This window comes from Lycium ferocissimum, chromosome 5 (genome assembly GCF_029784015.1).
Source record: "Lycium ferocissimum isolate CSIRO_LF1 chromosome 5, AGI_CSIRO_Lferr_CH_V1, whole genome shotgun sequence".
Classification (NCBI taxonomy): Eukaryota; Viridiplantae; Streptophyta; class Magnoliopsida; order Solanales; family Solanaceae; genus Lycium; species Lycium ferocissimum.
The window spans coordinates 71,754,698-71,826,786 of record NC_081346.1 but is presented as its reverse complement, the minus strand read 5'-3'; the positions used below and the strand labels follow the sequence as shown (position 1 = coordinate 71,826,786).

At 35.8% G+C, this 72,089-nt stretch overlaps 3 protein-coding genes, 1 long non-coding RNA gene and 2 pseudogenes across 4 annotated transcripts in view; 5 read left to right on the top strand and 1 right to left on the bottom strand.

Annotated features, from left to right (window-relative positions):
* The window catches only part of LOC132057322 (UDP-glycosyltransferase 86A1-like), a 4,312-nt gene extending 849 nt beyond the window's left edge, over positions 1-3,463 (top strand). The window contains 1 exon segment of the mRNA XM_059449876.1: positions 2,263-3,463. Within this exon segment, the coding sequence (XP_059305859.1) occupies positions 2,263-3,227 (965 nt within the window). The 3' untranslated portion in view covers positions 3,228-3,463.
* Positions 3,464-4,936: 1,473 nt separating this feature from the next.
* LOC132058004 (uncharacterized) lies at positions 4,937-8,443 on the top strand (annotated as a pseudogene).
* A 1,755-nt stretch (positions 8,444-10,198) lies between these two features.
* Positions 10,199-15,753, top strand: LOC132057321 (cell division cycle protein 48 homolog). The gene is made up of 9 exons (XM_059449875.1): positions 10,199-10,358; positions 11,244-11,409; positions 12,191-12,419; positions 12,649-13,415; positions 13,500-13,721; positions 13,810-13,881; positions 13,979-14,260; positions 14,668-15,027; positions 15,237-15,753. Exons 1-9 carry the CDS (start codon positions 10,330-10,332, stop codon positions 15,531-15,533), a joined length of 2,424 nt encoding a protein of 807 aa, XP_059305858.1. The 5' UTR covers positions 10,199-10,329; the 3' UTR covers positions 15,534-15,753.
* Positions 15,754-34,378: 18,625 nt separating this feature from the next.
* LOC132057320 (uncharacterized) lies at positions 34,379-39,023 on the top strand. The gene is made up of 2 exons (XR_009415128.1): positions 34,379-34,558; positions 38,421-39,023. It is a non-coding gene; the product is annotated as an uncharacterized LOC132057320 (long non-coding RNA).
* A 4,291-nt stretch (positions 39,024-43,314) lies between these two features.
* On the top strand, positions 43,315-45,596 carry LOC132057318 (uncharacterized). Its single transcript, XM_059449874.1, has 2 exons — positions 43,315-43,708; positions 45,338-45,596. Exons 1-2 carry the CDS (start codon positions 43,400-43,402, stop codon positions 45,485-45,487), a joined length of 459 nt encoding a protein of 152 aa, XP_059305857.1. The 5' UTR covers positions 43,315-43,399; the 3' UTR covers positions 45,488-45,596.
* Positions 45,597-46,737: 1,141 nt separating this feature from the next.
* Positions 46,738-71,617, bottom strand: LOC132058003 (UDP-glycosyltransferase 86A1-like; annotated as a pseudogene).
* Positions 71,618-72,089: the final 472 nt, after the last annotated feature.

The window sequence follows — 72,089 nt, the reverse complement described above, 5'->3', positions numbered from 1 at the left end:
AATTTTAAGTTTGAAAATAACTTTAGGAAAAATTTAATCCAATAAGTAAAAGGATGATATTTTTGAGTCATTTCTGATACGTTAACGGAATATCTGATTCAATAGATGAAAAGAGGGACAAATTTGATCTTAATACTTGAAAAGGGGGCATTTTAAGCCATTTTTGACCCTTTAACTTCTTTCTTTATGAGTGGGTTAGTCCGGGTCGGGCTGTCTTTGCATCCCTACCTTCTTTATCCCCTAGAATAGCGTTTACTAGTCACTTATGACTTACTTCTGAAAAATTATCAATGTCACGGAGTTTCATTAGTGAAATTGGAAAATCATGCATGGTAGCTGTTTTACAATTCCTCTTTTATCACTGAGTTATGTTTAGGATCTTAGCTTCGTGATTCGGGCTCTTTCTCTCTCGATAATGATATTTATCTTCCCTCATTTCACCAACCAACCTTGTTTTTTTTGTTAACTTTAATGTACTACCACTTGCGCGCACTTCGAGTAATTTCTGATATTTTGAGGGCATATCTACTATTCGGAGTTTGGATCGATTTGATACTTCTTTCGCAATCCGTTCCGAAATCTTGTTTTACCTTGCATGTCTGATCACCTTATAGAAAAAAAGTGTAACTCCTTTTCTGTCATTTTGCCAAAAAATTATTAATAATAAGTAAATAAATGTGTATAAGTATTTTTTGTAAAAATATAATAATGTATATATACAATAGGCGACCGACGCCCTGCTTTAAATTAACATGGAATAAATGTCAATCAGAAAGTGAAGTCTCAAAACCAACCAACATGTGAAGTCTGAGAACCAACCAACATAATTTTTTTTTTAATAATCATAATGTTAGTTTAGGTGTCATCTTAACTAAACTAATTTTACTGCGTACATCTATTCCCCATCAACACGTATCACATAACACTGTCCATCATGATTTAAACAGTTGGAGAAAAATCACATAGTAATATTTTTGCCTCATTTGAATATAAAGCCTCATTATTTTTAATCAATTTCATTAGTCACTAGGTGATACCCTTAAATGCCACCGACTAATATAGTCAAATTATAATTTCAATTGTAAATTGGATTGTGACAATGGACCTACATAACTGGGGTAAAATGCAGGGTAGACCAGTGGAGTGGCCATGTGGGTCTCTCTTCTTTCTTTTTGTTTTTGTCCTGTTTTTGGTTGTGGGATCCCAAGAAAGTTTAGTGGTGGTAATGGTGGTTAGTTGAGATACCAATTTACTACAGTACTAGTTTTCTGATTTTCAGAACAAACAACTTGTTTTCTAAAAATAGTTTATGTCTTAACTAGAAATGTTTTTGTTTTGTTTTCAGAAAACATTAATGGTTGTTGGTTGAGATATACCAACAAAAAGGTTTTTGTATGAAACAGATTTTCACATGATCAGATAAATTAGTTAAATTGGTCTAATGGTGTCTTTAATGTAATTGTTTAGTTAGTTTTTTCTTTTTCTCTTGTCTATTTTCGCATGTGGACATCATAATAGGATAGGTGTTCACACTAGGAGATATCTTAGAATAAAAAATTAGAAATTTTTACACCACATAATAACCCAACAAAGTCAACAATAAATGTATAATTATGTGTTTACACGATTTTACATTAATTATACTCTTGTTATACACTGAATATACACCAGTAACAACTAGGTGGTTGAAACTTTTTAGCTGGCTAACTAAAAATATTAAAGATGCCTAAACTTTGCCAAGTCTGTGCATGTTTGGTGGGCTTAGGATTTCATTTTACTATAGTATTTCAATAGCTGTCTTTTTAAACGTCCTAGCATGGCCTTGACCCACTGGATTGTCACATTTGTATTAAATTTACTAGAAAGGAGTTATTAAAATGCTTGTTCATTTTATATGTTTAAATTTGGACCATAGAGTTGGAACATAATTGTTTAATTTTAAGAAAGGTAGCTAATCATTCTTATATTGAGAATCCTTTACTAACTAATTATTGGTGCATAGTGGGATTGGTGAGTCTACTTGAAATTATTTGATGTTAATGATGTGACATTTCAGCTTATGAGTAGGCCTCTTTGTCTCAATATGTGCTACAAGTACCACACCAACCCACTATATTTTGGAATTTTTTCTTTTCTTTTGATTGAATACTTTATATTTGTGGGTGTTAACATCAAACCAACTCAACTTATTGGTGCTATTTTTATGATCTGAATAAATTATTTATTTTTATGATCTGAATAAATTATATTCTTATTTATCAGATAATCGCAAGGACACTATAGATTACATACCAGGAGTTAAAGCTATTGAACCAAGGGACTTGATGTCATATCTCCAAGCAACTGATATTTGGACTTGTGTCCACAGGGTACTCTACAAGGCCTTTGCAGATATTAAAAAGGCTGATATCATCATTTGTAATACAGTCCAAGAACTTGAATTTGACACTCTCTCAGCCCTAAACAAGAACCAGCCCACATATGCTATTGGGCCCATTTTTCCATCTGGGATCACTAAGGCCCCATTCAGTATTAGCCTATGGTCTGAGTCTGATTGCTCTCAATGGCTCAATAGCAAGCCCAATACTTCAGTTTTGTATGTCTCATTTGGTAGCTATGCTCACACTAGTAAAGAAGATCTTTTAGAAATAGCCCATGGGCTTCAACTTAGTGGGGTGAACTTCATTTGGGTTCTAAGGCCTGATATTGTGAGTTCGGACGAGACAGATTTCCTGCCCGTTGGGTTCGAGGAGAGTATAAAAGACCGTGGCTTGATCGTGCCATGGTGTAGACAAATTGAAGTTATCTCGCACCCTGCTATAGGTGGATTCCTGACTCACTGTGGGTGGAACTCGACATTGGAAAGTATATGGTGTGGTATACCGTTAATTTGTTTTCCTTTGTTGACCGATCAATTCACTAACCGAAAACTAGTTGTAAATGATTGGAAGATCGGAATTAATCTGTGTGACAAAGAACGTGTCACACACGAGGAAGTCTCCAAAAAGGTTAGGAATTTTATGTGTGGAAATAGTACTCAAGCATTGAGAAAGGCAGTGAAGGAAGTGAGAAAGACATTAGAAAATGCATTAGGACAAGATGGATCATCAGAGAAGAATTTTCATCAATTCATGGAAGACATAAAGGTCAATGTGAGGAAAAGGGCTGGGCTTTCTAATGGGCATGCTAGTCCAATTTACCAAAATGGTAATGGGCTGATCCATTGAATCTTTGAAATCTAATGTTAATTGTAAGAATATGGGCTAAAGGGCCCAAGTTAGGTGTAGGAGTTTGGGCCATTGCATTTGGGCTATGGTTCTATCTCTTTCTTTTCTTTTTTGGCTATGTTGTGCTCTTGTTATATTTTTTGCTCTTTGAATTTTATTTTTGCTTAGGTAAATTCAGGCCACTGAATATAAAAGTTGTTTGTTCAATAAATATTTTAGTTGAGTTTATTTCAAAATTTTGGAGATGATAGGAGGAAAGGTCCTCTTATATTTTGACAATGTTATGAGGTTATTCAAAGAAATGTATAATTATTAGTAGTTGCAAACAATTGCTATCAACGATGCCAATTATATGTTTTGATGGTTAGTTTTTCAGTTGAACTAACTATTAGAGTTGATTTCCAAAATATTTTGTAGGCCGAAAACTTTAGTTTCCAAAATAGATTTTTTCATCTCATGAAAAAATAAATTATTTGTCTAACGATTATGAGATTAATGTGATGAAAGGAAATTTCTATTCTTTCGAGCCAGGAAAGTTTGCTTCATCGTAGAAGTATTGACCCACACTTATAAAAATTACAAGGGTACAAGTGACAACATATGGGAAAAATGATCCCTTCTGTTTGAATGTAGGTTCAAAATAGTCTTTTAATATAAACTGAACAATTTTGGTCTCTTGAGCCGAGGGTCTTTCGGAAGTTCTTTGTACAGTTAACACTTTTCGCATCCCACGATGTGAGATTTTACTGGGTTGTTGTTGTTGTTGTTGTAAGTTTGCTGAAAGTTAACACTTTTAGTCTCTGTCAAATATTTAGCGAACTATGCCTGTTAGATTTGACGGAAACAGTAGAAAAAAGATTTAACTATAAACACCAAAAAAGTACCATCAAATTTTATAATATGCAACACAAAAAATATAAAATAGCAAAAATTACACCTCAAAAAACTACACCAAACTCTAGAAATAAATTTAAAATAACAGAAACTACAAAACTTGTAAATCAAATTGTGAGTTACCACCAATTTCCTCATTTTTTCCCCATAATTTCCCTCAAATCTAACTGACAAGAATTCAATAATATTTGACAGAAATTAAAGGGTGTTAATTTTTTATAAACTTAAAGGACCAAAACAGTTCAATACATACTTAATGGACTATTTTGAATCTATCCTCAAAACACAAAGGACCAATTTTGTCATTTTCTCGTATTACTGATACTGAATTTTCTTTTGATGCAGTTGAATTTGGCTAAAAGAGAAAGGCCAAAACCTTGCCTAATAGCTTGTTTTGATTGTTACTTTATTGTATCATATCGTAAAATCCATCGTTATGATACGACGAAAAGTTTCATTTTATGTAACATCGAATTGGTGTTATTGCATCTTTATCTTATTTATTTTTTCTCATTTCGTCTTTACTTATTATCTTATAATCATATTTTATCCTTTATCATACATTTTCTCATACTGTACCTTACTTTTCTTGTAGGTTTATCATTCAAATTGTTCATGTCTAACATTATGTAACAACGGAAAACGATACAATCTATCCAAACGTTATATTCATCAAAACAATACAGTACAACACAATACGATGCATTATGAAATAATACGTAGAGTCTAAAACCCCCATAAAACCTTCAACTCTACTGTGTTTCACTTTTTCTTTTTCTTAATAAGTTCTTCATGTTGTTGAAAATTGGAGAAAAATGGCACTGGGATTGTTACTTGGAAGAGGAAGGACTTTTATAATGAAGAACACAGCTTCTCTTGACATTCTCACAGCCAAAAGGGGTCCAAGAAATTACTACAAAAGAAAAAATTTGCCAACCCACTGGTTTCCATACTTGTAAAGGTATACTTTTTACACCCTTTTTTGGGTTTATACTGTATTTTCAGCTGTTTGAGACTAGAACATTTGAGTTATTGAAAGCGAAAGTTACACATTTGGAAAAAAAGAAAAAAAAGAAATTACATTTGCTAGCCAAATATACACAATTTTGTATAAAATATGTATTTTTCTTGTGTATTGATTTTTGAATACAAAGAATATACATTTGTCAGCTATTATTTTGATGGACGGGTATACAATGTAGATATCCCTTAAAATTGGACTAAGAAAGTGAGTCTTTTTTATTGGATTTAGAACCCCTTGTGGCCCGAATGGTATTTGGCTGTAATTTTCCCTTTTTGATTTATGTTCATTACTGAGCTATTAGAGAGGATTCCTCAAGTTATGATTATACTTAGGTTAGCTGCAATAATCCATCTTTATTCGGGCTTAGAATGGGCTATGAGAGCTTACAAATTATTGTGTATTGAAGCGAAATGGATAACAATATCTTGTTGCGGCCCCGATTTGTTTGGGATTGAGAAATAGTTGATTGATTGATTGATTGAGAACAGCTCTTGATTTGGATTAGAATGTTTAGTGACTCTTTATGATGTTGGTCACTTTAACGAAATCATTTTTATTTCTGGGATATCCAACCAAGCCCACTCCAACTATATTGGTATTGAAGCATAGTTGTTGCTGTAAGATATCCAACCGTTGAAATTGCATTTGTAATTTTTGAATATCTCAAATATGAAGATAGAAGAAATAGGTGTATATATATATATATATATATTGTTGAATAAATAATTATTTTAATATCTCAAAAATAATTTTTTTTTAATGCCTCCATTTATAATTTCAACAGGCAATTGAGACAAATTTGGAGTGCTTTAATAGCATTCAATATGAATAAATTTTGTTCAGTTACCTACCGTCTTTTTCAATAGTTGACTAAGTCTTTAATCTTGAAACAATTATTTTAATGGCCTTAATGGCTTTTATAGCAATATAATGCAGATATGTTTTCAGATGATCGGTGGACAAGTTCTTTGCCTATATATATATATTCTTTCGTGTGGTCATTTCTCGATGGTGAAATAACCGAAGAGTCAAACTCTTTTGACTACTTATTTTCTTTTGCTGGGTTTTCTACTTTGAGAAATCTTTGTTAGATTAAAATTCTAGTTTTGTCTTAGAAGAGCTTGTTGAATCTGGGGATACAACCATACCGGGTGAAATATCCTTGGATAGTGCCATTGGCATGCCTCAAGCTACGAAGAATTCTCTACAATTGTTCGTTATTAAGTATTTTCCTCAAGCTTAGAAGAAGTTTCTACAAGTGTTTGTGTTGAAGAGAAGTCATTACAATTGTTCGTGATGAAGAGAAGTCTCTACAAGTGTTCGTGATGAAGTATTTTCCGTAAAATTTCCAACATATATATATATATATATATATATATATTTGGATGTTTGTGAGATATGTTGGTTACTGAGTTATCTTATATTTTCTGCAGGTGGTTATGCTCTTGTGCAAGAAAAACTACCAAATTATGTAGTTCCAGAATTGACATATTTTCAGGTACTGAAGTTTTTTTTTTTTTAAAAAAAGTTGTGTTTTGGCTCTCTTTTTTGGATTAAATACAGAAAGCTCCAATATAAAAAAGAGAAAATGTGGAAACTTTAATAGCCTGTTAAGCATGGAATGACATATATATGATTTTATTCGGTTAAGATGGAAAAAGTTGCCCTTTGAGTCATCGTTCTTTTGTGCTCTTAAAATTGGACGTGGCTTAGCTGCAGAAGTAATGTAATTTGGGGTAATTTGCGGACATAAAGTTTCTCTTGGATCAAAAAGTAAAATGATAGAAGACATCACAATATGTTCCGCTAAGTGCTAAAAAAAGAGGCAAATGTTTTGAGTTTGAGTATGTTTTGCTTGTTTATTTTTATTTTCAACTGTTCTAAGATAGGAGGATAACTCCGTGAACTATTCTTCTGTATGTGGTTGGGGGCTTAGAGAAATGGGATATTGTCGATATTTGGTATTTGATCTTTTAATTAGACATGCCCAAGTATATCAGTGGAGTTGAGGTCAAATAGTAGGACAAGTTCTTTTTCATTTAGAGTCAGTCTCTGGAAAAGAATGTAGAAGATGCCCACAAACAGGTTCTCAGGAAATTCTTCCTCTTTTGAGCGGGTCCGATTGAGTGTGTGAAAGAATGTTCTTTGCCAGCGTTAGTCTCCGGCAGGTCCTTTCGAGCTCCAGCACTGGCCAGGCAAGAGCTTCTTTGAAAGATAATATGGACTCTTAACTTCCTTCATTCTACGAACAAGTATATATGTGCATTTCTCACTAGCCATCGCTTTTTTTGAGAATCTGCCCACTTTACAATTGTCGGAGTCGAGTGGTTTTAAGATGGATGAAATCTAGAGAGGGAGCCGATCCCCATAATGCTTTACCTTGCTCGGATCTAGGTGTAATTTATTTAGTCATGGAAGAAGCTGCCTCTTTTCCCGGTGCATGCAGGCACGGGAAATCTCCGGATAGGTCACGTCTTGCTGGTCTTGAGTCGAACTACCATTTTTTGAGTCTGTCGTGGTGCCAGATACTTTCTAGTTTCGCCAGAGAAGCTCGCATGAGAGCGCTGTCTCTCTCTTCCAACGGTCATATTCTCCCTCGAAGTCAGGCCTTGATACTATATTTTGGAGAGAAAGGAAGAAATACAACATTTTGTAGCCAATTGACATCTAATTAGGCTTTCAGAGATTGTTTCTCCACCATGAGAAACTGTTGGAAAAGGACTTATAGCATAATTGGAAAATTGAATTGACCGCTATGCATAGTGGTAGTGGTTGAGGAAACTTACAGATAGAGTTCTAAGTAACAGGGATGAATGATAATCATGAGATTTGAGGTTTGGATAGCTTTATGATGGGTATGGTGCTGCACTTTTTAACCTTATGGTTTGTTTTGGATTGTTAAGCTGGGTTTTTAAGTTTTGCTATTTTTCCTCTTAGGGTGTGTTCGGTATGGAGGAAAATGTTTTCCAAGGAAAATTTACTGCAGTGGCTATGGCTAGAATGCTTTAAGACGTGTGGCCATCTGTTTTACCAAATAAGTTTTACATGATATAGACTGTTATTTTCGGAAGTGGTGACAGGATTCTGTTGAGTAACTTTGATTGGAGTTAGATTGTTTCTCAAAGAATATTAAGGATATGTTGTGGCGTATGAATAATCACTTACATTGGGCTTAAAGTTATTCATGCTCTTGTTAGCCTGCGCTCATGTTAATTATGTTTGTTATTTTTGTTTGCAGCTGAAGCCATATGTATCTCAGTGTGCAAGAGAAAGTAAAACTACGGAGGCTGCTGTTTGAAAAACTGTGCTTGCTCAAACAACCATTAATAATGTTGCTTTTGTTCTTTGGTTTTTCAACATGCACCTAGTTTTTGCAAGGCAATTTCCTTGTTTTATGCAATGAAAAGATAACTGTTTGTTCTTTCGTCCTGGTTTATATTATATGGTACTTGGAAATGGCCAAATGTGCTACCTGAGAACAATTAGCATATTTAGATTTACAAATTATTTTATAGAGTTCGTTGGTATGGGAAGATCGAAAAGTTGGAAGAACAAAGGATTTTGAATGTAGTTAGTAAGGTGTTCATCTATTTGTATGGATCTTACTATTGTTTTGCAAGTATCAAGCCTTTATGCATTCAAGAGAGTGATCTAGTGGTCAATGAAGTGTGTTAAAGAATCATGAAGTTTCAGATTCAAATCACGGTAAAAACATAAGCACTAAGTAATATTTTTTTCTCATATGTCCAAATATTGATGGATAGAATTACTGATATCAAGTACACAATAGAATGTGAGCGTAAACTAGTTCAGATATCTCAATGATTAAAAAAAACACTTTATTTTTTGTTTCTTTTTAATTTAGTTGGTGGGGTTTTTCTTTTTTCTTTTTCCCTTGAAGTAACTTTCTTGTGAACCTACTAAGAAGTGGAGGTGAGTTTCAGCTGCCTAACTTGGGCAAGAGTTAAGGTTGGTGGTTGTGGACTTTATTACATAATATGATGATTCCAAGAAAATAATGCTCTTGAAAGCAGTGGGAGGAATATCTACTAAGCTATGCATAACAAACAAAGGTGCCTTAAAATCTTAGCCTACCTTTAGATTGCAAAACAATTGGAATGAAATTGACAAAATAAGTATCAGTATAGAGTTGAAAAAGTTTGTTTTATGCTCTACATTTACTCCATATTAGTCAATGCAAGAATTATATTTTTATACCCACATTATCACTTTATTTATGGTTAAATTTTCATTTTAATTTATAAGTAATTACTAAGGTTAAATGCCGGAAAAATTTAGTTGTCCTTAAATGATAATAGGGAATTTGGGACTATAGAATTCGCTGGAATGTTCTGGAATTTTGCATTTGAAGAGGAGGTTTTGATAGCTTATTGACTTGGACTTGTTTGTTGATATTTGAAAACTTAGCTTTGAGTTTTTTTTGTTAAAAAAACAATTAGAAGTGTTTGTTGAATTGTTTTTTAATAAAGGGTTAATTTTTTTCGAGAATTTCTTTTTAAAACCTTTCAACACTCAATTATTAGCTTTTGCTAAAAAATAAAAAAAATAAAAAAACTGTTCAAATAAACAACAAGAACATACTCAGTGTAATTTCACAAGTAACGTTAAACAGTTCAAACAAACAACTTTTGTTAAAAAATAATTCCAAAATTTCAAGCAAACAAGTATTTTTGTCATAGAAAAAATACATGCTCAAAAGAAAATTTTAAAAAGTGTTCACTTCAATAATACATGATAAAATATCTATTAAGTTTGACTATATTTCTCTTCAAGTCTAAATTATTATTGGTGACTTGTTTGGTGAACAAATAAAGGAAGGCCATGTTAGCAAAATGTTGACATGTCACACTACAATTGGTCAATTATTCCCTCAAAACGTATTTTCATATAAAACCAAAGCAAGGAAAAAATAATTTAAAAAATAACATCAACACCAAAAAAGAAAAAGCAAAAAAAGGCAACATTAAAAACGAGAAAAAGTGATTTAAAAAAAGAAAAAAGAAAAAAAAAAGCATTTCTTTCCTAACAAGAAACGGACTATTTTATATTCTATAGTCCTATATATATAGAACACCTTGCCATTATCAGATCTTTTATAAGTACACATTATAAGAAAACCTGTGAAAACTCTTTGAACTCTACAAAACCAAAAAAATAATAATCATGACTAGCAAAGCTGAATCATCTGATTTGTAAGTACCCTTTATCAAATTTTTGTATAAAAATATGATCTTGTACTTGTATTTTTGATTCTTGGTTATTTAAGTTTTTCATTTTTTGTTTTGTTTTGTGTGTTTGCATAATAATATGTTGGTGTACTTGTATTTTGATTCTTGATTACTATTAAAAATTTTCAATTCTTGTTTCTTTTGTGTGTTTGCATAATGGTATGTTGGTGTACTTGTATTTTGATTCTTGGTTTCTAAAGTTTTTCATTTTTTTCTGGTGATATTTGTATAAAAATATGTTGGTGTAATTGTATTTTGATTCTTGATTATTAAAAGTTTGCAATTTTTGGCTTTTGTGTTTGCATAATAATATGTTGGGGTACTTGTATTTTGATTCTTGATTACTATTAAAATTTTTCAATTCTTGTTTCTTTTGTGTGTTTGCATAATGGTATGTTGGTGTACTTGTATTTTGATTCTTGGTTATTACTACAGTTTTTCAAATTTTGTTTTATTGTGTGTTTGCTTAATATGTTGGTGTAATTGTATTTTTGTTCTTGGTAATTAGTAGGCGTTTGTCCATGAAAGCCAATATTTTTCACTTTATTTGGAATCTTGATGATGGAGTTGTGTTTGGTTATAGTTTTTGCAAATAATATTTGGTTGTTTGAATGTACTGAAAGTGAAAACAGGATTTTAGGGGTTTTTCATGGCCAAAAGCTGATTTTCAAATAGAGAAAAAAATTCCGGAAAATAGTGAAAAATTCTCATGGCCAAACGGGTCCTTAAAGTTTTTCAATTTTTTGTTTTTTGTGTGTTTGCATAATAATATGTTGGTGTATTTGTATTTTGATTCTTGGTTATAAAAGCTTTTTAATTTTTGTGCTTTATTTTAATGATTTTTTGTAGGAAAGGGACTAAGAGGGATTTTAGTACAGCAATTCTTGAGAGAAAGAAGTCACCTAATCGACTTGTTGTTGATGAAGCAATCAATGATGATAACTCTGTTGTTTCTCTTCACCCTGATACTATGGAAAAGCTTCAGCTTTTCCGTGGTGACACAATCTTGATAAAGGTTAGATTTTTAGCCTTGTGTTGTTTAAGTTTTCTTGAAATTTGCTGTGTTTTGGTAGGTAATATGTAAATTTGGTAGTTTATTGGGGTTAACTGTCACTTATGTGACAAGGGTTGTAAGTTTGTAACTAGTGCTTATGGGTTCAGAATTTGCCACCGAACCATGTAGTTACTGAGTTCGCATTTGAGTATTTATACATATTTAATGGATTTCCTAATGCAAATATTAATAATCAATGTGGATAAACTGAGAATTCTAATGAGTTAGGGGGAGTTTTCTAGGAACTGAATTGAGGGTTCTTGGATTTTCGATTGTTCTTCAATTTTTTTGAGAATGTTCTTCAATTCTTCTACTGAAGATTGATGTTTTTATCCCTGCTTGTGCTTAGGTATAAGGTTTTATAAGATTAAGGATGCAAAAAGGAAGGAACAGATTTACATGATATATTACAGTAGGTTAGATATTTTAGCTATATGGGAAAGTTTGGTGCCCTTGCTCCTTGTTTGCTGGAAATCAGTTGTGCAAGTGAAAAAAGCTTAAGGTCAATGAATTTGTGATATAAGCCGAAAAGGCTGGTTCTTTCTTAAAGACTTCAGCTTTGTGTTGTCCTGTGTATTTGTCTCACTCACAGATTTTTTTGTGCCTTGTGAAACCATGAAGAATGGTGATAAGTGTTTGGTGCCCTTTGTTGGTCTACTTTATTAACCTTTCTATTTTTACTCTGTGTTTAGTTTGTAACTGGAGTTGGTCTAGTTCTTAAACTTTGTATTTTGTTGTATAGGGAAAGAAACGAAAAGATACAATCTGCATTGCTCTTGCTGATGACACCTGCGAGGAGCCAAAGATTAGGATGAACAAGGTTGTTAGAAATAACCTTAGAGTTCGTCTTGGTGATGTTGTGTCTGTGCATCAATGTCCTGATGTCAAGTACGGGAAACGTGTGCACATTCTTCCCATTGATGACACCATTGAAGGGATTACTGGAAATCTATTTGATGCTTACTTGAAACGTAAGTGTTTTAGATTTTTACTATCGATTTGCTTATTTCTTGTTAGAATTTTTGAATACGTGATATTATTTGTGGTTCGTCTGTTAGAGTTTAGGTTTTAGTTAGCTGATGGTAAGAGTTTAGGTTTTAGTTAGCTGATGGTATTCTTCTGTTGCAGTTGTTGCACTTGAACCTAATTGTATATGCAAACGCTGATTCTTCTTGTCTTCCTTTTGTTATTTGTCTGCAGCCTATTTCCTTGAAGCATATCGACCAGTGAGAAAGGGCGATTTATTTATTGTAAGAGGAGGAATGAGAAGTGTAGAGTTCAAGGTTATCGAGACTGATCCTCCTGAATATTGTGTTGTCGCCCCAGATACCGAGATATTTTGCGAGGGTGAACCTGTGAACAGAGAAGATGAGAATCGGCTAGATGAGGTTGGTTATGATGATGTTGGTGGCGTTCGTAAACAAATGGCTCAGATCCGCGAGCTTGTTGAGCTTCCGTTGAGGCATCCACAACTCTTCAAATCTATTGGTGTGAAACCTCCCAAAGGAATTCTTCTGTATGGACCTCCTGGATCAGGTAAAACATTGATAGCTCGAGCAGTTGCTAATGAGACTGGCGCGTTCTTCTTTTGCATTAATGGGCCAGAGATCATGTCCAAATTGGCTGGAGAAAGTGAAAGCAATCTCAGGAAAGCATTTGAGGAAGCCGAGAAGAATGCACCTTCGATCATCTTTATTGATGAAATTGACTCAATAGCTCCTAAACGTGAGAAGACACATGGAGAGGTTGAGAGGAGGATTGTTTCTCAGCTTTTGACTCTCATGGATGGTCTCAAATCACGTGCTCACGTAATTGTCATGGGTGCCACTAATCGCCCTAATAGTATTGACCCCGCCCTAAGAAGGTTTGGCAGATTTGATAGGGAAATAGATATTGGTGTGCCTGATGAAGTCGGGCGCCTTGAGGTGCTTCGTATCCATACAAAGAACATGAAGCTCGCCGAAGATGTAATTTCATATCTTCAATTTTTTATTAGTATTCTGACTTTTAAAAGATTTGCAGTTTGGTAATATATTGATGTTTGTTTGCAGGTAGATTTGGAAAGAATTGCCAGAGACACACATGGTCATGTTGGTGCGGATTTGGCAGCTTTGTGTACCGAGGCTGCACTTCAGTGCATCAGAGAGAAGATGGACGTGATTGACTTGGAAGATGAATCTATCGATGCCGAGATATTGAACTCCATGGCCGTGACTAATGAGCACTTCTCAACTGCCCTTGGGACAAGCAATCCATCTGCCTTGCGTGAAACTGTAAGTTTCTAGATTTCATTACATTTTCAGCTTTTGCGGCTACACGGTTCTCCATTTGATTCCTAATTATGTATGCCTGGGGGAACAGGTTGTTGAAGTTCCTAACGTCTCCTGGGAGGACATTGGAGGCCTTGAGACTGTCAAGCGTGAGCTCCAAGAGGTTTGTATATTATACGGATACTAAACATATAATGATGAATATTAGGGTCTATTCTGTTAAGCTTATTGATTTACTTGGCCTATTATTTGTTTTGTAGACTGTTCAATATCCAGTGGAACATCCCGAGAAGTTCGAGAAGTTTGGTATGTCTCCCTCAAAGGGTGTTCTCTTCTATGGGCCACCTGGATGTGGGAAAACTTTACTGGCGAAGGCTATTGCTAATGAATGCCAGGCCAACTTTATTAGTGTCAAGGGTCCAGAATTGCTTACTATGTGGTTCGGAGAGAGTGAAGCCAACGTTAGAGAAATATTCGACAAGGCTCGAGGGTCTGCTCCATGTGTCCTGTTTTTTGACGAGTTGGACTCGATTGCTACTCAGGTGCTGTTCCTTGTTCTCATGTTTCCATTGAACTGTTAGGGTCCATTTGGTTGCTGGTTAGTAAATGAGTTATTCATGTATTCAAACCAGCGTAACTACTACCATGTTTGGTAGCAATTCAGCACATCAAGTACGGTATTTGGTTATCAGTTTACAATCCCGCATAACTAAAACATGTATAAATTATGAGTCAATTTATGTAATTATTTTATGCAGGGTAGAAGATAGAATAACTGCTGCATGAATATACCTAAACCTTGCATAATTAATCCATGAATATACCTAAACCGTGCATAATTAATCCTGTATAACTCTAACCAGCAACCAAACAATCCCTTATTACATGGGTTCGCTGTATTCTTTGCAAATTATTTGCTTCGTTTGCTAAATATGACTTGCTTTTGCAGAGAGGAGGTAGCAGTGGAGATGCCGGAGGAGCGGCTGATAGAGTTTTGAATCAACTCCTCACTGAAATGGATGGGATGAATGCCAAGAAAACTGTTTTCATTATTGGTGCCACCAACAGGCCCGACATTATTGATCCTGCACTTCTGAGGCCCGGTCGTCTTGACCAATTGATCTACATTCCTCTACCTGACGAGGACTCTCGCCATCAAATTTTCAAGGCATGCCTGCGGAAATCACCCCTTTCTAAGGATATAGATCTCAGAGCTCTTGCAAAATATACACAAGGGTTCAGCGGAGCTGACATTACGGAGATCTGCCAACGTGCATGCAAATATGCTATCCGAGAGAACATTGAGAAAGTAAGTTTTTCTGATAGATTTTGAGGCAATAGATATTACAGTCAAACCTCTCTATTATAGCGTTCTTTGTTCTGATATTTTTTTGGCTGTTTTAGCGAAATGCTGTCATAGAGAACATATAATATAACATAACATGAAAGATTAGTTCCAACAAAAACACTGTAGTTGCTACATCTTGAGTAGAAACTAATGTTGCATTGTGTTTGCAGGATATTGAGAGGGAGAGGAGGAGAAGAGATAATCCAGAAGCCATGGAGGAAGACGTTGATGATGAGGTATCTGAGATCAAGCCTGCTCACTTTGAGGAATCAATGAAATATGCTAGGAGAAGTGTCAGCGATGCTGATATCCGCAAGTACCAAGCTTTTGCTCAAACGTTGCAGCAGTCCCGAGGTTTTGGTTCTGAGTTCCGGTTCGCAGAGGCTGGCACGGGTCACACCACCGGAACTGCTGATCCGTTTGCAACTTCTGCTGGTGCTGCAGATGAAGATGACCTATATAGCTAGATTATCAAAACTTATGTCAAAACTTATTTTCATATCTTATTAGTAATTATTCTGAAGAAACTTTGGAGTTGGCAAATTCTGTATTTCCATTCATTGCCCAGAGTTTGTAATAATATTATTTTGATCTTTCTCAGCTTTACACAAAAAATATTGTAGCTATTATTTTGTGTATTTAAAAGCACTAGATCTTATTGAGAAAGAGAGTTCCCTTCTGACTGAAGTTTCCACCAGATAAGTAGCACAACTTGTATTGCTGCATATAATTGTCACACAGGGAACTTTAACCATAAGATTGAACGCATATGGAGAGGTTTAATTAAGGAAATTTTCTTTTTCATGTATCAAGAAGATATATTATATTCATTAGAGGGGGGAGGGGGGGGGGGACCCCTTGAGGTGAACCAAAGGAGGGGCAGAATTAAAACGTAATGTGCGGGTTCACGTGAATTCAGTTAATTTTAAGTTCTAGATCCGCCTTTGAACCAAAGTCTAGAGTGTACGCATGTGACCTGGTAAATATTTACTTATATCGAGTGTTTTCACCAAACTAGCATAAAGTTTTATGAATAAGTGATTTAATATAGTAGAATATGCATTAACCAATCATTGATTAAATGATACAAGTGTATATACAAAAATGGGTGCCCATATAAACATAGGTCAGTTCACACTTAATTTAGTTAAATCGATGCTCAAAAGGGGTACCACATAGCTATGCTAGGGTACTTTCCGTCTATTCTTTTAGAAGCTTACTTTGCTCCTTCCTTTCTTTTTATCTTATAGATCATTGAGGGAACAATGATATGAGGGATCTAGCAACTAATGCTACATGTATCAATGTCAAACTCAAATTATCACTTCAATTTACTACTTAGTCTAGAGTTACATATTAACGTCACCATGTTAACTTGTAAGAACAAGAAAATCGCATTCGTTCTAGTCCTCTAATTCCTAACTTGAATTACTCCTCTAACCTGTTGTAACAACTAATCTTTCGTTCCAGAAAATAATAATCAAGACAAGAAAAAAAATAGCGACAAAGAATAATATTTGATTTCAAGAATTTGTGCAGGGGTTAAAACCTTTATGAAATCTTAAATAAAAAGATGTAATCATCTGATTCTTCTCCTCACGATACGGCCGTCAATCAAGGGCTTTGCTTGTTCTTGAATGAACGGGTTACTAGTTGTCGAGATTTCACTACGAATGCGGAGCTGAGCTTTAATCACAAACGTAGAGGTGTGGAAACTTGCGGCTCACCGCTTCGAGCGAAGACTTCTTAGTATGCCGAAGACTTGCGGATGAGAGCTTCTCTATGTATTTTTCTTGATCTCCTTTTGGCTTTATGAAGACCTCTATACTTGACCCCTGTTATTTTGAGGTCATATCTAGTATTCAGAGTTTGCCTCGATTTGGTACCGCTCTCGCGGCCCGCACCGAAACCCTGACTCACCCTCCGTGGATGAACCTTGCGGAGGAACCCTTAGGTTTAGTATATCATAAGGGATTTGCCTTTTCTATTGATTCCTGCGAGACATACCGGCGTTTTGATACCACCAGGAAAAGCTAGGGGATATATGTGATTGGTTAAACCATGTCATTTGAACATTTGGCGACATTTGATTGATTGGTTCCTCTATTGACTTGGCATGGTGCATCACTTATACACATGGCACGGTTTCATTGGTGCTTGACTTGACTTGGTGCGCCACGTCATTTAATACGTGGCATGGACTTTGGGCTAATGGAGCAGGCTCATGATTTGACGACCAACTCAATGGACTAGCCCGGTGAAATTGGACTTTCAATTAAATCCATACCAATTGGACTTACTCAATTGATCCAATTATATTAGCCCATGATATTTATTTGGACTAATATACCACAGATTTAACATAATTCGAATTTCTTGTGGATTTACTTTTAATAAAATTTCGTCATCCACACCTGTGTTTTTTTTTTTTAAGCTTTAAATTTTCTATTTCAAATTTGAAGTTGAGATACTGGACCATACAGTAAAACAAACACTTATAAGAAAAAAATGTTTTGTTTAAAATATGTCACAAATTAATCCCAAAACATAATGTGCCTAATTAGACGAAAAGTAAATTATCATAAGATACGCTTATGAGTTCATTAATTGCACTATAGGTAAATATTTACCCACACCTGTTATTAACACCAAATTATATCAACTTATCATCTTTAAAGGATATAATAGAGTGAAAGTATGTATTAATTAACCATAATTAAGTGATAATAGTTATTAGCAAATACATATGATCATGCATCTATTGATGTGATATAAACGCTGAGTGCAGGTAAATTTTTTCTATCACACTAATGTGCCGTCCTTTTTAGTTGAAGGAGGCCAACTTAAGCATAACTCTTTAACAAAATGCCACCTTGCTTAAACTTATTGTAACATTGCGTTATTTGAAATGCTACCTTTTTTCAGTACGTTTAGACTACACCTTTTGATCCTACTTCTATTTGTTAAATGGTACTTACTTGATCCCTAGCAGTAGAAATTAGGAAAGCTGGAAAATTAATTAGTTGGTTTATGGAACTGACTTAATTAAGGCTCGTGTGACCATATGCCTATAATATCAATACTCATGTACGAACTCTACTATCTGGTCATCCACTTACAAATATTAATGTCGTATGTTTGAAATACAAGAATCCACTATTATTAGGTTTTGACCCTAATTAAGAAGTACTAGAAAAGTATAAATGCAGGGGGAACATGGACTTACATGAGTCATGTTCCTTAAAATTAAGGCAGAACACGGATGTCTCATTTAAATGAGTTTGAAAAAGAACACTACAAAAAAATAGGATTTAATTATGAAATTTATTGCTAATCTGTCGCTAAATAGTCCGTAACTAATAAAATTTTCTGATAATCCGTCGCTAATCTATCGTTAAATAGACTTAGCGACAAATTTTATTGTTTAGAGATAGAAGTTGTCCTTTGCAAGTTTTTTTTTTTAAAATTGAAAGGAACACAAAACGAACACAAAGCAAGCAAGTCCACATGAATATGCTAGAGACTCAAGATTATTGTCTCCTAATTCAATGAAATTCTTAGCCTATTCGCTGCATGTTCATATATTGACCTATTTTTCTGACATTCTCTCATGGGATTTTCTCCCTCTTTCATGATATAATATAATGGTGTCAAATCTAATCAAGAAACTTTATCATTTTTTCCTGTGATAAAAAAGAAATTAATGTTGTACTATATATAGCTAGCACCAACCATGTTACGCTTAGTCTTGACATGATGTTTTGCAGTAATGGGAGTATCGTGCATATACGAAAGAGTCCCTTCACGCACATTCAATAAAATAACTTAGGACTACGGGTGTAAAAGGTAAATCGACAAATCGCACCAAATCAATAAATCGAAAAAAAAAAAAAAATCGATTACTGTTTGGTTTGACTTGGTTTGATGTTAGAAAAAAAATTCGATCATAATTGGTTTAGTTTTAGGCTTTTAGCTAAAAAAAGTCAAACCGAATCAAACCAACCTGACATTACATGTATTCAATTTTTAAAATATTTATTTGTAATGTAACTTATAAATCTTTCTTAAATTTTTTCGTAGTTTTTTGTCTTTTATCATATTATTTCAAGCTTGAACATAGAATTTTGAATGTTTATAAGTTTTATATCCCATGGATGTTAGTAACTCAAATGAAGTCCAAACCAAAACCAACTCAACACTAATGCTAACAAAAGAAATTCAATTCTACCACTAGAAATGACAGTAATGTTGGATATCTATTCTTTAGTTTTGCATATTGCTTTCTTTAGTTTTGCATATTGCTTTCCGATATTTATTTTAACTGATTTTATTATCTTTTATATTTTAACTGATTTTATTATATTTTTTATTGAATATTTTAATACAATGTCATTACTCATCTCACATTTTGTGTTCTTTTCTTAAGAAACACCTTGATTATATGATTATATCTTACTAGGACTAAAGAAATAATTGAAGTAAAAGTTATATGTTTTGTATGAAGACTTTTCCGGAAAAAAAACCCAAAAAATCTGAAAAAACCTGAGGTTGAAAAACCCGAATTTTATTGGTTTCGTTTGGTGTATAAATTTAAAAAGCCGACGCAATTGATTTGGCTTGGTATTTAAAAAATCCGATCCAACCCAGTCCATGTACACCCCTACTTAGGACCATATATAGGAGAAAATTAGGATACCCTCCAGAGACGGGCTAGAACGAGTTTACGGGGTTCAATTGAATTCAGTACTTTTAGCTCAAATATATGTATGCATGTGCAAACACATTCAATAAATAATGTGTATGTATAATAACATCACACTCGTTATCTGAATCATGAAGTCAAGCATATATTCTTCGATTGAGAATTAGAGGTCAATAAAGTGGTCCAATACAAACCTCTCTAGGTTACTTAAAGTTGTATTCCAAGCAAGTTGATTGTCTGGTGATGCTAACTGGCTATCAATTAACCACTGAAAATAATAGCAATTTGATGGAAAGGAAACTCAAGACAACACATTGCCCATTTAGACGAAACTTGCAGAGATACTGACACACACGACGATCTCCTTGTCAAACCGTTTGTGTGCTCATCGAAAAGAAAGGCCTTATTGATCACAGTTAGTTATTAGCTTGCAAGCACATGAATGGAAGAACCTATGAAGATATTTCAGTTACAAAAACATCAAATCAAAATGATACTGCACTAGCTATGTGCAATGAAATTAAAAGGAAGAGAGACACCTTGGGCCTTGACATAAAACCATCATGTCTAAAAGGGTGCACCTTCTACCCTACCACACTATACCTTCTGCCACTTTGCCTCTCATGTATGTTAAATAAGCTATTCGGCTTCCATCTACATAAACCTAAATTTAGGTTAAGTATATAGATATTGATATTGAATTAGAAAACATTTATACTGTCAGTGTATGTAACTCAAGTCTAACAAACATAACCTAATATGTGTATGTTGATTATTGTAGCGCATTTGTTGTATCGATCATCCTAGTTTTATGCTTTTTAGACCAAAATTATTGTATCGAAGCAGTTTGGCTTCAACCTCGGATCGTTGGTGAGGAATATTACGATACTTCCTAAAGAGTTGAGCAAACCTTACAAAGAACTTTAGAACATTATAGCTATCTTTGAATTGGACAAATTATTTAAAGAGGGTCGTCTAATCGCGTCAACGGCACAAAAAATTGGGTGCTTCTTATCACAATCCTTTTTCACATAGTAGCATTATTTATCAGTTCTCCAGGAAAATATAATTAGTCTACCACATACCTATTATAAAATGGGGTAAAATATTAGTGACTTTAGTTATTATGAGTGTTAAGTGATGAATCTATCAAGTCAAGAAAAATATGTTTAGGAACACTAATTGATTTGATTAATATTGTGTCCCAAACGTGAAATATATAACTTTTTATGGACAATCAATTAACATTCATAAAACAATAAGCAAAAAAGAAAACGTGAAAAAAAAAAAACATAAAAAGTAAGCAATGAGTGAATTCAACAAAGAATGGAATGGTTCAGTTTCACCATGCTTGTTAATTTGTTCTGACTAATATGAGGAGGCCTTCGTGTGTAGAGTCAGAGAAAGTGCAATAATTTCCACAACCAGAGATATACCAATGCACCAAGAAAATCCAGATTTGTATGGGACATGCCTGACAAGTTTGAAGGTAAAAAAAAGTGGCAAAATTGAATTTTTCATGGATATAAGTTAAGGAATTTACATATTTATGTCTTGGTGTTGTAGAAAATATCTACATGATCAAGTCATTTTATAAGTCATTGTAAGTAATCATATTTAATAACATTGACTGATAACTTAAAATAAACGATAAATAATCAATATGCTATAACAATTAAATTACATTGATTGTGTAAAAAGCCATTACATTGTAAGTATATACGACTAAAATTCATGATCTATTTTATTCATTTTTATTCTTTTGCGCATTCTTTTTTTTATTTTTTATTTCCTTCTTATTTTGCCCTTACGAAGATAAATACAATGTATAGTGCAAGCCTCAGAGGAAAGCAATCTCTTACCAAAAAAAAAAACTCATGTTATAAATGCACCAAGAAAATCCAGATTTGTATGGGACATGCACCTGACAAGTTTGAAGGTAAAAAAAAATTGTGGCAAAATTGAATTTTCGTGGATATAGTTAAGGAATTCACATATTTATGTCTTGGTGTTGTAGAAAATATCTAACGATCAAGTCATTTTATAAGTCTTTGTAAGTAATCATATTTAATAACATTGACTGATGACATAAAATAAATGATAAATAATCAACATGCTATAACATTTTAAATTACATTGATTGTGTAAAAAGCCATTACATTGTAAGTATATACGACTTAAATTCATGATCTATTTTATTCTTTTGGGCATTTTTTTTCCTTCTTATTTTTCCCTCACGAAGATAAATACAATGTATAGTGCAAGCCTCGGAGGAAAGCAATCCCTTATAAAAAAAAAAAAAAACAGACTCATGTTATAAAAGCACTTAGTTGTTAATCAATTTCAATAAAATGAAAAGATGTCGGTATGGAATTACGTCAATTGTGGAAATAGACTAGGCTAAGGGATGAATTTGATTTCTTCACTTACATTTTACACTTTAGCTGAGTCTAACGAAATTCGAGGGCAAAATCTTTCACTATGGACTGAAATTATGGGAAGGTTGAACATCATCATGAAAATTGTTGACTTTACCGTCAATCTTGATTTGGCTACGTTCTGATAAGATTTCTTGAAAAATAACTTTGAGTAATTCAACAGGGTGGAATTCAACAGTGTATGAGCCTGTGGAATTCTATAGTAAAAAATAAGTTGTGTATATGTATAATTTCAACTCCAATTATATTTTTGAGCTTATTTTAAGACAAAAACGATTTTTGTTCCTACCCAAACACTCAAAAAATAAAAACGAACATAAAGGTTAAAAACTCAGGTTAAAAAGGTACAAGTACTTTTTCTTACTTTGTGCGCATACGTGCATTTCCACTTAGAAGTCATTTCACTAAAATAAAAACCTAGCAAATCAACCAAAGTGAATTTCAAAGGTTGTCAGAGATTCACGTGCAAAAGTAATTTTACCATATGATTTACACTTACCAATTCTCCTTGAACTTTGACCTTCCAACACCTACCGAAATACTTATGGTGGATGTAGTGAGATATGTACTATTGCTGCATTTTTTGGTTTCTCACAAGATATTCTATACCCGTGTTAGAATTTCGATTAATTCGAGTTTGTGTAACATAAGTCTAATTATGGAGGAAAGCGCTTTTATCAAGATTTTTTCAAATTTAGGGTGGAACTCAAAACTTTTGATTAAAGAGATCCTATCCAACTACCACATCGCTTAATGGTCAATTGATGCATTCATGGCCAAACACCACTAGCAAATGTGTTTGTGGTAATAATTAATCTCTATTCAAGTTCCAAACACTTGCTCAGAGCAGTTTTTAGGAGAAACTTCACTTTCACTCGCAAAATTTTAATTTATTTTCAAGTAAAACGCATATCCAAACATTACTTCAAAAACTCAAAATTTTAAAGCCCCGTTTGTCCATAGAAACAAAAAAAAATCACTTTTTTTTTTTGAATTTTGGAGTTCGAGTTGTGTTTAGCATTTTGAAATTTTAGTTTTTGGTGAAATGTAGTTGTAAAAAAGTGAAAAATTTTGAAAATAAGTTTTTTGAGTTTTGATATTCGAATACAACTTCAAACGGAGTATTCTAATTTTAAAAACGTCGAAAAGTGAAAAAAGTGAAAAAAAATTCTGTAATAAAGTGAATAATTCTTATGGCCAAACGCCTATTAAGTTTCAACTTTAAAATCTATGACTAAACGAGAGTTAAGTTTCTTTTTTTTTTTTTTAAAAAAAAGTAAGAGATTTTAGGACCCCAAAAAAATGGAAGATAGAAGGAGGGGGTCCCGCAAGGGAGGGCTAACACTGCTGCATACTGCTAAGGACCACCCACTCCTAAACCCATTTATATAAGGTAGTACTGTGATAAAAATTTGTCTCGCATATGATATTTTGCATTAAATAAATTAATTGTGACAGTTAAAAATTAAAATTAAAATTAAAATGCTCACCTCATCTTATTTTAATTATCGTGTTAGCTCTTTGCATTTTCATTAAGAAAAAATTATAATATAGCTTATTAAGTTACTCCTATTTAATAAGAGTAAATAGATTAATTTTTTCTCTTAAATATTGTGCATTTTATTAAATACTTCTTAAACATCAAGGGTATAGTTGGAAATAATTACCAACTTTAGTCTTGAATTTCTAAACTAACAATTATTTTAGAATAGTTTGGGACTAGAGGCGTATGTAGCATTATGGACCCCTAACTTTCAACACAGAGCGTAAATTTATATGTGAAAATTACTAAAATTGTAATAAACATAGATATGAACTTATAACTTTAAAAATATAGTAGGTTCAATGCTAATAATTCGAAAACTGATCATAGAATTTAAATCATGAATCCGCCTCTATTTAAAAAAAGAAAAAGAGTAATTAAATAAAATAGATGTGTAAGAGAAATATTATCTTGCATTTATTAATTCAGTATAAATATCGAATACGAATAAGTTTTTACCTGCGTAATATACTCTATCCCCCATAGGCACATTCCTCTAAGGATTCTTGCTGTCGGCTTGCTTCTTCGTCTTTTCACATCTTCTATTCTCATATTCATAGTACATATATATACCAAAAACAATGAGTAATATATTTTCATGTAGCACTTTCATGATTTTCGCGTAATTTTTATTTAAATATAAATTTTAAAAAAATTATATCAAAGATCGAGGAAATATTACATTGGAATAATGGTTTGTTCAAAAAATACTAAATAAATAAGTGAAGTTCGATACTAGAGAGTAAGTAGGAATCTCACCTTAAACGATAGTAGTAATCGTCCTTTCTTCTCGATATTATTTTTAAAAGTGCTGTGCCAGCCTCCACTATGTGAGTTTTAAAATGTATTGTTGTTATTGTTATTATATTATTCCATCTTTAATTTATATTTATTGTCCACTTTGAGTTTCTAGAAAAAGGCATATTACGAAGACATTCAAAAGGTATACGTACACACGCATCCATGGAATGTTTTCATTATTTCACAAGTTTAGAACATTCTAGTCAACCGGTTTTAATTAATAAACAATTTCATATTACAAGGCCTTTTTAGAAGGTTTTCTTCTCTAATCAAAATTGAACTTTGACTTCCAGAAAATGGAACAGCCACTACACCAAAAAAGATTTTTAGTGGCAATATATTTTCTTTTTAGCGGTAATAGTTATTGCCACAAAAATATTTACCAGCAATTGGTTAATGCCATTAGATCCAAGGTCGCTAAAGCCTTTAGCGGCATTTATTGTTAGGGCTAAAGTTTGGTATTGCCGGTAATAATTGATTCTAGAATATAATTAGCGATAATTAAGTTATTGCCGCTAATTAATTGTTGCTAAAAGCATATTTTGTTATAGTGAGCTGCTCCCCAAGTTTCATTTTATATACGAAAGTATTTAATTGAGCGTAAAGTTTTAAAAAGAAAGACTGACTTTTTGTATATTTCAAAAGGTACTCTGATTTGAGTTATATTTATGATTTTTAAACGTGTTATGATACTTTTATAACTATAAAAATGTGTCATTAAGTGTAAAATGCAAAAGTTCAATTTAGTGAAGGAGTTTTTAAATATATAAAGTTGTTACTCTTTCAATATTTCTTTTAACAAATATTGTCATATATGATGAAACAAAAGAATATAAATTTGATGCTGTACAATTTAGAGTGTAAGGATGAAAAATATTTTTTTTCTTTATTATTATAATTTTTTTTGTGGCCTAGTTGAGTAGTGATCAATGAAGTGGGGGAGCACAATGAGGTCTAACAACCTCAGGTTCAAGATAAAAAATACTAGGTGATTCTTCTCATAAGCCCAAGTCTTAATGAACATAGTTACTCATTCATGTGCTGGTGAAGATATTAGATACCAATAAAATTATTCGAAATACATGCAAACTGGGCTCGAACAACACGTCAAGAAAATTATTAATATTATTAGTCTATTATTTTTGTGGTAAGGATTAGAAGTTGGTCTTTCAAAATGTATGGGAAAGAGGGTCAAGAGGGAAATAGGATAATTTCCAATTGATTAGACACCAAATAATGCCAATTATTTCTACACCATACTCGCGTGTGTGTGTATGTGTAACTTCGAGACTGTAAAAGCAAATATTGTGACATAAAATAAATATTTTTATTCCCTAAAAGGGGAATATGATGAGGATCACATTTGCACATATTCCTTCATGGAGAATTTCAAAAAAAGAAGAAAAAAAACCTCCATATTTTATTTTTAAAAGATTTTTTTCCCTCCTAGGTAATAATCCTAATAGAAAAGGCATGAGGCATTAATACTGATGGGATGTTACAAATTAAAGATATAGAGAAAAGAAGCAAAAAGTTGTGGGACAATCCATAGAAAATAGTGCGAAGGATTATTGGTCCTGTCTAGTTTTATGTTAACAATGACTCAAGATTGATTAGAATGTCTGAATTGCCAAAACATTTATAGTTGGTGTTTGGGAAGCAATATTTTAAAGCTTAAAAAATCATCACAATAATTGTTTTCACAAGCTAAGATTTTTGTTTTATCTAATCCTCTTTAATTTACACTCCTGTATTGAAAACAATGGCTAATTATTTCAGTACCCTATACCCTTCATAATTTTTCTTGTGGCAAAAGACAAAAAAAGAGTAAAAATAGTGAAACACCAATACGAATTCTCACAAAGAGTCATTAAAATCCATTTACATATATCTGCAAGGTATTGTTAAAACCATATGTTAATTGATTATTAAGAAAAAAGAGAAGAAGAAGAAGAAGAAAAGGGGTTTATCAAATGTTCAAGGAAATGTGAAGCAATAATGATCGAAGGGCGGTTCAAAAGCATCAAGATTCTCGTCACGTAGATTCGAGAAAACCCGCATCACAAGAGCGAAATAGATAATTTACACCGATACAAAGATTTATCGTTGATTTCACGACTCGAATCCTTGAGCTATAGGTCATATTGAGACAACTTCACCGTAAAACAATAATGACGAACATACGCCAAAAACCACCCCCAAGGAACGAAGGAAAAACAAATCAAGATTCCAATATTGAAGACAAAAGTAAAAACCAAGAAGGCTTCATCAATATAATTAAGCAAGAAATACAAATGGAAAAGAATGAGCTATAAGTTCAACTCTTTGAGGATTTATATCAACATACTCTCAAATAATCTCTAAGTACGTGCACCTTCTCTACAAATCTTCAAATCTTCAATCTTCAATGATCTTTCCTCTCATGCCAACACACAAGCATTGCTATGCATCTTCTCACAATATAAAACTTAGCCCTTTGCTTCTTTGCTATATGACTACACTTCTTTCCAAATGATTTTGATGAGTTCTTTGAGTTATTCTCATCACCACCACAACAATCTGAGGAATTATTGTTGTTGTGCTCTTCACTTTCTCTAATTGGTTCCATATGAATATATATATATATGAAAAAGAGAAGAAAACTATTTATATATAGTAGTAGTACTATTGCAAACTGCAATTTGCAGCTTCTGGCGGTGGATATATGTGAACATAGTATATATATGGTTAATGCTTAAGGTTACTTTACCTTATACTTCTATTACCTTGTTTTAGTCCTTTTATCTACATTTGGTTTATCCACAATGTGTAGGAATTTACAATGGCAATATGCTAGATAAAAATGGTTCTTTTGATTTTATTATTCGCCCGTTCTATTTTATGTGATAGTGTTTGACTAGACACGAAATTTTAAAAACATGAACGAAACTTTTGAAATTTGTGTCATTAAGGGTTGTTTCGTTACCAGGATTTCGGATACTAATCCCGGTATTAAATTTTGGATTGCCTTTATTCATTGTTTGATTATTGATATTAGCTAATATCGGCATAGATATTATACCAAAATCTTGATATAATCTATCCCATATAGGAAGTGGGATTTCGAGGATTATAATCCCGCCTGGGGTAACCTTGTTCTGAACCTAAGACTCCTAAGGGTAAAATTGAAAAACTAAAGTTAAATTGTTTCTAAATATACATGTCTTTTTTTTCTTTTTCTTTTTTTGTGACAAACTAAAAAAAAGGGCATCACATTAAAAGTTTCCTATATTGAGTCTAAGTTATACACATCGTCAATATAAGAATTTTTTTACACCCCACATTGTGGGATTCAACTGGGTATGGGTATGTTGTTGTTGTTGGATCACTTTTACATGTGGTAAAAGGTAATCTATCTTATTTTCAAGATTACAAATCTTACATTTTAAGAAGTTTTATTTATAGCTATCATTTTCATGACCTAACAGTATAAAAATTTGTTACATTGATAGAATATATAACTTAAATTTTTATAAAATTATCTTTTCTTGGTCAAGTTTTTTGAAGTCTACATTTATACCTTTTCATATGAATGATGAGTTATATGGAATGGTTAATATTGTCCTTATGATATAGCAATGCCAAGGGCGGGTGGGGTTGGGGGTTAGGTAAATAGGACTATATATCATATTGAGTGTTAGCATCATTGGATTGAGAAGCAGACAACATTTGTAAACAGTACTAGGCGTACACCATTTTGACTGAATTTATAGGGTTTTGCCCATTGCTGTGGAAATTGATGCCAAAGCTGCAACTTGCTAAGCTTTTGTGACTTCTTTTTCATGGGGTCTTTAACTATTAACGACTATATATATATATATATATATGTTGCAAGATTCGCAAAATTATTGCCTTTTGCTTTTTTGAAAATATGTTTAAATTACAAGAAAGATAGCTGACCGACCACCGAGAGATGTTTGCGAGGATAGATAAGATTCATCCACTCTTAATTAGAGTTTTCAGGTTCGAGCCCTCGAACTGAAAAAAAAATCGTGAAATTTTAGCTGATTGTCCCTTTTTGGCACAACTATTTGGCAGATGACCAATTTCTGAATATAAGATAATTTTATAAACCAAAAAGGAGACAGCCGAAAGTTGTACTCAAATGAAATAAGTGCGGTATATAGTTGTTGGAGAAAGAAAATTATGAGAAGCAATTCAAGAACCACGAAAAGGAAAAGGAAGTGAACCTTTTGTGTTTAAGAACGTTATATATATTGTTATAAATAAATAACTTCATCGGTCATACAATTTGAAGTAAAGCTTCCCACCTAGTTTAACGACAATGAATAATAAAAACACATTTCACAAGAATAATTTGAATTATTGAACAAGAACTTGTCATATTTAAAAACTCGACAGTAGGGAAAATTAAATCCATAAGACTTTGTAACATATAAAATATTTAAGCTTGAGGTGTGTTGTTAATGTTACTTGTGCGACTATACTGGGTATGTTGTTGTTGTTGTTGTTGTGGTGTGTTGTCAATGACCTAAGTAAATATTGAACCAATTGAATTATGACTCAGGAAAGGTAAATGTGGGCCGAAGAAGTATTAGAGAGAGGTGATTAGATAGGATATGACGCAGCTTCAGCTTACACAGGACTTGACCTTAGATAGGATCGAGACTATGGAGGATACAAATTAGGGTATAAGGCTAGCTAATAGATAGTTAAGTGTTGTCTAGCTTATCCTTCCATAGTAGTAGTTGTAGTATTACTCTTATAGCTTCTTGGTTCTTCGATTTCTGTTACTATTTATTGTTTCTTATACTTTGATTAGCGTATTGTTTTGTTATAACCCTTATTTCATAATGTTCTGTCAGGCCATCTTTAGTATTTTGCCATAGTTTTTTCATTTATGTTATTTCTTTTCCTGAACTGTTATTTGGGTATATTGTTGTTGTGATTTTAATCCAATTCGCCCATTTGCCATCCGAAACCTTCATCATTTGTGGTTAAAGTGACGTTTCTATCAATTTACTACCAGTGTAAATAAATAAATACATAAATAAATAAGAAGAAAAACAATTATCTTGAAGTAGGGGAATTAGGGTAAGTCCCAAGAATAACGTAAGAGGCATGTTCACGTGTAGGATCAGTAAGACCGTGTTAAATACCGATCCTTTTATGTTGACCGAATTAAAGCCCTTTCAAACTTTACAATACACGTTTTTATATTATTGAGGAGGAGAAAAAAAAATGAAAAAAACAGCTCTCAAAATAATGGCCAAATATATAGGAATAGGCCAATTATAAGAAGATGTGTTTAGTCATACAACAATTAATAGGTAAGTATTCGGTTTTGAAAGTTCCCACTATGCTTGTGTAACTATTTACAGCAAAGCTCCTCTTTGCATTATAATTTCATATCTACTATTCTTCACTAACCAATAGGTATAGATAGAGTACCCCTATAAACATGGAGCTGTAGTAAACTTTGTGTTCTCTATAAGGTTTGTGGTACATGATTTCTTCAATCCTTAGTCAGAAGTTTTGATTTGAATAATGAAAAATTATTTTGATAGAATTTTTTTTTTCTTGTAGCTAGTAATAGATTTTACGTGACATACTACTAAAAAGCCTCTATTTTTTCACTGAATTTCGCACTCAGTGGTCGTTTTTCACTGAATAGTGGTGGGAAAAACCTAAATAGTCGTGTTTTCACACGAAAAAATTATTTTCCAAAGATTTCAATGGGAACCCTATTTCCAACCACGCGTTATGGAAAAAATCATGTTTTATAGCATAAATTTTTCACTGCATGTCAGTGAAAAAACCCTCTATTTCTGATAGTGACACAAAATCAAATTAATCAGCACTCCAAGGTGAATAATGAACCTCTGGCGGAAACAAATGAAATTTGTGTTAGCAAGCACTTTAGGACAAAGTTCGAAGGCAACAACTAACAAGCACTTTAGGACAAAGTTCGACGGTAGTCCAGCTAATATTAATTATGCAGTTGTGTTTTCGCACGGAAAAAGTATAATGATAAGATTTGGAAAGATTCTGTAAAAGCAAAACTAGTTGCAAGAACCTGTTGTCTACTGTGGCCGGGGTGTGGGGAGGGGGGGGGGGGGGCGCATTGTCCACCAAAGCCTCCTTGCGTCAAATTTTTGCTACATTTGTACGTATCCTAATTAAGTTAAAAGAAGAGAAAAACAAAAAAGGCAAATGTATTTGACAATTTGTAGAAAAATGAGGGGAAAAAAAATGAAAATGAAATGGAAATTTAATAAAGAGTCCATTCATAAGTTCTCGCCTATGACAAAGATTTTTGTCATTTGAGTCAAAAGATTTCCAACATTTTTCTTCAAAAAGATAATTCTTGTTGGGCCTGAAAGTCATGGTCCGCCTTCGGCTAACCTGGCCAATTCTCATTGGCCAATTTGCATGATTGTCCTTATCCGGCGTTGGTCTTTAATTTTTGTCTCTCAAATTGGTGGTCTTTAATTTTTTTGTCCTTTGTTAAAACTCTTTGGTTCCGAGTTCGAATTTTCGCTCAGTCAAAAATTTTAAAAAAATCGCAAGGTAGAGTTTGATTTCGCAAGGCAGAGTTTTGCTACCTTCAGGCAGAATTTCAAACTCTGTTTGATCAGATAGAGTTTGACTGAAAACTCTACTTAAGGTAGATTTTGCCTTCAAGCATAAAACAAACTCTCCTTAAAACAGAGTTTTGCCTTCAGCATAAGGCAAAACTCTACCTTAAGATAGAGGTCCACATTAAGGCAATTTTTTTTCTCAGTTAAAATTTTGCAAAACTATAAGAAAGTTAACTTTTGCTTAATAAACCTAATTTTTCTATGAAATTCTACCTTGCAAAATTTTATTTTTGTTTTTTACTGATCCGAGGTTCAAACCCCAAACCTCATGGTATTAGGCGAAGGACAAAAATTAAAGACCAGCAATTTGAGAGGTAAAAATTAAAGACCAGTGCCTTTGAAGGGCAATCCGCACCAAAAAATAATTCTTGTTGGGTAATTTGCACGATTGCCCTTATTCGGGGGTGGTCTTTAATTTTTGGCCCTCAAATTGCTGATCTTTAATTTTTTCCTTCGCCTAAAATACCCCGAGTTTTTGGGTCGAACCTCGTTAAGGTCAAAAAAAAAAAATTGGGAAGGCAGAATTTCCTAGCAAAATTAGGCCTATTCGGGCAAAAGTTAGGCCGTTAGGCCTTAAGGCCTAACTTTTGTAGAATTCCAGTAGAGTAAAACAAAAAACAAAAAAATCTGCCATGCAAAACTTGTCAAGGCAAACTTTTGCCTTAAGAAAGAATTGTCGCGAAGCCTTACCTGGTGAAATTGTTATTTTTACTGAGCAGGGGTTAGAACCCAAAATCTCGGGGTATTTTCGGTCACTTTTTAAGTGAAGGGCAAAAATTAAAGACCAGCAATTTGAAGGGGAAAAAATAAAGACCAGCGCCTTTGAAGGGCAATCCCTGCAAAAAAATGATTCTCATTCGGGTCATTCACACGAATGCCCCTATCTTGGGGTGGTATTTAATTTTTGTCCCTTAAATCGCTGGTCTTTAACTTTTGTCCTTCGGCACTTTAAGTAATAAAAAAGTGGTGGAAAGTATCTTTGACATCGAAAAAAAAATCGGCCTACCGTTATCTAGACATAATTTCGCAAGAGATAAGTTTATAGAAATTTTGCCTTGTCCGGCATAAGTTGTGTAGCGCTGAGCGAATTAGTTACTACACAACTTATGCCGGATAATTTAGTTCCTACAAAAATTATGCCGGACAAGGCAAAATTTCTATAAACTTATCCCTTGCGAATTACTTACTACATAGCTTATGACGGACACGACAAAGATTCTCTCAACTTTGCCTTACAATTTTGTTTGTTTGTAAGAAAACAATGAATTCATCGTCTCTGTTGGGGATTGAACCCAGAATTTCTGATTTCATAGAGCAGTGCATAAGGGTACTTTGGCCCACAAATTTTCATTACATGAGAAGCAAGGGAAAAAATTATAAGAAAACTACATTGTATGTTAATTGGGACAATAATGCTAAAATTAACCTTTTTTTAATTCTTACAAAAAATGACCCGAACTTCTCTCTCTCTCTCTCTGCCTTCTTATATGTTTATCTATGTTGATATAAGTGTCTGTATATGTTTGTACATGTTTATATATTTTGGGTTATTTTTTGTAATGTCAGTTTTGGGCTTTTTTTTTGCAATATAAGTGACCAACTTGTATATTTCTGAAATTTCCCCAAAAATCAATTACCTCCTAAAAACAACAAACCCAACTACAAATAACCCTCTAATGGAGAACATTAAAAAATATTAACCATTCTAGAGTTCTAATGGAGAGAATTTAGGGGAAGAAGATAAAGAAATCTAGGAGAGAGAACTAGTACCGCATACAAAATCTTAACCTTCTAGGAGAGAGAATGTACAAAATCCCTATTTTAACTCAGTACTTTATGGGTCAAATATGCCAAATTTTTTTACCCAAAAGGTGGAAAAGGGCCATTTTGCGCCACATTCTTAAAACTTGGCTAATATATGCTAATTTTATGTACCAAATTGTACACTGTGCCAAATTGCCAGGGGATGTGAATTTGGTTTCAAACTGCTATTTCATGATCTAAGAGCAGAGTCCATCTAACAAAACATATATTGGGCTGAAAAAGTCGGCCACAGAAACAGAGAACTTTAAGGCTCAAGACCAATTTCAGTGGCGGTCATTTGCACTTTTGTTCCTATTTTGTGCTGGTCTTCAAGTTTTGCCGTTCAAGGCAATTAATTTTTTCGCATCATAATATCCCGGAAGTTATGCCCCGCGTCCTTAAAAAATTTATGCCCCTAGACGTAAGTTCGATTTTGAAAGACAGAAATTAAACAGTAGTCCAGTTGAAGGGTACAATTTCTTCGGGAATTATCATAGCAATAGCGCGGGCTAACCACTTTTTAGCTCTGTAACTAAAAAATAATACTATCATTGTGTTTTAAATTTCAGTGGTGAGAATTAATGAAGGGCATATCTGTTCAATTTCGAATGCGGGTATATCTGGCCCTTTCCGGCTTATTAATCAGCTAATTAAGTCCGGTTAAATTAAGGACATATTTGGACTAATTATTGAATAGTAAGGCAATATCTGTTCTAAACTGTTACTTTGTTAAGGAATGACATATCCGCTCAATTTTTGATACTATATGGACATATTTGGCCTTTTCCCGTATTATAAATAGAAAAATTAAATTATTTTATAAGCAACAAACTAGGAAAATATACATACAGTTCTACAAAACATAGAAGACAGGAAATTCAATTATGGAATCCTCGACTTACTATTCACTAATCCTAATTATCGTGTTAGTCTTACATGATATCTATTAAATTTTCTTTTTAACCGTATTAAGAAACCAAAAGTGAAAATCAATACTTATAGATAAACTTACAGAAATAGTTATAGCTTAGACGCTTCTAACGAGCCATAGCTATAGTTTAGCTAATTACGGCATGCAGCTACTAATTTCTTGTCATAGAATGTATTCTGTTGTATTCAATTCGGCTGTATTCAATTCACCGTATTCAATTCGGCTGTATTCAATTCATCGTATTCAATTCGACTGTATTCAATTCACTGCATTCAATTCGATTGTATTCGCTCGTAACTATTTTCACACTGTATTCAATACTCTTTTATATTATCTGCACCATGTAAAATTTCCATACTCATATGTCATTGTTACTCCCTTTATCTTGTAAATCACTGGTCCCTAAGCAAGTAACCGACTTATTCGGTTGAAGAAACAATTATTGAGATCAATTATTGCAAACAAGTGAACTGTATCGAATGGGACAATGAAACCCACTTTGAAAATGAACAATATAGTGACTTTAATTTATTTGGCAATATCATGAAGAAAAATAGATAATGATGAAATGAAACACAACAGAAAAAATCAATGAGCTCAAGTGCCTCTGCTACAAAATACACTTAAAATAAGGTAAATTTTCTTGTGTTTAAATCCCTCTTATTCTTCTCTAATTTTTTGTTTCCTTTTGGGTTAATAGCACTTTTGATCTCTCGATTATTGATAAATTCTGATTTTAGTTCTTGTCATATGCGGCTAAGCACATTTTACCTTTTAATTACTTGAAATGTGAACTTTTGATCCCTTTGCTTGTGAATAATCACAAGTTTTCTGAAAATTCTAAATATAACATATTTCCTACATAAAGGAACTAAAATCACACATTTTAATTATTGGACGGTTAAATGTGCTTAGTCGAATATCACACGGAACGAAATCAGAATTTACCCATAACTGAAGGACTAAAAGTGTCATTATCCCTTTCCTTTTCTTCTTTTCTTAATTTGTTTATACATGAATCCATCTATAGAGTTCAACTTTCCTTTTTGTGTTCTACTCCTTTAATTAAACTTGAAAAAAGAAACTATACTTTACTGTGAATTTGGTTTTCAAATTCCCAGGACAAAGATAAGATGCACTTTTGTGAGATGAAATTATTTAATTGAATACGTCTTATGTATTTTTTAAATTAAAAATGATCAACTTATTTAGTTAATGTTTGGGTAGCTAGTGACACAAAATCTGAATTTCTTCTGTTCTCTGCTAGAAAAAATATAGAGCCAAGTCGTTATTATTTAAATTAAGGTGCATAATTTAGATGTGTAGACTGACGTTCTTCAAAGAGAATCTGGTATTGTGGCCAAAAAAGAAAAGGATAAATTTTTTATTTTCATTTTTTCCCTTTATTTTATGTAATTTTTTTAAGGCCCTTCTGAAATGGATAATGAAAAGCGACTATTTAATTTAAGGCGCACATTTTATTCGTAATTAAATATTGATCGTTTGAGTCCATGTTTGGTTTTTGTCCAAAGATTGTTTTGATCTCTCCATATGGTTGCCTATTTTGAATGATATTGTTTTGATATGCAAAATCTCAATTTAGTTTTTTTTTTTTTTTAAGGATATAAGTAAATAAATAGATAAATAAATATTTTTTTTTGAAAAAACTTAAATTTTTAGATGAAGTGGTTTCAATATAGTGCCAGATTAGGCAGAAGCTTTGGGTTCAAGTCACACCTCAACTCATGAAAGAAATTAGGTCGTGTTTAAAATATAATTAAGTAAATAAAAGCGTAATATGAGATAATTGCTTCAATTCCTCATCGAGTCTGGTCCACTAGCAATTAAATTTGATTCGATTAAGGTTAGCCAGCAATTAATGAAGAAATTGCACGGTTTGTCCTTCAAATTGGCTGGTCTTTAATTTTTGTCTGTAGATTGAACTCATGTCTAGCGGGGCATAAGTTCTTTAAAAGCGCGGGACATAACATAATGTGTAGATATTAAGATGCGAAAATATAAATTTACGCTCCGCGAAAGAGTTATTTGTCTTGAGTGATAAAAATTAAAGATCAGCACAAAATAGGGACAAAGGTGCAAATGACCCTTTTTTAATAAGATTATAGATTGCAATTTTGTGAAGAAAAGAAGAAGCTCCACGCATAGTATTAATTTCTTTTCTTTTCGTGTTAGAACAAATATGTTATTCATCATCATTTTACCAATTCAGATAACAGATTTCTTTCAAAGAGCAAGAAATCCATCAGCCACATCGTTCTCGAACCCATACGGTCAATGAGACAAAAAAAATTATGTTAAATTGCATTATTCAACTATTGTCTTCTACTCAATATTTATCATTTCTTCCTTATCCAGAACAAATAATTCAAATCTGTTGGCCAACTACTAGTCTACTAAAACAATAAAATAAGCCAATGGTCATGTCTTTAGCTTTGGTTGTTTGATTTGATGACAAACTATACGAAAGTTATAGCGCCAAAATTATAATATAAAGATTAGTTGAATAATTTCGAGGAAAAAAGAAGATATAAATATGAAGAATATGAAAGCATTTTTTTTGCTTATTTTTATTTATTATCCATGGATTACTATTATTCGTATTTTGTTAGATGTGCAATCAAAAGTCTCATATTTCTAGTTAAATTGAAAAATAAAAAAATGCATATAAGGTGTAGAAATATTTTTAATGGTGCGAGACCTTTAGTGAAAACCGTACGGACTTGGCATAAAGCGGATAATATTATACTTTAAAATAGCATCCATTGGCCACTTGTCGGCACCATTTTTATAAATATAATCACTATTATGGAGTTTCAAATTTTATAGATAAAACTCCCGGACATTGTCCCGGTTTAGCCAAAAAGTGTGGCTAATTTGTAAATTTAATCCCTCTTTTATTTGTGAAAGACCTTTAGGAAAATCGTACGAATTTGGTCAAAAGCACACAATATAAGGTTTAGCTTGCTTAGTTGCTTAGCCAACTTATTCTTATTTCTGATTTTACCTCGCATAACTTAAGCATATACATTTATGCGGGAAAATAACAAGACAAAATTCTGTGATTAAATTAATCTGCTTAGTCCACCAACCAAACGGGCACTAATCCTGTATATAAATCTTTGACATATAGGTGGCTTTGTTCATTTATCCAAGCAAAAACCAAACTAAAAGTCAAAAAAAATTCTCCAAATCTTAATTAGGTATAAAATTGTTCTTTTATCCGTGCGAAATTTCCCTGATGATCACCACGACAACACAACAAAAAGTCAAAGTAAAAGTTAGAATATAAAGTGTAGGGATATTTTTAATGGTGCTAGATATTTAATGACAACTATTTGGACTTGACCTAAAGCACGCTAATTAGTGCTCACTGAGTAATATTCGACCTTATCTTTAAAAAATAGCTACTACTCCCTCCATTCCAAAATAAATGACTCTTTTAGCTCATGCACATCCCTTAAAAAATTGCTCACTTCTAGAAAATTAGGAGTATTTTTACCAACTTACCCCTAATTATATTTTAAGTTAACATTGGGTATTGAGTAGTAGTTAATTAAAACTTTAGTTGGATGAACAATTAACGAGGGGTATCATTAAACCTTCAACTAACAAAAATTTCAATTGTAAATCTAGATTATGAATGAAAATTTAATGGAGCTGTTAAATGTACGTTGCTGATAAAATTAAATTACCCATGCCCGAGCTCGATTAAACGAAACCATTGGCTGGATTGAACTTTTAATCCACTCCAATAAAATCATTAACTTTAAACATTTAGTACAAATCTGCCTTGTCATGATTTTTAATAAAATTCCTATTCAATTTATCTATCCATAATTCATTGCCAATAATTTAACAAATTAGCCAAAAATTTGTTTTGATATATGGGAGAAGAGTTATGCTAGTATGATACTATGTATAATGTGAATACCATTTCATTTGACATAAAATATTGTGCTTATATAATTAAATGTCTAGAAAAAAGAAAATGTAATTAATGAATCTTGATTACTTAAACAAGGGCAATTTTGGTAGAATCTGTCCAAAATATTCTTGAAATCCAAAAACGTCACTTATTTTGAAACAAAATAAAAAGCCTAAAAAGACACTTATTTTGGAATGGAGGGAGTATTATCGAGATTCAACTTTTTTTTAGATAAAACTCCTTGATATTATCTTGAAGTTTTAGCCGAAAAGTGGCTATTCGTGAGTTCCCACTTTTTAAAAATTGTCACAGACCTTATGAAAATCATGCGAAATTGACCCAAAGTGAATAATATTATATCATATTAAAAATAACTTTCGACTCACTTTGCCTAACATATTCTTATTTCACATGTTACCTCACATATAACTTATGCAGATAGTATTATTTATACGGAAAATAAACACAAGAGTTTTATATGGTGATTAAGTATGTTTATTCCACCAACCAAACAGGCTCTAATCTTGTTTATAAATCTTTGACATACAGGTAGCTTTGTTCATTTATCCAAGCAACAACTAAACTAAAGTCAACAACAAATTTCTCCAAATCCCAATTAGGTGGAAACTTGTTCTTTTCCTCCCTCCTAAATTTTCCAGATGATCACCATGGCAACAGAGCAAAAAGTCAGAGTAAAAGTTGAATCACCAACATCTGAATTTCTAGTTGAAGTTAAAGCAAGTGATAAAGTTGAAGATTTAATCAAGATTGTTAAACAAGCATGGGGAAGTGATTATATGTTGCTAAGGCACAATTCTGTTGAAATGAAAGTGGATGAGAACTTATCTACATATGATGTTAAAGATGGTTCTATTATCAAAGTCAATGTCTTTGCTGAAGCTCCTTGACAATTAATTTGTAAGTTTATGGATAATTGTTTGAGTTTTAGGGGTTTAATTTGTGGGATTTGAATAATATATATTGTTGTAAGATGGTTAAAACATTGTGATTTGAATTACTTGTGGGTTCAATGGGTTAAATTCATTGCTTTTGGCTCGATGTGTAGGTATGTAATGTAAGAAAAACTTATCTTGTGTATATATGTTTATTGGATTCATTATGAATCCACTATAAATCCTCAATTTGACTCTATATGTTGATAGAGAGTTTTATGCCGTGATCATGTTATATACATAGGCAAATCTGAGGTCTAAGTTTATGAATTCGTGATTTTAGTCTTTTGGAGTTATTGTTTTGAATTTATAATTTGTACAAATTAAATGAATTTTTAAGAATTTGGGTCAAAGCTATTAAGTTCGTTTTGTAAAGTGTAAATGTATCCATAGTTAAATGTTTGGTTTGGAATCCTTGGTATTGGTCATGGAGTAAATAATGGTTTTATTTGCTATATAGTGATTTTATCGGACAAAAAAGATGATGCAAAAAGCCAAAAACCTATTATGAAATGTTAGTTTTAAGATTTAGGCATGGTACAAAATGATTGGTAAATTTTTCGATAAGAGCTAAAGCAGTTACATAGATGACCATTGACCATCCAGCCAAAAATGTCAAACTCCAACAAAAAATTTATCTTTATTTTTTTAAATTTTGTATCTAATTAAATTAAGACGCTTGAAACGGGGGAGTATCTTTTTGTTAGTTGAGAGGCTTGGAGTTGAAAATTTACCGTTAGGGACAATTTTTTTTTTAATAACTTTATTGTTAATTGTATCATTTTCTTTGGGGGGGGGGGGGGGGGGGGGGGATATGTGAATAATTGTATAAACATAATACTAGTAGAGTTAGTAGTACTATAAACTAACACATTCACTCAACTTGATTGTCTCACTTGTCATTCAGCAAATCTTTGAATCAATAATGTTACGTAAGGAGATAACATTTGATCGGTCAAAACATATATGTGGATTGCTTTGATTGTTTTGAAATTTGATTTGACGTGACACATTTGCCTTTATAATGCATTTATTGGACTTTTGAATGGGATAATATTAAAACTCAAATCAATGAGGTGAAAAAGCCGATTAGTGTAGAGATCTAGTAGCCCGGTTAGTTGGCTACCTGAACTCTCACTTTGTTGGTGAGGGTTCGAATCCCCACATTATAATCTCCTTTCCCTATCCCTATGTGATTAAAAAAAAAAAAAAGCCGATTAGATGATCTTATACAAACGGAGTTGAATTTCCCTACGATTTGTTTTTATTTTTATTTACAAAAAAAAAAAAAAACTTTTTTCTACTATTCTATTAGCATTCAATATCAATAAGTTATTTCCCAATCACTTTTGTTAGAAATTGTGTTTATTTTGTAGTCCAATACTTTTAAGAAAATTAACCATATGATGTTCTAAGGATATCGGATAAACAATCCAAGGCGTAAAGTATACTTTAGAACACATAGGGGTCCAAGTATTAGCTATGCAGGAATTAGTGATGCATGTATTAGTTATGAAGGTATTAGTAATGCAGGTATTAGTTATGCATGTTTTAATTATGCATAAATTATTTCTTTGGATGGTTTGTTATATTAAAATTTAATAAATATTATATACTTCTTAAACCTAAAATATTTTTTTACAATTAAAAATATTATGTATTTCAAAAATATTAAAATATTATAGGAAAATATTATATTAAAAATTATATAAAAACATGGTTTAGAAAAGGAAAGTATTTAAGTGGGGAATGATAAGGGTACTATTGTCATTTCAACTTTTTATTCATGTACTATTAGTTATCATGTACTAGTTATTCCATCTTCTACCCCGCATAAAATAATACAGGGATTTCCTCATAAGTTATACATGTATTAGTTATGCGGTTTTCTAAATTAGAAACCAAACGTCGTACTAATTCTATACATGAATAATTAACTTCCTAACTAGCTACCAAACGCGATATAAATATGCAGAAATTAATACATGAATAAGGTGTCTCTTTACTAGCTATCAAACATGATATAAGTTAATGCAAAAATTAATACAATTGTACATGAATAATTTGTCTCTTGTCCAGCTACCCAACGACCCCATAGTGTAAGGAATATATACCATGTATAGGCAAATGCCTCATGTACCAAGATATTATCATCATCAAACTTTTTTCCTAGTCTCATTATGTATTTGATATTTATTCTGAAGCTTCCATTAATTTGAATTTATTTAGCAATACAACAACAACATATCAGATGAAATCCCACAATAGGAGGTTTGGAGAGGATAAAGTGTACGCAGATTGGAAGGTAGTGAAGTTGTTTGTTGAATTTATTTTGCAATGACTTCTGAAAATAATTACTTATATTGTACACAAGATATAATCGTTGCATCGATTTTTATTTGGAACTTTGTCTTGTTTGCGAGTATATTACGCACTGCAAACATAGATGACATAGATGAATCGAGAATTTTTAGGACATGGGTTCACGTGCCTTATATTTTTCACCGAAATTCCCCCGACTGCAAAAGTATATACTAATAATAATGTATTATATTAAAATGACTATGATAGTGGTCCACCTTATCTCCAGTACGTTGGAATTATCAATTGGCTATAAATTTACAGAAATTTTCTGCTTTATAAATTTAAAGAAAATTCCGTCTGATTTTTCACTTAGCACAATCTTTTTTTTTTTCTTTTTCCTTTGCTTTTACTATTTCTTAATTTCTGCACCAAGTAAAGGTGTCTTTACTATTTGCCATTTCCAATTACACTATGTTACACGTGCATGAAAGTCAACCACCCTCAGTGACCTCCTTTAATTTCACACTTTACTCTACTTTTTTTTTTTTTTTTTTTTTTTTTTTTTTTTTTGTATAAAAGGAAAAATGTCCCAAAAGATACTTCAAATAAATAACGGAAAAGGCTCAAATATGTCATTCAACTATCGAAAATGGTTCATTTATGCCACTAGTCAATAGTTTGGCTCATTTATGCCATCGAACTATAGGAAATGACTCATTTATGCCATCAAACTATAGAAATGACTCATTTATGCCACTCATCAGATAGTTTACTCATTTATCATCGTCCGTTACTAAAATGACTCATCCATGCCCATTTTTCATTAACGCCGCTTTAGAATACGTATATGACACGTGGCCTCCAATTAGAGGTCTACGTCGTTTAATTAAACCAACCCAATTTTAAATACCAAATTAATAAAAAATCCGACCCATACACCTTATCCACCCACAACCATAATCTAGTTGGAGGCCACATGTCATATATGATATTGTAAAATCAGCTTTAATGAAATATGGCATGGATGAGTCATTTTGATAACAGCGATGAAATGAAAAAACTATTAATAGAAATGACATAAATGAGCCATTTCGTATAGTTTGATGGCATAAATGAGCCGTTTCCGATAGTTCGATGGCATAAATGAGCCAAACTATTAACTAGTGGCATAAATGAGCCATTTCTGATAGTTGAATGATATATTTGAGCCTTTTCCGAATAAATAATGGTTCCATTTTTTCTTTTCATATTATATAGTCACTCACGAGAATTCAATAATAAGTAGTCCTAAAAATAAAAGTATTTCTTTAAATTATTTTCAAACGTCTCACTTAGTTAACACTGTATTAATCATAATGGCATTATGGCAACGATAAATGTGCAAAAAATAATAAACGATATTTTAGTTTCCCTAAAACATTAAATATTTAGTATTATCGAAACTGCTATAGTCCTTAAGGCAGGGTTGGTGGCCGCCTCTCAAAAATTATTTCTCCTTTTTTCTCAATTTATACGATACTTTTTTTTTTTTAGTTAATTTTTGAAAATAAAAATCTTTTATTGTAATAATAATAAGAAGAGAATCATTTCATTTTACTATTAATGCGTTGATTTGTAGCTGTCAGACTACCTTTTACTCCGTCCATCTTAATTTTTGTGGCACTCTTTTCTTTTTAATCTGTCAAAAAAAAAAAATGTCACCTTTCTTATAATTAGAAACGACTTAACTTAAAATTTTTCCTTTTAGCCTTAGTGAAATGATTTATACGCACACAAATATACTCCCTTCTTTCTCAAATTACTTATCGCTTTTTTGTTTTACACGTCCCTTAAAAAATATTAATTAGAAGGGTATTTGATTAACTTTACATTTATTTATTTACACCTACGTTATAATCTCTCTACATTAAATATTTACTCTATTTATATGTCATCTCCATTAATGATAAAATTCTACTAAGGATAAAATCGGAAAAAATAATTAATTGTGCCTTAAACTTCTACAACGATAAATAATTTGAGATAACTATTTATAATAACCACAATAAATAATTTAAGCTGTAGAAAGTATTTCAGATCATAAATTTTATAAATTTTTATTTTTATGTAAACTCTATATCCAGTCGAAACACATAAATTGACACAAGAGGAACTAATAAATAAAGTACCTAACTTAAGAGACTTATATTTATGAAAGTACAGGTAAGTTAGGTAAGGAGAAACAAGTCACAAAAACACTTGTTCACCAAAAAAAAAAAAAAAAAAAAAAACATGGTTTCTTCTTCTTCTTCTTCTTCAACAACACCATGTTTACGAGTGAAAATTCCGGCTACCGGAGAAGGAAAACTAATGATAAACGTCAAGTCTCCAACGTCAGAAATGTATGCAGAGGTGAAAGAAGCAGATAAAGTTAAAGATTTAGAGAAATTGATTAAAAAAGCATGGGGAGATGATTATATGGCACTTTATTACAATTCAATTAAATTGAAAAGTGATGAGTTTTTATCATCTTATAATTTGAGAGATGGTTCTATTGTTAGAGTTTCTGTTCTTGCTGAACCCCCTCATCATTATCAATCTGTAAGTCCATTTTTTATTTTTTTACTCTCTAGCTAAATTAATTTGTTTTAATTTTGGTGTTTTTGTATAGAGAATGCAGTTAATTAATTAGATCTTTCTTATTCTTCTTTAATTCCTTTTAATTATCCTTTTAATTCAGAAATTAATTGATGGAATTTTGAAAAGATAAGTGACAAAATGAATATGCTGCAGTGCACTATGACCCACTATCGTTATCTTATCCTGTTTTTTTTTTTTTTTGAACGAATATTTATTTCGAATAAATAATAGGGAAAATATCTTGTTTAATTTCTACAAAGTGCACATGATGTCGATTTTGATATTCTTAATTTTATTTTGCAAGTCAATTGAAATACTAATTTTCAGTTTAAAAATAGATAAGTTTGACCCTTTAGAAAATGAAATACATTTTTGTCCTCCTAGAAAATGAAATATATCATTTGAGTTTTGGGTTGTTTGGTTTGCGGATAAAGTTATCCCGGGATTATAAGTATAATCCCTGGTCTAATTTATTCAAAATCTATTTTAAACATATGCATCAAAATTCAAAAGAATATTGGACTAAATATAATCGTTGCTAGCCTATAGAGCTTGACATTGAAGCGTTATGTGTATGACGTGTACAATGAAAAATTTCTTGTATCACTTTTACTTGTCCATAATAGATTTTGCACAAACAATAAGTGCAGTGACTCTTATTTTATATTGATATTCATATTAATTGGTGTGTAGTTTTGATTTGAAAAATGATTTGAATGAATAATTAATGCTAAGGGTAAAACAGAAAAAATTTACTTTTCTCTTAATATGTTAAAGTGGATAAGTGGAAGTGAATTTTTTTTTTTCCAGTATAGCAACAATTAAAAGTGAACGGTGGAGGTACTTCTTAATATTTTTATAAAGAGTTACAAAATTATTTGACCCGTCAGTCGAAAAAATAAAGACAATAAATTAAATTCAGTACCAACTTGGCTACTTTGGCAGTTGGCAAAGGAGCCAAATTCAAAGTAAGATAACGCTCATTTAATGGCTGTCGATCATTTTAGTGGAAAAGATTTAATATAGACGTCAACTGTACTGCGTAAAATTGTTGCACTTGAGTATATTTTATTTTGTTATAGCAGGGTGTTTATTATTCTTCATATTATCAACTCCACTTATGAACTATTTTGATAGTATAAAAAATCTCTATAACAATAAATGTAAACATTAAGCTTCTATATACTCCCTCCGTTCACTTTTACTTGTTCACTATTTTTGAAATAGATTTTCATTTTTACTTGTATTTTTTACATATCAAGATAAGACAATATTTTTTTCATATTTTACCCATAGTATTAATTACTCACTTTAAATCCTTTATATGCATCAATTAATATGAGTACATTGGTAAGTTATGTACTCTGTTAAACAGCTTGAAAAGTTTAAAGTGGACATAAAAAGTGAACGGGGAATATAAGAAATATCTAGGTTTAGGGGCAGCTTTGCGATTCTTCAACTTTGGAATTTGGAAATTTGACCAACTGTACTTTGACTATATCAGCTCTCTTGGGAATTACTGCTTAATTACCATGTGCTTGATTTTTTTTATTTATTTCTTCTTTAATATTGGTTTTCTTGGAAATGCAGAAATCTTCATGTGAAACCAAGAAAAATGCCAAATTGCAACTTGAAACAAGCAGCAGCAACTCCAATGGTGGAAACGGCTGTGGCAGCATTGTGTTTCATATGGCTAAGATGTTATCTCAATTTTGCTCTTCCATTTTTTCAAGCCATTAATTATAATTCATTGAGGTAGAAGATTTATATTAATATAACTTACTACTATATAATCTTCGTACTTGGGAGACCTGGAAGGAGTTAGGAGGATAGAGCGCCCTTTGCTCTTTTTTTTTTTTTTTTTTTTAAAAAAAAAAAGACGACCTTAATTTTGAAGTCATCAACAAAATCAAGCTAATATGTCATCATTATCGACATATATAACTGAACACCCTGAAATTTTAGGTGAGCTTTTTCAAGTTCTGCAGGGTTTTTAGGATTCTTTTTTATTTATTTTTTCTTGAGACTTATTTGTACTCCAATAAGATCTATTAGCCTTCATTTGGAGTCTCTTTATCTCTTTGGATTATTTAATTTTTTTTTTCTTATGCACAAGAATGTGTGAGATATTTAATTACCAGTGGTTGGGTGTTAAATGGGACAAGGCACATATGATTCAAAGTTGTTTGGTATAAGTGTATTTTTCTATTTCCCACTTTGATTAATTCTTGTACCCATTTGATTTGGTCAAAGTGTGGGTTACTTTATTAGAAATTTTGCAATTTGTTTGTTGAACAAATGATTAGTTCTTTAATTAGGTGCTCATGTTAGAGCTACTCTATCATCTCCATACTAATCTCGCCGAACCATTGCTCTAACATCACTTATCACATGTTGGGCATTTGGGCTATGCCTAAAGGTGGCACTTTACCTTAGTATGATACACAATACGCCAAGTCCGTACAATTTTAATAGAAAGCTTCATATTATTAATTTAAAAGTACGACTACTCTTACATATTGTAGCTTTTGTTTCTCGATAACTTTTAATGTGAGACTTTTGTTCGTTCAACCAACACCATTTTCATTAGTCATGTTGGAAGCAGATTATCTAGAAAAGAATATGATTGCTTTTATAGCTAGCTGTCTATGTAACTTTTGGAACATTTTTCCATTTGGATATATGTCAAGATGAAGAAAGAAAAAAATTAACAACTCCATACTTACAAAATAAAAGGGGCAGGAAGATGTAAAACTTGTTCTCAAGTGATTTGCAAACAGCTAACATTTGCTACCTATATACTTACATGGAGGTGAGCTACTTCTGTGTATTGTTGATTTCAAGGTTTTTTTTTTTTTTTTAATTATTATTATTATTTTCAAGAACTTCTGTGGTGGATCCTGGCCCTTCTGACTCCCGCGCATACGACTTAGTCTTATTAGAAACTGCCTTTTTATTATTTTTCGAAAAAGAAATTAAAAAAATATCTCTCAAGCTAAACTAACCTTCATCTTCAATTCTTCAACAAACTTGTCAAAATTAACATTGGATGATCCATTCGGAGCCTGTGCCTTAAGAAATGTCTCTGTCATGCGCAACAGTCTTCCTTATATTACTCAAAGTCTCTTCACTCATCAAATATTTAATCTTGTCGCGTACTTCCTCTCTCTTGATCGACTCTCCATGACAAAGAATGATCCCAACTTTCCAATCATAAACCACTAAATGTCGATTAGCCAATTGACCAGTGACTAGTGGAAACAGATCAATGGCACTCCACACCAAATACCTTCCACTACGGAATTCCATCCACAGTGGCTCAAGAAACCTCTGATTGCTGAATGTGAAATCACACTTGTTTGATTGCACCATGGCACGATCAACCCTCGACCCTTCACCTTTTCTTCATATCCAACGGGCAAATTACGTTTTTCATCATGACCTAAAAAATTAGCCCTAAGTACCCAAATGAAATTAACTTCACTATGCATAAGTCCATGAGCTAGTTCAAGAATATCTTCTTTTGTTAATAAGATGCACACCACCAAATGAGACGTACAAGACCGAACGACGGGGCTTGGTGTCGAGCCATTGGGTGCAATCGAACTCGAACCATAGGCTACTCAGAATAGTCAGTTCAGTGAAATTGGCGAACACAAGTGGACCAATTGCTTAGAATTGTGTTGTTCTTGAATTGATGTGATAGTTTCGAGTTCAAGTTTGAGTTCTTGAACTGTGTTGGCTATTATTATATCGGCTTTTCGAACATCTTGAAATGCCTTGTAGATTAATTGGTGCACCACTGAATTCTGGAACAAGAATGGCAAGTCACTTGCTTCGATAGATTTAACTCCAGGAATATAATCAACATCGTCTTTGCGATTTCTGTTCAAGAGTTATAGTGACATCAATTTAGTAATCCTATATACTGATAGTGTAAAGAAAATACATTAGAATGATTGAAATGTCAATTTGACAGTGCTAATAGGGCTACATATACTATTTGATCTTTTTTCTCTCTTTCATTCAAATAGGGGAAATGTGGTCCTTCACTAGTATAGTAGATATGAAACTAAAATAGAAACATAATGTACATTCTTTGCTTGCCTTGAGGAAAATTTGAGGGACAAAGATTTTAGCCAATCCACTAAGAGAAAGAAGGAGAAATATTGCAGGTTCATGAGAGGAAATTTCTGTTTAGTTTCTTTGTGTTAGTATGACCATTTGCTTTTAGATTTAAGTATCAAAATTGTCTCTCAATTTGCCACAACTTTAAAGGAGCAAATACTCAAAATACCCCTCAACGTTTGACCAAAATCCCAACTACACACCTAACCTTTGCGTTGGTCCTATTACCCCCTGGACAATTTTTTAAAATGCCTTTTTCTTTAATAGTGCGTTGATACAATATGACAACCCCTAATTATTGCGCGTGCCGTCATCTTTACGCCCATTTTTTATTAATTTCCGCCCACGTCCATCCACATCTTTTCAAAAAAAAAAAAAAAAAAAAAAAATCTCTCATTTTTTATTAATTTCAGTATGAGGATCCAAAAACCCATACCCAATTCTCCTTCATCATCATCATCATCATCTTCATTAGGAGTTGAAAAAAAAAATCACACCAACTTCCTCAAATCTGATCCAAAAAAACCCAAATGTGAAAGGAAGCTTCCTAACACCAAGTAGAACAAAGTTCATCCATTAATTTGATCAAACAATCAAGAATTTAAAGAAACCCACTTGGTGTTCTTCATAGCGTTCTCCAAATTCCTAGCAATGAAGTTTAATTTTCTCCCAAATCAACTCAAAGAATTAGTGCTTAAACAACTCCAACAAGCAACAAGTAGCAACTCCAAAACAAGCAACTTCCAATCGCATTTTCTTTAACAAGATTAGATTTTCAACCTTGTTTTTTTTTTTTTTTTTTTTTTTTTTTTTTTTTTTGAATTTGATTTGGGAAAACGAGTGGATTATAAGAATAATCACTATCCTAGCTCTAAATTTATAATGGGTATTATTTTGACAAAAAAAATGGAGATGGGTATTAAAGGGTGAAGAAGAAGATGAAGTAGCCTAAAAATGGAGAATTTAAATTTATCTATGTGGCATCTGTGGCGATCCCGTTGGCATTTTAAAACACGTCGGATGCTTTTTTTAAAAAAGCTATAACGCGCTTGGGCGGTGTAGTCACGTCTCTGTCCACATCGGCAAAAAAGGAGCATTTTAATACTGAAAAAAATTGTCCAGGGGGTAATAAAATCAACGCAAAGGTTAAGTGTGTAGTTGGGATTTTGGTCAAACGTTGGGGGGTATTTTGAGTATTTTCTCACTTTAAAGTGTTACAAGCTTTTGTGGGCATTTTAAAGTTTTTTCCCAGAACTGAAGAGTAATTCATATTTACATGGCCTCACCACCCATATTTCTAGTCTAAGGGTATTTAAATTTTTGAGTTATAGGTTTTGAATTCTAAAAATGCAGCTTATTAGGTGCAAAATAATTTGGTCAGAGTTATACTTTATAAGAAACTAAATTAGTGAAAATTCTTAGATATATTGATTTAGTTCACTAATTGTGTTATATTGTTAGTGAAATTATATTTTTACAACCCGAATTTTTCAAGTTGGCAAAAGAAAGGGGTATTATTTTATGCTAATTTACTTTTGATGTGAAGTCTGTTAAGTAGAAAGGAGCATATCTACTCCACTTAATTAACAGTAAGGACATTTTTGTTTCCAAAAGCAAACTGATAATATGATTGTTTTACCAATAGTTTAGGGATATATCTGGTCTACTTAGCTAATGGTAAGAGTATTTTTGCGCTAAAAATAAATGCTTAGCATAATCGCTATATTTTCAATAGAGCACATTTGGCACCCCTTTTTTTTCTCTCTTTCTGTTATTGCATAAAACGTAAAGTTCAAAAAAGATACTATATGAATTTGGCTACTTGCAGATGAGGGTTCACTTGAAAAATAAACAGAACTAGTATACGTACCTGCGCAATGCGCGGAAAGTGTTAAAAAAATATCATAAAAGTATTATATTATTGCTTGATCATATTAAAAAAATTATTAATATTAATTACAGTCCCAAAAAGCTTGCAAAATAATGGTTGGACATATGCTATTAACCACAAAAACTGTCTACTATACCAATACCACATCACCAAATATTTGGACTTGTAGATATAAGAAGGCAATTGGATACATTTGGCCAGGAGCACCATTACTGTCTTTGAGGGATATCATAAGTTAAGACATCTTCAATAAACTAAGAGACAAATGCCACTAGGTACTTGATGATGACTGTATCTACATATGTATTTAGTTATAAGATCATATGAGGAATACAAATTGATTTATCAGTGCACCGGCGAGCTAGGAGGACGCGGTCCGAACCAAATGCTTATAAGAGCTAAAGTCATATCATCTGTAATTTCTGTAGCAGGAACCAGTTATTTGCGAAGACGGTCATTCTACAATCAAAAACATCCATAGTGTAATCTCCACCAATACAGGTTCTAAAGGTTTTAAGAAAAAATAAAAAGTCCGTAGTACTGTTTTGCCACAGAGCAATCTAACATTGTTACCCTACTTGAAGAGTTAAGCAATCAAAAATGTGTGTTTTTTTTATATAAGTTGCATTTATAAACGTCCACAGTAACCTCTTAACAGGATATGGCGAGACAGTTAACACGAAAACTTCTTTTTGTTCTTTAGTAACTCATACCATTTAAAAGTACTAATATCCATAAGTAATTATGATTTGACAAAAGAAGTTATACGTGACATCGATACCTATACCTATTAAGTGAACAGGGAGTTCATAAGTTTGTACTTAGAAAACATACAAAAGGTTCTTCCACAGCAGAGATTTTAAATTCTAAAGAACTCTCGACTCTTCACTTATGAGCGTTCTATTGTCAACTTAATCAAAAGACTAAAAATTGCCTCGAATAAACTTCAACTGCCAATTTATGTCGAGCAAAATCATTCCAAAAGTAAATCATTTCCGGCACAGAGTGATTATGTCTTTCTTTTGCTTTCATGTTTTTTTTTCAAAATATTGCACCCTTATTTATATATATTGATTCATGCTACACAACTCATATTTTGAATGACTTGATCTGTATTTAGAATCCTTCTTACTTAAACTCTATCTGTCAATCATATTATACAGGACCAATTATTTTCTAAAGGCTCTTGAGAATACCTTCATGTATATAATTCCTTCATGGAGAAAGTCATTTTGCTATAGTGTACCAAAATTTACAAAAAAGTGTGTATACGGTCAATACCGGATATAACGTAAACCGATGAAATGAGGACCGAGGGAAAGAAGAGAGGAACGTGCCCGATGACATTCGAACTGAACCGGAGGGGCGCCTAGACCGGAGCTGAGCAAGGACACCATTTGGTCCACCACCTTTATCGTTGGTCCGCATAGCCGTTGATCCGAATGGTCGTTGGTCCGGTATAGCCGTTGATCCGCATGGCCGTTGTTCCGGTTTAGCAGTTGATCCGCATAGCCGTTGTTCCGGTGTAGCCGTTGGTCCGTGTGGTCGTTGGTCCGGGCAGCCCGTTGCACGTGAGCCACGCGTCGGTAGCGTCTGCCATGGTCGCCCACCAACCACGCGTGTGTCGACGACGCCGCTCGGCCTAATCCCACCAAATCCGTTCGGTCAGTTCTCGTTATTATTATTTTATTTAGTTCACATTGTACAAACCCATGGGGGCAAGACTATAAATATGGGACACCCCCTCCTTTGGAGGGGCCGGCTCCTTTACCTTTCAAGAACATTTGCAAGAAGAATCTCACATATTTATTCTCCTCTCATTCATTCTACCAAGGCCATTTCTTTAGAATTATTGCTAATAATATAATTCATTGCTCATAACGTTTACATCTTTGGTCGCTTTAGCGGTGAGCCTTCAAATCTATATTTTCTTTATCTTACATACGTCGAGTTGTGCACATATCCTATACCCCATTTACAAATTCAATTGGTTATCCGATATCTAGGTAAAACATTTGGCGCCCACCGTGGGGCTAGGATAATAGTTCTTAGTCTTGATTCTTATCAAACTCATTTAAACCGTAACCCCTCGTTCGTCTCGTCAAAAACAAATCTATGGCTGACGTCGGGCAATCCGGTCACGTTAACAACACCGAAATTGTGGCGGCGGTGGGCGCGAACGACGGGGCCGCCGAATCCCCGCCGACCCGAACCCCGTCGACTCGGCGAGGGCTCAATCGGCAAAACACCGTGGATCAAGAGAATGTACCCCTACCGGCCCCGATCCTCTAAGAACTCATAACTCCGTTACATTGTCTCGGACCCAAAGCCGGCGGAACCGAGGCACCGAATGACTCGCATTAATTTGCGTACGATTTTCGAGATGTTGCAAGTGAACAAAGAGCGAATGCCGAGCAAGAATGGCGATTGCGGTGCAAGGCGGACAAGGGAAGCCGGGGCCGAAAAGGCCAATGGTACGCGGGAGCGGAAGGAATGAGCCGCGGTGGTCGAGCGCAATGATTCACGGGGCCGGTCTCCACCGAGGTCCTAAAGATGCTCGAGACTTTGGCAAAACGGTGGGATTCGACCGAGAGGCGTCGAGACATATAACTCTCTCACTGGACCAGATACGGGGGCCCCGCCTTTGCCGAAGGGGCCGAATTCGAAAAGGTACATTCAAAGGCCTTTCCCACCGAGCGCGGCTCCAAAACTCGATCCCAAAGAGGTTCAAAATGCCCGACATACGAAATACGACGCACCACGGACCCGCACGAGCACGTGACCTCATATACCGCGCCATAAATGGCAATGATATGGAAGAAGACGAAATGAGTCGGTATTGCCGAAAAAGTTTGGAGAAACTCGTCGAAGGGAGCGCCGACGTGGTATGACCATCTACCCGAGCACTCGATCACGTCGTTCGAAACGTCGGGCCGACGCCTTCGTAAAGGCCCATGCCGGGCAATCAAGGTGCGCAGTTCGTGGGTGCCGACATCTTCCGATTACACAAAGGGACGACGAGTTACTAAGGAGTTCGTCTCCTTGCCCAGAGGGGAACGATGGAATTACCCCCGTGCCGAAGAACGTCGCACAAAGCCACGCTGTGGGCTCAATATGCCAAGCTCGGTCGCCTCGGCCAAGTTGAAGGAAAAACTTGCTAGAATACGAGGTAATACGGGCCGATGTCCACAATCGGTACGAGTCGAAGATTCGGTAGAGGATGACCAGCCGAGCTCTCTCCGCAGAAGGGGTAAAAAATGAACGGAAGCTTCGAGAAACCGACGGTGGTTACGAAGCGAAGTCCCAATCGACTAGAGAAAGGTTTCGGCCATACTCGCACCCGGAGCGACCAAATTTCAAGACGGAAAAATCGAGGGAAGGCCCGAGCCGCCTCTCCGTGGCCGAGGATGTAACGACACACGTCCGCCGAACAGCCTCGGGGCCCTCGTTCGTGTCGATACCGGAGTTCGGCAAGAATAAAGGTCCTCCAAGGATTTCGGAGTACAACTTCAACGTCGACTTCGGATCTTGTCTCGGCCATCTGGCCGTGTTTCGGATGTTCGGTGGCCGAAGCCACTGGCGACGGATCCCCGGCAACGGGATCCGAGCACGGGTTTGCGAATATCACGGAACCCACGGTCATAAACCGAGGATTGCCGCCCCGAGAGAAGAGGTAGCCCGGTTGTTGAAAACGGCCACCTCCGAGATCTATTGGAGCGAACGAGCCAAAAGCCATTATAAGCGAGAGAAGTTCATCGAAGGATCGAACCCGCCGAACACCGCACGTGATCAATATGATAGTCGGGGATCGACGTCCCTAGGTGTCCGGTGAATGAAGCGGACAAAGATCTCCGTTGTTCGGGAAAAGCGTACCCGAGATCATTTATCCGAGCTTCCATCTCCTTCGACGACGCGGACGCAGGGCGTCATTCAACCGCATAACGACGCGTCGGTACTTCGTACTTATCTTTAAGACTATGGTTAAACGTATCTTGATTGATCCAGGTAGCTCAGCCAACATAATTCGATGGAGAGTGGTCGAACAGTTAGGACTGCTCGACCGAATCGTACCGGCAACCCGGCACTCGCGAGATTCAATATGGCGAGCGAAACCACAAAAGGGAGATCTCACCGCCCGTAAACATCGAGGCCACCATTCAATGCACTCGACCCGTTCTACGGATCGGCGGGACATGAAGTATAACGCGTTATCGGGCAGACCCCGGATACAGCATGAGGCGTGCCAACATTGCATCAAATGTCAAATTCCCCACCTCGGGGGGAGGAAAAACCATCCGCGCGAGCAGCCCGCAGAAAGCGAGATGTTCGCCGCAGAGGAATCCGCGCCCCTACCGAGGGAACTGCTCAAGAAAAAAGTGGTGTAACCGAGAGGGAGCCCCCCAATAGCAATCAAAGAATATCGGGGCGGATCCGAGTACGGAGAGGACGACTTCGACGCCCCGATCTTTGTCACGCCAGACGACTCGACGCAACCAAGTCGACCATACAGGCCGGGAGCGCATCATTCCGTTCGAGTTCCTACCAGACAGAAGGCGTATACCCGGGCACGGGGCTTTACCCCGAGCTCGTGCACAAATTACCGAGTTTTCGAGCTAACGTCGATTGCTTGCACGGTCGCATATAGATATGACAGGTATATCACCGTAAGGCTTCCACACAAGCTCACTGACCGTAAGTTCTCCCGCGAAGAAAAAAGCGAGGCCCATGTCGGAGTCAAAGCATGCCTTCATCAAAGACGAGGTAACAAAGCTTTTTAAATACGGGTTCCATCCGGAGGTGAAATATCCGGATTGGCTCTAATGTGGTAGTGGTGCCCAAAAAAGGTAATAAATTTCTACGCGCGTCGATTATAAAGATTTAAACAAGGCGCCTGTCAAGGATTCATTCCCGCGACCGCACATCGATAGAATGACCGACGCCACGGCGGCATGAAATGTTAAGTTTTCTTCGACGCTTACTCCGGGTATAACCAAATTGACGCACCTTGAGGATCAAGAGAAACATCCTTCATAACCCGATACGGGACTTACCGTTATAACGTCATGCCTTTCGGATTAAAACGCCGCAACTTACCAACGCCTAGTTAACGGAATGTTCGAAGAACACATAGAAAACGATGGAAGTTTATATTGATGATATGGTTGTCAAGTCCCCGGAAACGAGGACCATCTAAAGCATTTGGTGTGAAACCTTTGATGTGCTCCGATACAATATGAAGCTTAACCCGAGAAGTGCGCCTTCGGCGAGGGTCCGCAGAATTTTTTGCTTTCATGGTATCGAACCGGGATCGAAATCAACCCGACAAAATCAAAGCCATCGAGGACATTGAGGTCGCGAACAACATAAAAAGTGGGTACAAAGGCTCACCGGAGAATAACCGACCGAGTCGCTTATCGAGGTCCTCCGACAATGCCACCGTTTCTTCTCTTTGCTCGTAAAGAAGAACGACTTCGTTCGGGACACCGAGTGTCAAGAGACTCGACGAGAGCCGAAAAGGTATTTCGACCGCCCCCCGTCGCACACACCGAAGGCCGACGAGCCACTTTTCCTCTACCTAGCTGTCTCCGGAGTAGCGGTAAGTGGCATTTGGTCCGAGAGAACTCGGTACGCAATTCCCTATTATGTGAGTAGAACTGGGGGGATGCGTAAACCCGGTATCCTCATTTGGAAAAATTGGCGTTAGCATTGGTAAGCGCCTCTTAAAAACTCAAACCTTATTTTCAATGCCACCCTATACGTGTTGTGACCACTTATCCTTTGAAAAATATCATGCATAAACCGAGTCGTCCGTAGGTTAACAAAATGGGCCGTAGAAATTAGCGGCTACGACATCGAGTATAAACCCCGAACGGCATCAAATCCCAAGTCTTGGCCGACTTCGTAGCCGACTTTGCCCTGCCTATGGTTCCCGAGGTCGAGAAGGGAACTCCTCGCTGACCTCGGAAGAAATCACGGGCATTTGGACTCTACATACGGACGGGCCTCGAACCTTAAAGTGTTCCGGCCGGGAATCGTCCTCAAAAGTCCCACGGATATCATTCGACGCCGATTAGAACGTAAGTAAATTGACTAACAATGAAGCCGAGCATGAGGCTATGATTGCAAGTTTGGAGTTGGCTCGAAGTACGGGAGCCGAATTCATCGAGGCTCGACGCGACTCGCTCTGGTCGCAAACCAAAGTAATGGGGTGTTTTCGAGGTCAAAGACGAACGGACGCAGAGGTACCTCGAGAAAGCCCAAGTGGTACTCCACGTATTTAGAGAACGGACCGTGCAAACATACCGAGGGAGTAGAATGAGGCCGACGCTCACAATTTAGGATCCCTCGTTAACGGGGAGGTCAACCCCGCTCAACAAAGACACCCGACAAACACGGCCATAGAGACCGGCGCGCCGAAATATGTACGACGGGCTTGGATTCGGGATGGCGCAACCGGCACATCGACTACTTGCGCGATGGTAAGCTCCTCGGGACCCAAAGACCGCGATCGCCACGGACCAAGGCTGCACGCTTTGGCGCTAGTGGACGACCGCCGTATCGACGCTCCTTCCTGACCCCCCGGCCAAATGTTTGGGGCCTAGCGAAACGGAGTACGTGATGAGAGAGACACGAGGAACCGCGCAACCACTCCGCAGGCTTGCACGAAACAGTCGGGGCCGATTACTACCGGAATCGGACGGACGAGGACGCGAGAAATTTTGTCCGAAAATGCGAGGGCCGGCGTAAACATGCCCCGATGATCCATCGGCCCGGGAGCCGCCGCACTTGGCCATCTCACCCCGGCCTTTCATGAAGCGGGGAACGGGACATCGCGGGCCCGCTACCCCCAAAGCGCCGTGCGCCCGTTTCATTCGTTTACGACCGACCATTTTTCTAAACGGGTCGCCACGTGCCTTCGAAAAGACAAAAGAGAGTATGAAGGATCGACTATACGGGATCACATCATCCGCCGTTTCAAAGATCCCCGCCGAGATAACTCGCGATAACGGCCCTCGCCCGCGGGCAAGGTCAATGGGGCTCGAAGGATCAACATCAAGAAAATCGTATCAACTCCGTATCACCCATGCGCGGAATCTGATGGTGTGCGAATCCACGAACAAAACAATAATCCAAAGTCCGAGGAAGAGGCTCGTTCGCCGAAGACCGTTGGAAAGACGTATCGCCGAGGTGCCGCGGGCTTACAGACCACATCCAAGTCGGAAAGACCGGCGAAACTCCATTCTCGTTGGTTTACGGGCCGAAGCCTTATCCCCGCAAGTTTCGGCGGGTCGACCTCCGTTTCGGTGTACTCCACCGGGAGTCAAACGAGGTAGCCAATGGCCGTGAAGCTTGACCTCGGCGACGAACTACGCGAATGCGCGTCTATTCGCATAGCGGCCCAAAAACAAAGAATGGAAAGATACTACAACCGTGAGATCCACTTTTCTCGCATTTCCAAGCGGGGGACTTAGTGCTTCGAAAGGTCACCTGCACACCAAAACCCCAACGAGGTGGCCGGGTCCGAATCGGGAGGGCTCGCAAGGCGACCGGTATAACGGCAAAGGATCGGCTCGCTAGAATCAATGGACGGGCAACGACTACGCAACAATCGGAACGTGGCTCACCTAAAGAGATACCATCGCTTAAGGTATGGGCCGTATTCTCTCATTAACCTTTCCTCATTGCAGGAAGTCGAGAACGGATGGAAAATAGAATCTAGCCCGAAACACGCGTCGCACTCTTTTTCCTTAGTACGATTTTGTCCCAAAAAGTGGTTTTCCGACGAGGTTTTTTAATGAGGCAAACAAGTACGTGTTACCGAACGAAAGCGGAAGAACATAACAAAGACTCTCACCCGACCTCAAGGCTCCTGGGACGCGTCGGGGGAGTACCATGCCCACACCGAAGACGACACCAATCAAAATATACGGAACATCCAAAATTTGCTACGGCAAAATAAGGCCCGCCACCGGGCACAAACTCCAATGTGTGGACCAAACGATCATAATGAATCGTGTCTCATCCAAAATTTGCTACGGCAAGAAATAAGGCCCGCCACCGGCCACGCCCCCAATGCGACCAAACGATCACAACGAATCGTGTCCCATTCTTTACATTTGCTACTACAGTAGGAAGAAAGAGTCAAAAACTACCATATGTACAAACGTTTCGCGAAAATAAAGTTAATAATAGTCAAAGTTAACAACTTCCCTTTAAATTGTACTCGCCAGATAGTAAAGGCAATCGGCCCAAAAACTCAATAAGACCCCCAAACGGGGCCGCCACTCGTTAGCCAAGGCCGAAAGGCACCGCCCCAAAACAAAGTTCAACTAAAATGTGAACTTTAGTGAAACGGTCTCGAAATTTAGAGACGACCGAACTCTCGGCGAGTCGAGTAAAACCGAACAAAGATGAGAATCTAAGGACCCCGAGTCACCTTATCATGAAAACGGACCAACAATCGCAGTAAAGATAATGACAAACATTCAAACGAAGAAGCTGAAAAGATACACTTTTCATTTATAGACAACGGATGTTCTTTACATCAAGAAAAAGAAAATGAAAGTTCTATGAAAAAAATGAAAAATAAAAAGACATGCCAAAGTAATGGCTCTACACTATCCGGCATACGGCTGGGAGAGGACGAACGTCGACTCGGTCCGCCGAGTCATCCGACTCTGCACCCGAGAGCACTCGTCTTCTCCTCCAACTTTGGCTTCCAAAAGACAGGTCGGCGTTCTCGAGGCCGTGCTCAACTTGCTCGGTGCGAGGCGCCGAGACTTCCACTTCTCATACCGCGACACACAGACGAGCTTCCCGCCGCCTCCACACTTCTCCATGCTCCCTCCAAATCGGCTTAAGCCTTAGCCGCCTTTGGCTCCAAATGAGTCTTGGCTTCTTTCGAGGTCATCTTTCACATGTTTGGCCGCGTCCCGCCCCCGCCCTGCGTCGTCCATTACCTTTATTCGCCCCCTCGAGTCTTGCCTCTAATACCTTCACATATCCGGCCCGCTCCTCGGCCTTTTCTTTCCAAAATCCCCGTCGCGCTCGTTGAACAAGGCGCCTTTCGTACCGAGTCAGCCGTTCCTCTCGAGCAAGCCCGCGCGTCAACCTTTCGCCGAGCGCTCTTCTCCCGGTCGGGAAACCGTGGCCTCGAGTTCATCCGACCGCACAGAATCGGGTTTTATCCCTAAGTAAGTATGCATCTTGTTTCGCCGAGACCAGGTTGTAATCGGTCATGGCAGCCAAGTCGCTCGCTCAAACGACTCGCTTCTCCTCCTTAACCGCATCAAGCTCGGGCGGCGCATTGGCTAAAGACGGCCACCCCGCTCAACTCTCCCTCCTTCTCCCCGGGCAGCGGTGTTGACATTTCTCCGTGTCCCCGCCCGGGCATCGAGTCGTCCCCGGAGATCGTCTATCTCGTGTTGGACACGAACGAAGGCCTCGTTAACCAAACACCACACTCGGCAGACAACATAAACGAAACAGACTTCAGCGGTTAAGACGGCATTCGAGAATAAAATTTACAAGTATGGTTGCGGACCTTACCCTGGCCGCCCGCGTGCATACCCCTTTGTTGACAAGGTACCGCCATGACCCCGCCATTTTGCGTTTGTCCGAATCCAAGACAAGCAGGCGCAAATAGCTCGCTACGCCACTAGGCGCGATAAGCCAGCCCGGTGGCCGCCGACTACCGCTGATCGGTTCTCCGAGCATCCACGCCGGAAGCCGGAAACATTCACCAAACTACTTCGGCACCGCATTCGTGACGTTTCCGTCGTCGGCCTAGCCGGCCCGGGAATAAAAAGAGGCGACCGAAGCCGTCGCTTCGCGCGTTTGCGAGTCCCCGAGAACATGTCATCAAAGTCATCCACACGCGGTTTGTCGACGCAACTCGGGGAGCCGCCTCGCCGCGCAGCGTCGGGCCCACCGCCCCGCAAGTTCGTACTCGGCGCGGACGAACAGCGCCCACACACCCCCGATCCTACCAAAACTTGACGTGGGCACCCGACCCTACAATCGAGCGAGCGAACCCGCCGACTCTTCTTACCGCACATATGAACCACGCCATTTTTTTTTTTCGACAAAGACAATATACATAGCACAACGGCGAACATAGACTAATAAGCTTTACGACCATACTATACGTCGACGGGGACAATCACGAGTACAAAACAAGCATCGTACATATCCGTCTACGAGCCTCTAAACATAGTATGCTATACATATACATAAGCGGGCCGAGTACCGCCGTGCCCGAATATATACACCAAAGTAGTACCAAGAAACCTGGGCTCCGAACAACCGGAGCGCTCGCAAAAAATGCCGCCGAGCAACTCCTAGGATCAACTCGGCCATCACGACTCGCGCGCATGAAAACGCAGCGCGCCCATACGAAGGGCGTCGTACAAATAGTGTACCGAGCATGTAAGTATATTAAAAATGAATATAAACAAGAAAGATAGATTATAAGTAACAATATCGAGGGGTCATGATATATATACCGAGATAAGAATGTAAACCCGGCATAGGAACGCCCTTTTCGTGTCGGGAGTCACGCATGCTATTTTTCCTTTTTCGGGAAACAAAGCATTCTTTCATGTATTAAAATAGAATTTATATCATATCATAACGTATTATGCGCATGTCCGTAAGATATCACGGGGTATCGCTATTAAAGATAAGACATCATAGTATCATAGCATATAGTATATCATAAATATCATAGCATAGCATAGTATATCATAGTATCATAGCATAGCATAGTATATCATAGTACCGAATATATCGGCTCGCCTACATAGTATACTCCGTCCGGCATCCCGCGTCCGGACGATATCAAGTCGGGCACGCACACGCACCGCGAGTATAGCCCAACAATATAGCGTCTCGCTCTTTTTCCCGCTTTTCTCTAAATACATTTTTATACATATATATATATATATCATAGTACGCAGTGGGAGCCCAAGAGAAATCGTATTTATCGTAGCGACGTAAGTGTTCGGGAACCTCCGATTATATTATGTAATACCATATGGGCGCTTATCTCACCTCGGGCGGGGACGATGATCATGCGGCGAGACTATCAACATGTAACGTGTCATAGCATATCGTGGCATAGACATGGCATTGCCGACATCGTAGAATCATAAAGGTGGAATCATAGTAGTCAAGGGATCACGTCTTCATAGATCACTGCAGCTTTCGCTGGATCATAGTATTCATGTGATCATAGCATCGTAGAATCATAGTCATTACTTTAGTCGTTAAGACTTTCAATATTGTAAAACTCGGGTTTTTGAAGAAAAAGTTAATATTTTGAAAAAGATTTGTAAGCTTTTTAGAAAAGAAAAGTCATGCATCGAGATTAAGGGTTTAATTAAAACAATTTTCGTTTAAATAGTCGAAAAGAGTTGTCCAAAAGTTTCCTTACATTATAAAACGAAAGTAGGCTAAATGGAACAATAGGAGAGAATTGAATAAGTGGGCCCACCTCGAGTCAAACGAGGCTAGCGTATCAAATTTACGCATATTACAGCTCATGGCCACTGTGAGGGTCTTGCACCGAGTCTTACTTCAAAAGTTTCCGGTCGTTAAAGGTTTTTCCGACATTTCGCGCAAGTTCTAATTCAATTTACCGAGTAAATAGTAACTATTTTCAATCTTAGATTCCGAGAAAAGGAATGGTCCTCGGACACGTAGTCGACTTAGTACGTCTAAGACATGCCATAGAAAGAGCATGGCCTTTACATACCTCGTTTCGCTCCTTACGGCACTCCAAATTCAAGTCTAACTTCGCTAAAATCTACAACTGTCACGGTTACCAAACACAATTGAAGGCTTTAGATTGAGTTCTTAAAACAACACTTACACTCTAAATTTCATGAAGACTTCCTCCGTAAATACATCATTCCCCAAAATCATCTTAGCCAATTCTCATCATCACCAATCCCATTCAACCCTACGAAACTGATTAATCATAATATCGCAACAATAGTAACAATTTCCAATTTCAACTAAATACGCATTCTAACAACTTAATCAATATACTACTTTCATCAAGACCTTCCAACTCCAATGAAAACAATAACAACCTAATAATTCATATACCCAACAAAACAACATACTAGCCTCATAATCTTCCATGCATGCAACATTCATTATATTCAAATTACATAACTTCCACCACAAGCTTCCAACTACTACAACTTCACTAAACTCATTAAACTTCTATTTGCAACATAGAATCTAGCACACAACAACCCACAACACACACATATATATATATATAAATATACCACACACTTCCATCTTCATGGTCTCCATAGTTTCTACACTTAACAACAATAACCAACACACAACACAACACAACACAACATATAACACACACACATCCACGTGTCAGCCCTCAGCCACGGCCACACACACACACGCTTCTATCTCATGAATTTCATCTTACCATACACCACAACATGCACAACATCCATAACATACAAAAAGAGTGATGAATTCTTACCTCTTTACTTTAAATTCTTCACTCGCTTCAATTTAAACTTGCATGAAATACGAGTCTTTCTTGCCCAAATGAACACTCCACCTCGTTGTGCACCCTCTACTTAGCAAGAAATGATTTTTGGAGAAATTTTGTAATTTTTTTTTTCTTGGAACTTCTACTATGGCCGAAGGCGTCTTGTTTGTTTTTCTCCTTCTTTTTTTGTTCTTGCTATTTCATGAAATTTCTAGAGATTATGAGAGAAAGATGACTTAGTCGTCTACTTAACGAAGCAAATTAAACCCGCGTATGGCTTCGAAGCTACGCTTGGCCGGTCTTCCTCCTTCTCTTTTTTTTTTTTAATTCCAAGCCCAATCGTTGGCTAATTTCGTAATTCATGAAAATAAATTTTCCTTCTCGATTCCAAATTCGCCCTTCGTCTTACTCCATATTTCCACGGGTCGTATTGCGAATTTTCCTTTTATGCCCTCGACCTTTCCTACAATTTCCGCTTCTAAATCCTTTATAGGCAACTCATATGCCAACAAAATAAAATATGGCCTTTCTTATCGTCCTCCCGCAATTATCTCGAATTATCCAATCGCACAAAATCGGGATGTAACAACACCCGCGGCTTGCGATCTCCAGCTCTGCCGCCTTTTCACCGCCTTGCGGCGACCGCTTCCGGATCTTTTCTCGCGGTGAGTATCTTCGAAGAAGTTTCGCTCGAAATGTCGACACAAAGTCAATCGGCCAGAAGAGGACCTAGCGAAAGTATTTCTTCCGCACCGGGCGGGAACCAACGGCCTTCGCCGACAAGGAACGGGCCGAACGGAAAGCCGCCTCCGACCGGGGTCTGAAGGGGCCCGAGCCGACCCTCCGAACGACGATGTCGGGCTCGGCCTCCTCCTCGACGACGGCAACACTCGTGCTTTCTTCCGTTTTGTTGTCGCGCCTTCTCGAAGTCCTCTTTCTTTTGGCGGCATCGTCGGGGACACGGAAGAACCCGCCGTGTCGGGCCCGGATGACGGTGTAGGACGAGCCGGTTCCGGTTGCGGCCTCGAGGCCACCGAACCCTTGGCAAACCCTGAAGGCAAAGAATGACGGAGATAGTGAATTCGAAGGGCCACGGGCGAGAGGGAGCACACAAACACGTAATGGAATAAACATATTACCGTGGTTTTTGCGCCACCCACCGGCCACGGAACGGCGCGGGCCCGTGTCCGATTCTCGTAGGGGTCTTTGGCCCGGAGGGGCGGAACCCCGTTCGCTCGCATCGTTTATGACGGAGGAACGTATCCGTTGGTGAGTAAAGGAAAAGAGAGCGATGAGTCGACAAGATCAAAGAAATGAATAAAAAACAACTAAATGCATAAGAACGATTGCCCAAAAATTCGAGCTTACGCTTATTGTTCCATTCCTCCAGGAAGGGCATGTAGTCGGCGAGGATGATGTCCTCGGTTTCACTCGGACGTACCTCTAGCCGGCCCTATCCCGGTCTTCGTCCATCTTCGAGAAAAACCGGATTCGATTCGCCGACAAGTTTAATCACGCCGCCCCCGGAAGATGCTTGGGGGAATACGAGGCGTTAAGTGGCTCGGCGAAAATTCCTTCTCGAGCGTTATTGGCGAGTAACGGAGGGCGGTAACGACCTCCGAACGATCGGGCGATTCGTGCCGGAGTCACCGTAGGGGTCCCGCACATATCGAGGATGACCAGGATCAATCGGAGGAGTCGGTTTTGAGGGTGAAAGGATAAGTGTACACGTACAAAAAATCCTCCTCGTAGTCGATGTGATTCGTCCGGCCGAGGTACGAAAACCCTCGCCGGCGGGTGTCCCACCGCATTCTCGGCCGGACCACGTCGAGCTTCTCCTCGGTGATCGATGAAGGATATCGATTCACGTCGTATCCCCCGTCCGAAACCGAGAAGGCTTATCGACCTCAAGGTCTTTGTTAAAAGTTGAATTTGGCCGGAATAATGTCCGAAACCGCGAGCTCGATTTTAGCCGGGGGACGGGGACCCGGATCCGGGGGTGACATCGAAGGAACTTCCGTGGGAAGTGGACTCGGACATCTCCAAAGTATGAAAGGAGAAGGGTTTAAAAGTGAAAGGGGAAGAAAGGAGGCGGTAATTCAGGGATGACGAAACAACAGCAACCGGACCAAAGCGATTGGCGAAATCAACCTTTTTGCATTAATTTCGAGTTAATAGGTCAAACAGCAAGTCAGATGCAGCAGATAGCAATTTTTGGGAATGTGAAGGAATGTAGAGAAGAGAGGAGGGAAAGAGAAACAGAATGTGAAAATGGTAAATGAATAGGTAATGGGCCTTATATAGGCGAGGAAGAGGAACGATTACCGAGGGTGACCAATCGAATAGCGCCGCGTGTCCCCATCATTAATGAGAGGCGACTTAACATGACGTGCAAAGGCGGTTGGCGAGAGGCATTACGTAGTCATTCCCGCCAAAATGTGAAGATAAGAACGAGCCGTCGAGTCACCGGTTTTCTAAGGTTATTCACTCCCCCGTTACCCCGACGGATCGGCATAACGAGGAGTGAGGGGCTATCATGTATACGGTCAATACCGGATATAACGTAAACCGATGAAATGAGGACCGAGGAAAGAGAGGAACGTGCCCGATGACATTCGAACTGAACCGGAGGGGCGCCTAGACCGGAGCTGAGCAAGGACACCATTTGGTCCACAACCTTTATCGTTGATCCGCATGGCCGTTGTTCCGGTTTAGCAGTTGGTCCGCATAGCCGTTGATCCGCATGGCCGTTGTTCCGGTTTAGCAGTTGATCCGCATAGCCGTTGTTCCGGTGTAGCCGTTGGTCCGTGTGGTCGTTGGTCCGGTACAGCCGTTGCACGTGAGCCACGCGTCGATGGCGTCTCGCCGTGGTCGGCCACCAACCATGCGTGTGTCGGACGGCGCCGTCGATCCTAATCCCACCAAATCCGTTCGGTACGTCCTTGTTATTATTATTTTATTTAGTTCACATTGTACGAAGCCCGTAAGCAAGATTATAAATATGGGACACCCTCCTTTGGAGGGGTTGGCTCCCTTTACCTTTCAAGAACATTTGCAAGAGAAGAATCTCACATATTTATTCTCCTCTCATTCATTCGGCCAAGGCCATTTCTTTTTAGAATTATTGCTAATAATATAATTCATTGCTCATAACGTTTACATCTTTGGCTGCTTTAGCGGTGAGCCTTCAAATCTATATTTTCTTTATCTTACATACGTCAAGAGCAAAGCACATATCCTATACCCATTTACAAATTCAATTGGTTATCCGATATCGGGGTAAACAAAGTGTACTCCTCATTCCCACTTTTACAGGGCTTCCATGACTAAATTAATAAGCACATACTAATTATGAGATTCAGTTTCTTTTAGTTGTGATCCTCTCTCTACACCATATTTAATTGGACACATATATATAAGTAGATGCTTCCATCATTGTAAAGTTGATTGGTATTTACTTGTTTTTTGACAGTTATATTAAAACATCCCCTAATCTTCCTTTCAGTTCATCAGTTTTATCTTTACAAAGGCCAAGTAAAGCACACTCTAGTTTGAATGTTTGAGAATCTTATTCCATCTAACTCATCCTTGTGCATCACTAATAATGACCTCAAGATTCTTATTACTTTTTTTTTTGGCCTCACTTGTTTGGCATGAAAAATAAAATTAAGTGATAATAACATTCTAAGAGCCCGTTTGGATTAGCTGAAAAAAGTGGCTTTAAAGCATAAGTGCTGAAAGTTATTTTATAAATAAGCAGTTACGTATTTGAATAAAAGTGCTTAGAGGGTTTTTAGAAGTAAGGATAATATTAAAATTAACAGAAAATATAAAGGATAAAAGGGTAAAGTTATTGGTCAAACCAAAATAGCTTTTAAGGCAAAAAAAAAAAGTTGGAGTTGAGCAACTTCTTGGTTTTGACTTATTTTAAGCACTTTTTAACTTAATTTAAATTGCTTTCTATTTTTGCCAAACACTCAAATAAGTAAAAAATGACTTATAAGTTGGTTTGACTAACTTATAATCCAATCCAAATGGGCTCTAAACCCCAGTAAATGCTGGCTACTTAAAGCATATGCAAAGAAAAAATAATATTTAAGCTCGGTACCTGCACTTCAACTACATATATAGACGTTCGTTGGCAGGCCCACAGATTTTAACTCTTCCACTCGAGAAAAGGCCATAAATAGTCCCTTATCTATGGGAGTGAATCTAAAGTGGTCCCTTAATTATATATTTATCGATTTTAGTCCTTTAACTATCCAAAAACTTATTAAATTTGGTCTCCATCTATTTTTTTATACAAACAGCGTACAAACTCATAAACCTTCGTGAGATTAATCGTTAAACCATTCCTCAGACCTATATTTCTCTCTCCCTGCTTCTTTTTCCTCAAGTTCATTCTTTAACCTTAACTTTTTTCCTCAAGTTCTCTCTCGCGTTTCGTAACCGATAGACTGTGTCGGTTAAAACTGACCCAGTCCATCGGTTTTATTAAAAAAAAAATTAAAAAAAAAGCGACGGTCTCACATCCGTTTTTTTTTTTTTTTTTGAAAATTAAAGAATGAAATGTAGGAACTTGGAGTCAAAACCGGGTATGTTCCTTGGCATTTAAGGGCTTTACCACTAGACCACTGATATTTTTTGTTCATATACTTACATTGATTTAATTTATACTATTTTTTCGCTCTAAAAACTGACGGACTCCGTCTCCGTCAGTTTTTTTATAAAAAAATAAAAAATAAAAAAACGACGGACTCCATCGGTTTATTTTAGAAAATAATATAACAAATAATTATATTTTTTCGCGCATTTTTGTGTAAAAAATAATGGACGCAGTCCGTCAGTTTTCTTAAAAAAAAAAAAAAAGATTTAAAAAAATTATTGAAAAAACCATCTTTCCGACGGTTTTTTCCATCGGTTTTTTTTCCGTCGGTTTTTACCAGTTTTTTAGTAGTGTTTGAGAAGAATGGTTACGTAAATTTTGTGCTTGAGTTTGTCTTTTCAAATTTTAGAGAGGCTCGAGAGCGACACCGGTCTTGAATGCTCTTTTTTTTTTTTTTTTTTAACAAGAGAACTTGAGGAAAAAGAAGCGAGAGAGAAATATAGGTCTGAGGAATGGTTTATTGATTAATCTCACGAAGGTTTATGAGTTTGCACGCTGTTTGTATAAAAAAATAGACGGAGACCAAATTTGATAAGTTTTTGGATAGTTAAAGAACTAAAACCGGTAAGTGTATAGTTAAGGGACCATTTTAGACCTACTCCCATAGATAAGGGATTATTTATAGCCTTTCTCTCTTCTACTCCTTCCCAGTATCTCGTCTTCGTAATTGCTTTGTTTTCACCTCGATTGCAGTCAAAAGCAATCCATCCTGTTCAATTCATTTACTCCCTCCATCCCAAAAAGATTGTCTTCATTTAACTTGACACAAAATTTAAAAAATAAAGGAAAACTTTTGAAATGTGTGGTCCAAAACAAGCTTTAATATTCGTGTGGTTGTAAATCATCTCATAAAATTAAATTGTTTCTAAATATAAAAATGTGCCAATCTTTTTTAGACAAACTAATAAGAAAAGGGAGACAATCTTTTTGGGACGGAGGGAGTACATTTTTATTCAGCCTTTGGCCAAGAAAGGAAATAAGAGTATCTGAACAACACAGAACAAGCAAAGAGAAAAAAACAGAAAGATGGATAAAAGATTTTTTTTTTTTTAAAAAAAAAAAAAAAAACAGAAGATTATTTGCATAACCTTGTACATCATATGAGGAATTCAAAAGATGCTAACAATACCTGCAATTATCCTCGAAAACTAACCACTTCCCAACAATCATTTTTACTGTACAAAGAGAGAGAACACAAAATGAGAATATCATATTCAAAGTAGAAATTTTGGGTTAAAACAAGTAAAAATTTTGGATCAGAAATGTAGTAATAAACTTTTTAGCTCTTGAATGAAATAAAAACAGAAGTTACCAATCATTAACGTGATGAAGAAGGATAGACGTATACCAAAAAATAGATGCTTTCACTGGACATGAACTCTGATTATTAAAATTATCAGATGCACCTTGTCATTAACATGATGAAGAAGGATAGACGTACACCAAAAAGTTATAAAAATAAGCTTCCATTCAACTGTAGTAGTGTGAGTAGAAAAATCGAAATTTGGAAAATGAATAATAGCACACCTCGGCTTATAAAACCGTCAAACGATGTATCTGCTGGTGAACACTATGTAACAGTAATCAACATAGTACAAACAGTTCTTCAAATTATTAACAGACATAGAAGTTCAGTTTACAAATATAAAATCTTGAAATACAACTCTCACGATACACATGTTCGAGGTCATGTGCATGCCCCTATAAATTGAACAACATTTTTGTCCCGAAAGAAAGAAACATGAAATAGGAAGCTGGAATGATAACACACTTTTAATAATAAAATTCAAATCCAAGTCAGCTTCATGAATCACGCTAGCTACATCCTCCAAGCATCGGCATGAACAATTTTTAAAATCATATTATACTAAGTGTAAAGCTGCTAATTAATTCAAAAGTTGAAAGAGAAAAATGTCCATAAAAAATTGATGGACAATTTTCACCTTTTAAAAACTAAATTATTTATTCTACATTTAATGTAAAAAAGACGTCATTTCAAATGATATATCTATATTTACAACACATCCTATAGATTTCATGTTTGCGTTATTTTAAAAGTTTTTAGTTGTTCAAGCCTGTTTGGATGGGATTAAAATAAGCAGCTTATAAGCTGGAAACAGCTTATAAGCAAAAAAAAAAATAAGTTGGGGTAGGCTAACTTATTTTTTTTTTTTAGCTTATAAAAATTTGTTTTCGGTTATAAGTTCGCTTTAGATAAGCTAAGCCAAACGGACTCAATTATTTTTTTTGGGCTTATTTTATGCACAAAATGGTTTTAAGCTGGCCAACCAAACACTCAAAAAAGCTGAAAACAGCTTATAAGCAACTTATAAGCCAATCCAAACGGGCTCTAGGACTAGTGTATTACTTATAATGAAAAGACCATTAAATATAAAAGTGAAACTTACATAAATAGCTACCTTTTATTGGCTTCTGACTAGATATAACTATAAAATGCAAAATTACCAAGCGTAACTACTTTTCTTTAAAACCGCGTATATTTCTGTTTTTTGAAATATAGAGAAATACAGTGAACAGTAAACACGCTCCAGTGAAATCAGGAGCTATTTATGGAACAGATTTTTTGAAATACAGTGAAATACACGGAAATACAAAATCGGGTTGAGTAAAAATAGGCTATATTTTTGGAATATATTCTTCTTTTTCATTTTAAATGGTAAGTTAAATTAAATCAACCATATTTCACCCATTCCATAACAGCTCACGAATCTCTCTCAACTTTTATCACAATCAAAACTTTTTGAATTCAAAAACCACTAAAGATCTGAAAACTTCCAAATATAGAAAAATATACGCTGGAATACAATGAAATATGGTTGATTGTTTAAGAAATATAAAGTTGTAGTATGCGTATATACAATGAAATATATCAGAAACTATTTCATAAATTAGAAATACAAAATGCAGAAATACATTGAAATACAAAAATCGTGAAAACAAAGTGGAGTAAAAATAGGCTCTACAAAAAAAAAAAAAAGAAGATAAATACATTTAAATACAGCGAAATAATACACTGGAATATACTGAAAAATTAGATATCCTATTTGTTGATACACTGAAATATACTGAAACATTTTATCAAACACTTGGTGGGCATGAAGCTCCACAACTCTCATCAATGGTGTTTCTACAACAACAACCTATTCTCTTGCTCCTAGATGATGCTATAATATCATATTGCTATAATCAATACTATTCTTCATCACTCATAAGATAAACAACACCACATGATTAGCAAACATAAGAAGGATTTTCCTCTTATTTCGGCCTATCCATGGAGATTTAGCAAACAAATTGTTATGGCTGAGCTTCGGCCATTGGCTGGAGATCCTCCACTGCTTTTCTTGTTGCCACTAGTGTATTTTTGCTTGGAGTATCAATATCCGCCATTAAAATGGAGAGTTAGAGCTTATTGAAGATACTCTAACAATGACTGAAAATATTTTTAAAAAACAATTGAATGAAAAGTGAAGGTAAAGACGATGAAATTTATGACCAATTGAAGATAAATACAACAAATAACATAACGAAAATTAGTTACCTGTAGAGATTGGGTAACTGATAAGGAAGAAGAAGAAATCGTGCTAATTATGGTGAAGAATAATGGGAGTGAAATACGGTTGTGAATTGAAGATGTGAGAGAAAAATATTTGAAAAAAAAAGAGATTGTGGGTAAGTGGGAGAGAGGTACCTTATTTTTAGGGAAATACACTGCAGTTACAAAAATAAGTTATAGATGGTAATTTGATAAATAATTAAGCTACCAAAAATAATTAAAAAAAAGATAGCTATTACTAATAAATAAGTCTTAAAGGTAGTTATGGGTTGTAAATTTTCCAAAAAAATAGTAATAGCCCAAATAGAAGCATCTTTTTTACCTTCAACTATAGGGTTCCCGCTTGAAATCATATTCTGCACAAAGTGTGTCATAAAATCAGGAAGCATGGCATATAGTTGATCCTCGATTCTGCCCATAGGAATACTGTATGCCTGGTATGAACAAAAACTTAAATTAGTGTCATACTTTATATGACAAAATTGAAAAGTGAGCTATAGTTTAAAAGATAAGAACACATATAGGGTTTGCATCCCGAGTGTAGCTGGTTAGGCATTGAACACCTCATAAACATGAGTACGCCAATTGGTTTCTCCTTCCAGTCCTTAGCTTTGATTCTATTCTTAATATTAGCAACGGTATTGTCGAGGGACTTAGTCCAGGATACATTCTTAAAAATTGGTGCACTATTGGCAACCTGGAATTTGGTCAGTTATAGCCGCAAACGCACTAAAGTCGGGAGTATTGTGCTCCTCATGGTACAAATATTCAGTATACATGAAATCTAAAAAGGTTGTCATAGTACAATGGCATACAAGCTCGGATGATGTAAACTACGTTTTTCGTCAAACTACAAAGAAGAAAAATTGTTAGTCACTTCTAAAAGAAAAACGATTTATGTATTTTTAATTCGGATAATGCAACATATATATCATAAGTTCATACCTGATGGTTTCAATCTTATCATTGTCAATGCAGTCCAACAAATGGATGATGTCTTTTGGTATGTTTTGTCCAATAATGGCTCTTAAGACATGTTGCAGATTTGTTAACGCATTAAGTAGCAGATCTGTAGACATCAATTTTTTGTTGTCCTCTTCAGGTATCAAAACTGACACACCACGCCTGATGTATATGTCATACTCTGGAACTTTGTTCTAGTAAAATAGATCATGAAAGTATTTTTATAATTTTTCGGCAAGAATTCAAATTCAGTTATATGGTTGGTCAAGTATACTAGTATATGTATTAATAATACTACCATACACCAGTATGCAGAAATTAGTGTTGGATATGATATTGTAGTACACAATCTAAACAAAATATTATTGAAGAAAAAGAAAAAAGTTAATATCCACACTCACTGAAATATCAGCCGTAAACCATTACAAAGTCGATATTGTGCCAAGTTTGTATTGGACACTTCCACTAGGAATACCGCTTCTTTTAAACCCTTCTGGATGAGCCAATGGGATAAAGGATCAGAGTCCTCTATTTTCGCATTTCTTTTCATGATGAACTCATCTTATAGCTAAGGTCTGCATATACATT

Bases quoted from the DNA above. Each gene is read 5' to 3' on its own strand.
- LOC132057321 (XM_059449875.1), top strand. From the start codon at position 10,330: ATGACTAGCAAAGCTGAATCATCTGATTT. The intron at 14,261-14,667 runs GTGCTGTTCCTT...TTGCTTTTGCAG, and splicing joins TGGACTCGATTGCTACTCAG to AGAGGAGGTAGCAGTGGAGA. The intron at 15,028-15,236 runs GTAAGTTTTTCT...TTGTGTTTGCAG, and splicing joins TCCGAGAGAACATTGAGAAA to GATATTGAGAGGGAGAGGAG.
- LOC132057318 (XM_059449874.1), top strand. From the start codon at position 43,400: ATGGTTTCTTCTTCTTCTTCTTCTTCAACAACACCATGTTTACGAGTG. The intron at 43,709-45,337 runs GTAAGTCCATTT...TTGGAAATGCAG, and splicing joins CCCCTCATCATTATCAATCT to AAATCTTCATGTGAAACCAA.